This window comes from Stegodyphus dumicola, chromosome 7 (assembly GCF_044657685.1).
Source record: "Stegodyphus dumicola isolate Sdum_Otavi_A_Nest chromosome 7, ASM4465768v1".
NCBI lineage: Eukaryota > Metazoa > Arthropoda > Arachnida > Araneae > Eresidae > Stegodyphus > Stegodyphus dumicola.
The window spans coordinates 128325732-128397820 of NC_140774.1; the positions used below are offsets into that span (position 1 = coordinate 128325732).

The following is a 72089-nucleotide window of genomic DNA, read 5'->3' on the forward strand; positions in this document are numbered from 1 at the left end:
ATAAAAATGTACACCTCAGTCCGTCTAATTGATTCCATTTAATTTTAGAAAATTAAAACTGTAACATGAATATTTCGAATTTGTCATATTTAAGCAGAGGTGAATATGATTTTACTACGTACTAATAAAAAGGACTATCATTTCTCTTCTATTAAATTTTTTTTTTTTTTTTTTTTTTCAGACGGAAAAGCATATTTTCAACAGCATTTTTATACTTGATCCATGTCATCTGAAAATCTTATCCCGAAATCTACCCAAGTGGGATCAAATCCATCATCAGCGCCTCCTCCGTTTTCAGGGCAACCGCCTCCACCGCCACCATCCGGAGCGCCTCGAAATGCTCCCGGCGCTGGAGATACATTAACACGGAAAGATTCTAAAGTGAAAATATCTAAGTCACGTGAGCGTGCTCCTTCCCAGTTTGCGGTACTTGAGGAAAGGAGGGGAAGTTTACCCCTTGCCCACCTGGAGAAAGAAGAAGAAGAGTTCTTCGAGCTTATTGAAAAAGGAGATTATCACGGTGTAGAAAAATTTTTAAAGGTACTTTTCTAATTCCATATTAAACATGTATTTATAAAGTTGGAACTTATTTAAAGAGTCTTTCATTATTCAATCATTCCCAAATCGTTTTGAGAGATTTGTGCACTCAGACGCGGAGAGGCCCTAAGCAATTAAAAGATTTTGCCCCCCCCTCAAAACTTTACAATATAATACCCGCATTTTGCGGATTTCTTATTTCTCAGTCCCTGTTTAACAGCACCAAATCTTCCATGGTAAAAAGAGCAATGAGAATTTTTGGTTGTGCCTCCTTCCCTTTAATTCCAAGGTTATCTTTTTGTGGTGCCCTCTATCCTTGAGGTTTCAAACACGTGCTTATTTTTTAATGATTAATCCAGCTGTCTATGCATTTTGTCCATACAAATACCTAGCCTTTACTATTGTAAAAGTTTGTTGTAGACATATAATTCCAAGTCAAAAAATATTTAAATAAAAAAAATATTAATGTTTTGGCAATTTTAATATTTAAAAATCAATTTTGTAAAAATTACGAAATTTTTCACGGTATTCCAAACTCTATAATTAAAATCTAGTGAAAGTTTACATTAATTTAAAAAATTTAAACACAAAAATCTGACTTTCGTACACAAAAATTGACCGAGCCGTTTTATTTTAAAATTTGGGGTGTTAGCTATCCATCTTTTTCGATTTTCGCTGAGGAACCTGTTTACATGTAAATTAGAATAATATGAGTTTAATCCCACCAGTAGGGTCAATTATTGATGCTCTTTTGTGGTTTACCGTTCTTTAATTAATAATTTTGTTAGATCTGGAAGCCAAAAGTGATTTTCCACACCTAACCTATAAATTTTTAAACGGTAAGCATGCCTTAATAATACTGCATGACATGCAGTTTCATTACTTTAGGATCTAATAAATGTATTGTTTAGTCATACAAAAAAATCTGGAATCATAAAAAAAATGGAAATCCATATGATTTCCTCGTACGGAATATTAAATTATATGCTTTTTTCTTACATTTCATTTAAAATTAATTGAATTAAATCTACTTCGTCGATAGCGCATAAACCACAATAGAAAAATGCACTATATTTGTTTACCATAGCGACACTCTGGCGTTAGGTTCACTTAACAGCGTTAATTCCACTCATTTTATAACTAAGAAGGCACAAAAGTTATATCATCTGAAGAATTATTTAATCGTTGCCACACGTTCTATTCAAATACTACAATAAATATAAAACGATGTATAAAATGAATTAAACAAACAAACAAAAAAAGGAAACAGTTTTTGCAGAGACGATTCACTATTTCTCATTCAATTAATTCAGTTTTCACTTCATGACAAGGCAAAAATACATAAAAAACTCAAAATATCTATATTAATAATTGTAGAATAGACGTAAATCTTAAACATTTATGTCCTGGAATAGATCCCAGGAATGGATTAAGCATGATTTAATTCGTAATAATAAAAGAAGGCGTTATCTTTATTGTTGCGAAGCTTAGTTTTCTAGATTGGCAACAAATCCACTATTCTGTTAAATTTCAAATGTAAACAAATATTATGTAAAAAATAATTAGGCTTAGCCGCACTTAAAAAAACTTTTAAATTGTTGATAATTCTACAAATATTACATGCAGATTTACTAAAGGCATAAAAACCTTAATCGGAAGATAAGAACAACATAAGTCAATCATTTTTAAAGCAAAAAATGCACAACTTACGAACCTGTAAGAATAAAGAAACTACTGAGGTAACTGAGCCGAGTAACAGAGTGGATATACTTATATATATATATATATATATATATATATATATACATATATTTATATACGTTAGGTGCGGCCGATTGCAACCAAAAAATAGGAGGTGCACATCTACATGTTATAGCAGTCCTATATAACAAAATTTCAAATTTCTGAAGCTACTCGTTTTAGAGTTATACGAGATACATACATACATACGTACGTACGTATGCACAGACGCCACGAAAAATTCTTTTTAGAATTCATTTTAAATCAGTTTTAGAATTTTTTTGGAGGGAAAAGCGTCTTTAATTCTGTCCTTACGTATAGATGACACGCAAAAACATCGTTAAATTGCATTTAAGCGGTAAAAATGGATAATTTCTTTTAAATATGATATCCGAAATGTTTCGCGATTACAAGACTTTCTTTTTATTTCGTACAAGGAAGTATAAAAGGTCACTAAAGCAGAAAATCTTCTATTTTTAATTTATGCAAACTATGCCATGAGTTGACTCTGGGTTGGTACTGAAGTCAGAACCCAGCCTCAGTTGTTATCTTTCTTTCCATAGTTTGTCACTGTAAGAGTGGCAACCATCTGATCTTTGTTGTAGTTTGTTGTAGTAGTTCTACGGATTTTGAAAATAAATATGACGCTTTGGAATTTTATATGTAAAGTTATTTTATTTTAAGTTTATTAGGAGAAAGGAGAACGGGTAGTTCTTGCAAATCTCGAACAGTTAGTGTTTTCTACAACACGAACTCTAGAAGATTTTGTGAATAAGATTATCTTTTTGGAAAAATTCGTATTGACCTACAGAGTTGATACAGTTGCATCCAGAGACTAATTTATTATTATTATTAATGCTTTATGTAGTCATTTGTTATTTCAGTCTCCAGTTTTGATTTATTGTTATTGTATTAATTACTGTTTCGTCTTTTGGTAAAAGTTTACAATTGGGTGCCCCTTGTTTATTGGCAATTCTTTTTTTGACGCCAAGATCGGTGCCAGGAAGGCACAATTTCAAGATGGCCGCTACACAAAACCAAAATAAAAAGTCAAAAGAATTGCAGAAGATCTGTGTCCATGTACACATCGATCTGTTTTTACTTAAAAAAAACATCCTAGAATTGCACAAACTAGGCATTGTGCACAGCCTTAAATATGTCCATGTACACATCAATCTATTTTCATTTAAATAAAATCGAGAAGCTAAAATAAAGTTAAAACTATCGTGGTAACCAGAAGTGAGGTTTTACAGGCAAAATTTTTAAAAAATTGTCGCCAATAGAAGGGGCACCCAATTCTACACTAGAGCCCGTCTTTTTATACTTCTATTTTTACATTTTTTCATGCTCCAATATCATGCATCTTTGATGCATGCAGGCCAATGATGTATAATCAAGTGCCTTTGCAATAAAAAATATTTCATATTTAGTTACGTATAAATTTAAGTATTTCCTTCTTTAATTTGTGTGCGTCCCCTGAACGAGATTTGAAGCTTTGAAATTAAGTATTTCGGTGAATTTTTGTCTAACCGAAATCAAACGTTTTGTGTTTTATTTTTACTTTCTTGTACGAAGTAAAGAAAGTATTGTAATCACTAGAACCTTCGGGTATCATATTTCAACGGAAATATCCACTATGACCGTGCCCGAATAATACATTTGGATGAATTTTTTTGGCGTGACGTAATCTGTATGTGCGGACAGAATAAAAGATTCTTTTTCCGAAAACAGATCGTAAAATGTATTTAACAAATTCAAAAGAGAGATTTCGTGACATCTGTACGTACGTATGTATATAAGCCTGTATCTCCCATAACTAAAAAATGATTAGCCAATTTTGAACTTTTGTGTATGGGAGTGCTGTAACATCTAGTTGTGCACCTCCCTCTTTTATTGCAATCGACAGCACCAAAAGTATATATACCTCTTACAAGGCCTTTGTTTTCGCAGTCGTTGCTCGTAGGGTATGTACTACTTTCCAATTACAAATACAGTTGCTAAATTATTCTACGTAATCGAATAAGTGTACAGTATATTTTATACAGGTATATATGTAATTTTAAAATGGCATTTCGCGAAAAATATTTATATGAAACGATTTCAAGTTAAATCAGTTTTATTTTTTATGCCATTTAGTATTCTGTACTTCTTAATATACTGCTTTAAAAATTCGGAATAATGCTATAAAATAGTACACACATATACACATATACAGTGCGTACATACATAAATTTCTGAATCTGGTCCCGATTACAGAGTTTCTAGATTTTTTTAGGGAAAAGAAACCAATGTGTGAGATTCATAGATAGCGGAAGGTTCAAAAAAGCATTATTTCAAAATTTCTAAGCATTCTTCCAAAGTTTTCTTCCAAAACTGCTAAGACAATATTTTATTTTGTAATAAAATATTTTATTTCATATTCTTTTCCCGGTTTGCACCAATTTAAATATAAGAATGTGAATAAAAGTAAAGTGCTAACACACACACAAAAAAAAAAAATCCTTTTCAGGATCATCCAAATCTAAACATAAATTGTATCAACTACAAAGGTGTCAGTGCTCTGCACATTGCTATCAAGAAAGAAAACGAGAGACTGGTCAAACTTTTGTTCAGCCGACACGACCTAGATTTCAGGGATGCTGCCTTGCACGCTGTAGCAACTGGAAACACGGAACTGACAAAAACGATTCTTGATGCCATACAGTAAGTGCCAATGATATGATAAGTTTGTTTTCCCCCTTTTAATTGCAATATCAAGCTTTGTAATGCGCTTTTATAACTTTCTAGCAGATTATGTGTAAAGGCACAATCAAGAAATTATGTTTTAATACATATTTTATGGATTGCCATCTTAAAGGACTAATGGCGTTTGATGGATAAATAATATCTAGGTCAGTTCCAGATATATAATCACTTTTAAAGAGAAACTTTGAAATACTATTTAATTATACTATTTAATTTATACTATTTAATTTCAAAATTTGGCTCAGAAAGTACATGAAATCGAATCTGGAATACACAAAATATGTGTGTCCCAGATATCATTTAAAACTCTATGTCATAAATGGTAAATGACCAATCTTATCATTATTAGTTACCATCAGGTAGTATTTCCAAGAGTCGTTATTTTATGTCGATGTATTTTCTATATTCTAAATAAAAACTGTTAATTGACAGACTTTTCTTTTTCAGATTTTTTTTATTTCAGACCTTCAGCTTATTTAATCTTAAATATTATTCAGCTCATTTATATTCTACCTCTGCATATGCTACTGTAGTCGCCATTTACTCGTAATTGCACCTTGTCATTGCATGACAGAGCTAGCTCTTAAGTTTCTTCTAAACCCTTGTGAAACTACTCATCTCTTGATAGTTCCAGTTATAAATTACGCAATAAATTTCCATTTTTAACAATACTGCAAGATTAAACGTAAAATAATAAAATATCACTACAAGCAACTTCATCTCGTTAAAAAGAAAAATGATAGACTTAAATATTTAAAACTTAATAGAAACTTCCTAGACGCAGAAATTAACTAAGCGTGACAATTCTTGTATTCACCTAGCTGCTAAATAGTATTTATTAATGAATGTTAAGTAGCTGCTTAAATGCAGGAGAACAACTGTACAGTAAAATGCTGTTTAGTCCTGGCTGTTTTGACACCAAGATCTCTAAGCTCTTACCCTTTATGTTGAGGTCTTTACGGAGGGGTGGGGATTTTGTAAAAATAACAAATCAAAGCCTGAAAAAAAAAAAAAAAAAAAAAAAAAAAAAAAAAAACTGCAAAATTATGTAATAAAGAACTATAATTTATTTTAAATCTCAGCTCGTGTTCTATTAACTAAAAAACATAGAAACTGTTAAAGCGTTTTTTAAACTGTTAAAACTTTTTTTTAAATTTATTTTGTATTTTTTATTTAAGTAATCTAAGTACAAACTTCCTTATCTTACTCAAACATTGACCTTTGAATTGCTCGGCTGAATTGACAGCTTATCCCAAATCACTATGTTGACTACCAGTAATAGAAACTAGCTCATATATTAAAGACAATCTTAATTTTTAATCAAGTCAAGTCAAACATTCTCGAGTTATCTTTATTATTAGACCAAAAGGACAATTTTCCAAGGAGGGCTATACATTTCGCTTACTGCTTCACTATAAATGAGGAATAACTTTTTAAATTGTTGGTAAATTTAAAAACGTATTGCACGAAACGTAAAAAAACGCAAGCCACTTTGGGCATAATTCAGATTTTTTTTATTTATTTCTATTTAATTCTTTTCTGGAACGAGCAGATGTAACCGGAAAAACGGCATGAGTAGAAAGACAACTAATCCCCTAATGAATAAAATTAAAACTAGTTCACGGTTTTAGTTTAGGATTTATCCCGGCACCGTCCACAGCGATCGAGATTCTAAATTTTAGATCTGCCTATAAAAAATTTTAAGTGTCTAAATGATGCAATCAGTTTGTTTCTAATTTCCTTATTTGCTGTAAAAATCATACAGACATGAGCCTATTCAAAGAAAACTCTCTAAAATGAGTAGTAAGGAGTTCTATTGGCTTATTAAATAACCATGAAACTGCAAAATTTCTATAAACAAATATTTGAATGCTTCCATCTTCTATTCCATTTTCCTACATAATAATCTTTTCTTTTCTTTTCGCATGTATGTGTTATTTAATAAGCTAATTTTAGAAATAATGTTAAATAAAAATCTCGAGTGCTTCCCAGCAAATTTAAATTTTTGCTGGTACAATAAACTTTATAGATTTTACCGTACATTATGAAACTGCTTCTTTAAACACTGAAGCTTATGATTTACAATAAGAGAAATATATTTTTTAAGTTTTAGTAGCTCATAAAAGCAAAATCTGAAATGACTTAAAGGCAGAAAGGATCATTGACTAATTCGCCTGATAATTTTTTATTTATGATTTCATGCTTTTAAAGTAATTTTATATTTTTAAAACGTTTAATCTAAATAGAAAATATCCACTTCAAAATGTTGTTTTTCAGAAAAACAAAAACAAAAATTTGTTGCCATTGTACTTTTTTTTTCCTGGAAGTTTTACTAATCATAAATACCTTTCATTATGTGCTAAACTATTAAGACATTTGCGACGTGTCACTAGAAGACATATTCCTGACCTAACCACGACACTCACATATATATTTTGCTTAATCACTAGGATTCCAAAATTTGATTCTTAAATGGCGAACCAAATGATATATCCTATAACTCAAAGTGCAATGAAAATAATATGATGCGAAAGTTGCTCCATCCATCTATTGTGAAAAGTATACATTTTTAAGTTAGAAATAGCAACAACTTCTTACAATACAAAGAGGGCACAGTTTTCTTCCTAATGCTAATACTCATACGAAGTCTTCGAATCTTATATAAATAACTTAATTAATTACAATAAATATAAATAAATTAATTAAAATATTAATTAATTAATTAAAATAAATATAAAATAGCATAATAATAATATATGTTTACCGGCACTTACAGTAAAAACAAAATGTTGTACAGCAGATTCATGACGTCTAATCTTGACTAACCTGAAAATTATTTTCTCATGTAGCGCAGTTTATCCTGGAAGCGAATTTTATGGTTACAAAGAAAGTCCCGATTACTCTCCGGATATTACACCGCTAATTTTGGCTGCTCATTGTGGAGACTACCAAATGGTGCGCATGCTGATCGAGAGAGGCCACACTATCGAAAAACCGCACGCCCCAACTTGTAAGAGAAATATAATTCATAAATAATTAAAACTAAATATTATATTCCTAAAATACAACAGGTTAAAAAACGCTTGATGACCTTATTTTTTTTCTTTCTTTAGTTACAATTTTGGTTTTTTTAGACAATATTGTCCCTGATTTCATTCAACGTACTCTCCAACTTTTAGTGTGAAGGCAAAAAATATCCCATTTCAGTGCAAAAATTTTTAAAGCCAGAATATATTTATAGACACTATATGCATTGGATTTAAATCAGAAAAATGTTTCTTTGATTGTCAGGATAAATTTCAAGGTTGTTCTTTAAAAAGTTATATATTTACAAAACCAGAGGCCAAAGACAAAAATTTTATCGAGGCCTCTTCTGTAATTTTTTTCACCATAGCAGATGTCTTAGAATTTAAAATATATACACAATTTTACATACTTAAAAAATAGGTTAAATACTACAGCAGGGTTCAAAGGTCCTCTTGAAAATGGAGGCTTAGCACAAGTGCCCTCTCTTTTCTGGCGGAAATCGAATTTTGATCGTAGATTGAAAATTATTCCATTTAAAGTTTAAAACGCAATGGTGTTTTCTCTTCCTTACAACTTTTTATTTAAGAAAGGGAGATTTCTAGAGTATTTATTAAGTTCTTTTCTGAGCAAAGAAAATAATATTGAAAATCAAATAAATGAGCTTTCTACTCGCAAAGAAGAACATGGATGTCATTTATTTCTTCAGACAGTACAAATCTTTTGTTCGTTACATAATGGACACAATCATTATCAAGACCAAGAGTAGATTTGGCATCGCGATAGTTTTCTGGCCCTGCAGACTTTTCACTATATCAGTTCAGCGCTCATCGTTCCAAGAACTTGATTAAGTATGCTTTTTATAAAGGCGGATTACTTGGACAACGAACTTGGAATGTGGTTGCACCAATGGATTCTGCTTCGATTCACTGACAAACGATGAGCGTGCAAAGTGTGAGGCTATCGCTTTTGTAAAAATGTGACCAATGTTAACTGTGTTTCTGCCCGTCTCAATGTTTACTTGATGATTTATACATTGTCTCTTGTAGCAGATTTTGTTTGAAGTCAATAACAAGACACATTTTCAACATCCAACTCATATTGTTTCTTTTCAATGAGTTGTTTTTCATTTCCAGCTGTTAGACTGTCTGAGGCAGTTAAAGGCTTTTTTTTTTTTTTTCTTTTGTAAAGCATTTGAAAGCTAAACTTTAATGTCAAGAACTAAATAATTTTTAGAATTTATTGCTTTGTTTAATTAGAATACATAAAATAATCATTTAACCACTATATTTATTAACTTAGTAAAATTATCCAAAGAAGACTGGCTTAGATTCGTTTAAAATTTATGCTGTTTTGAAAAAAGAAAAAAAAGAAAAAAAAAAAATGCTAATATCAACATATAATAAAAGAAAGAGTCTGTCTGTGTGGTGTGCGTGCCTGTCTTTCGTTCGTGTTGCGCGTAAGCGAACAGACCCAGGGCTACGAAATTCGGTACATAGATGCATCTAGACAAGAGCCAGTGCACCTCGAAGCGTTTTTTTTAAATTCAAATCAGATTTTTTTTAATTTTATCTTTTTTAATGAAATCGCATCATGTTGAATAGTTTCATTCTTTTAGAAATATGGTTTTGGCAACAGTTTTTCATTCAATGCTTTGTATACGGGACTGCTGACTGTTGAAAATATGAGATAAAATGCTGCTTATCTTCTTTTGATTTTGGGACACGCAACACGCACATCGCAATTTTATTCTGACGCGCATGTGTCTCGCGGGGCACAACAAAAAGAACTTCCTTTCCCCTCTCTTTCTCTCTCTCTCTCTCTTTAGCTAATGGCAAAGAGGTTTGTATATTTTAATTTATGTCATCCAAAAAGCACAATTTTGATTGGTTCTTGTTTTCTGATGATAGTTTCATTCTTTTAGAAATAAGGTTTTGGCAACAGTTTTTCATTCATTGCTTTGGATACTGGACTGCTGACTATTTTCTCTTGAAAATATGAGATTTATTGTAATGTTTTCATATTATGTTTTAATTATATATAATTTTAATTATATAAAAAGTTTTGCATGATTTTTTTAGGAAACAAAGTTCTTAATACTGTCAAATTACATTTGAATTCTTAAGATTTTGCAATGGAAAGTTGGTTAATTTATTTATTAGGATAATTAATATTTGTATAAAGGGTTATTGCTTATTTCCATTGTATTTTTTTTATATGTAGTACATTTGTATTGAAATTTTTGGATTTTTTTTAATAAAGTTGTTCTGCAGAGTAAAATTCTGTGCCGTTTTTAAATTTAATGTTTGATGAAAACATTAACCTCTTTAGGCATTTTTCCGGTGCATTTAAAAGTCAGACGAAGGCTGGCCGCATAGCAGCTAGTGTTTATATAGGCGTATTTTAATCATTAAAATAAAATAAAAGTTCACTGAAAACTATTTTGGTTCACACAAAACTATTTTGGAGCATTTTTATAAGAAACGTTTTAAGTTATGCAGTTTCTTAAAAGTGGTAAATGGCTATCTGAATTATTACCAAATTTTCTGATGCATGCTATGCGATAAACATAGGAAATAACAAAAATAATAAAAAAAGTGGGGGAAAATAAGGCTATTTCACAAATAACTTAAGGCTTTTTTCGAGACTTATGAGGTCATATACGTATAGACAAAGTCTTAGTCACTCTCAATCATTCATTCTTTGTTAATAAACGAGCAGTAACAATTTCTTGCTCTTTCTTATATGATGTTTTTGAAATTTGACGGTGCAATATTGAGTAAAAATTTGCAATAATAATATAACATTCCAATGGCCTTGACGTCTTTTCAGCATTTCCTTAATTATCTTGATAAAAGTAGTATAAAATCTTGGTACATTAGGTTGTCATATCTACTTGTTGAACTTTCACTGTGACAGCTGAAATAAGTGCAGGGGACCAGACAGTAGAAGGGTTAAAAGAACCCTTTATTAAGCTCTTTAATATTCATAATGCGTCGACTTCACGCTAACAAACGACGCCTCGCTCGGGCCCTAACTCAACTAACAAGAACTTAAACATAAAATTCAAAGATATTAACAAACAGTAGTATTTCCTCCAGGGCTCAGATAATCCTGTTGCTTAAATCGAAGTCTAGTGGCAGCAAAGTAATAGCAATTACGCCAATTTAACAAGCAATACATTTACATTGATTGTGCTGGTGAGTAGGGAGGCTACGCACCAGCACAATCAATGTAAGTGATTTCAAAGTTTCTGTCATGTAACACTTTACATATTATCATTTCCATCGAGACTGGTGTATCACATCCATGCGGCCTTAATACGAAACGACTGTTTTAAAATCCTTTCGATTATCACATGGTCTATCATTTTCCACTTTCATGATCTCTAACATCCTGTGATCTAATGCCGGTGGATTTCTGAAATGTGTTAAGTAGATGTTAGATTTCAGATAAAAAATCCGAGAATTATTCAGTCTCTGAATAATTTCTGTATACTGAATGACTTAAGAGAAGACATCATGAATGAAGTACAGAGTATCTCAGATGATATGTCTGCCTCTGGTATCTCCGTCATTAGCCTCATGCATTTTGCCTTTGATAACTCAAGTAGATGCATGGAACTTTCGCAAGACTCTGTTTAATTAAAATTCTAGTATTTTTATTAAGATATGGTTACGTTAATTATAACTGTGATATATGTTCTACCTCTGTTTTCGTTTATCTGAAGCATATGCTATTCTGATTCATTTTACAAAAGTTGCAACGCATTTCTGGCTTTCCAGACTCTAAGTCGCCATCAGTTAGTCAAGTTAAATTATAACCACAGTCTACTTTCGCTCTTAAAATATGCGTAGAGCGGTTTCTATCCCGGGAACAAGTGTGTATATCAAAATACCGACCCAGTTCTCCTGATCGATACCCTTGTAACCACCTTCTCATGCGCAACTAAAACTGCATTTCGAGAGAATTTTTTTTTTTTTTTTTTTTTTTTTTTAGATACTAAAGAGGCCTAAAGAACTGCAGTACATCTATTCTTACAACATACCCCAAACACACTAAAATAAATCATTCCTTTCCTTATTTGATTGCGCAACTCCTTGCATCAAAGAAGGAAAGCTTTCTTTTTTTTTCCCCGAACAATATGCATCAACGTAATACGTACGATTTTCTTTTTTAATTTGTAAAAAGTTCTTATTATTTAATCGTTGCATGAGGTATGGGCAATATTGCGAAAAGCATCCTTATATTTTAGAGTAATATTGTAGTTCTCCTTTTAACTACACATATTGCTAATTCTTTATTATTATAATTTATTTCTATATAACATCAGATAAGTAATGATAATTATATATCTGTATACTGAATGATTAATCAGATGTATTTAAATTGCAGGTTATTGTTTGACATGTAAGCAGCAGATCGTTGAAGCTGGATCCTCTATTTCTAGGATTCGTCTAAATGCCTATAAAGCCGTATGCAATCCTTCTTATATCTGTCAAGTCACTAATGACCCTGTCTATTATGGGTTTGCATTGGATAAAGAATTGAAAGAATGTGCTCTCATGGATAAAGAATTTAGAGTAAGTGTACACGGGTAATGTCTGTTTACAGCTGCTACTTATACTAGATGTAGTATGTGGACATGTTACTTTTTCGAAGTATGAATACGGTTCACAGTTAGTTAGTTGGCTTCCTGTGGAAGAATTACAAGTGCAAAGACACACTTATTTCCTTAGTCCCTATCTTGCTCTTTCCCATTGTCTGCCCTGTAGCGAATGTTTCCTGTACTCACACAGTACTATTATTATGTTAATTTAAGTGATTTGTTGGGCTTACTTGTAGCTTATGAGGCTAAAACTCATCTACGAGCCAGAATACCTTTTCGATTACTAATTATTAATCAACATAATCTGAACTCAACTAATAGTTATGGTAATATATAGAAAGAAAGCACTTTTTAAAGAAAGCACTTTTTTTTAGAAAGCATACTAATCCTAGCCTTAACCCTCTGCACATTACCTGTCTTTAACAAGTTATAGTTTCATTGTACCACGTTTTCATTGGTTGTTTCATTGTTTCGAGCTTCTCACTGTTTTCGTGCTTCTCATTGTTTCACTGTTCATAGTTAATTTCTTCAAAGGGTGAGTTTAAAACTCATTATGTGGATTATGTGTTAGGTAAATAGTAACGATTAATTTGCCAAAAGTACGTTGATCCAACCGAATCAATAATTACTTGTGCCTTAATTTGCTTATGCTCTTGTTTTTCTTCAATAGGCGGTTTTAGGAAGGATAAAAGATAAAGAAGATAATTAAATTTTAAATTAAAACTATTTTAATTACTCACTTAACAAACAAACTACTTTATGCAGCACATTTTCATCAGTTGAATACATTTAAACATTGAAAATCCAGCTGCTATTTTATATTTACCAAAATTACATTAATTCCAAAATATTCCGAATGAAATATACCACTGAAATGTATGTATATTGTTGAACCTTTTATTTAAAAATTGGATCCTTTTTTAGAACTTGAAACTGATAAACAAGTGAAAACGTTTTATAGGTATGTACAAACATAGGTATGTACAAACCAATAATCTTATAGGTTTTAGATACTTTTTACCAGTAGCTAGATATATCAAAGACTTCATTCCTTAAATCTGTTAAGAATTTATTTTTCTCCTGATGTTATGGAGTAAGTGTTGTAAATGTGTCAAATATTAATGAAATTTGAATTGCGGAAGACTTCTTGTAATTGGTTTTCTTTCTCGTAAAATCTCCACTGCATTTGAGAATTAACGTAGCACAAAACTGCTATAAAAATGAATGACGGTAGTTCTGCGTGAAGTTATGCTGATGAAATCGCATAATAAAAGCGGTAGCTCTTTATTTAATTTTATTGGTACAATTAGTATATTCATTCATTTGCTTTGGCGTCTTTCTTATAGGCTGAATATACAGAATTGGGTGAACAAGTTCGAGGTTTTACAGTTAGCTTATTGTCGGAATGTCGCAACACGACTGAAATAGAAATGCTACTGAAGTTACCATGGGGATATACCGGGACACATATGAAAGTAGAATTTCCAAGATTGCAAGTGGCGTTGGATTACAATCAGAAAGAAGTAAGCAGTTATTGCATTATGATACTCTCTTATTTTTCTAATATTTCTTTCGAAAAAGATTTGTTGAAATTAGGAATAAACATATTGCAAATCATTTTAAGTTATATCTTGATTCCAGTACCTTATGCATTAAAGAATAATAAGAATAAGAATTCTTTCTTCTTTTATGGTGTTAAGAATTCTTTAAATTTTACTGCAACTGTGTGTAGAAATAAAGTGTATTTTTCAACAGAAGTATACAATTTCAACTTTAAAATCAGGCAGCATTTCAATATTTTAATTTTACAGAAAGTTCTATGCATTTTAAGGGTATATATATATATATATATATATATATATATATATATATTTTTTTAAAGAAGAAAGACCTATGCTAAATTTCATCGAAATGCATAATACAATTTTGCATTCTATAGAATCAACACCAAAGTAAGACTCATTTTTCTAATATGAAAGCACATATGTCTAATATTAAATAAGGGGAAAACAAAATTAAAACTTTCACATTGCCTGAATTTTCATCAAAACGTTTCTTCGTGCACTTGTGAATTACACATTTCTTATCTAAACTAAATAATTCTTTTAGTACTTATTCGTTTAACTTTTATTAGTTCAGTTCATTTATGACATGAAATAATAGCAAATGTGAATTTTATTTATAATCGAATGAAGGAAATTAAAGGGAATTCTAGCCGTAAAGTTCACTTTAATTTTGACAATTTTGAGAAACTTCAGTTACAGATCGAATTCGGAATTTCTCGATTTTCCGACTGAACTGAATGCTTCTACTGAGTTAAAAGTCCCTTCTTTATGTATTATTCTATGTATTATAATAGAACCCAGATATTCTCTCACTTTTTTGAGTTACAAAAAAGTTGTATATAATGCTATTGGAATTTCATTAATACAGAACGAGCAGTATCAATTATTCCGTTTCCATACCTTCTCACCTTTGTTCAATCGATGTCCTGTAGCTCTCGTGTCGTATCGGGTCTTCATCTTCTCCGTCGCTAAGCTGACTCGCTCTTGTGCAAAACTGTGTTCTTTGAAATCTTGCTTGAAAATCTTAAATGTACTCAGGCGATAAAGCAGTATCCGGAGGGCGGCCAAACAACAGATCACAAGGCAGACGAAAGGTCACGACGGAAAAGCATCTGGGATGGAGAATTGCCAGTGGTCTCGGGAACAGCACTGCGATAGGCGTGAGCACAGAGTTAAGTTTTGGTCGCAGTCCTGTTGGTTTCAGAAAAGGTGAAAGGTTATTAAAGATGGTTCGATTAAACTTACCATATAAAGGTGTCGCTGCGGATATAAAGGCGTCGCTTGGTTTTGTCTATGCCGAATAGTTTACACAGTTCTTTAATTACAGCCGAGATGAAATTTCTTCCTTTATCGGAATGTAATTGTAAATGCACTCCAAACCTGGAAATCCAATGCTGTATCATTACCTCTGCAACCGTGACAGCCTCTTAATCAGAGACAGGATACGCTTCAGGCCATTTAGCAAAGTAATCATTATCAATGACGATGTATGCTCATAGCAGAAATTCCAGGATGTCAAAGGCCGATGCGTTCAAAAGGCGCTCCTGTATTGTTATGTTGCGGCTTCCCTCGGTATGCATTTAAAATAGCCTTAGCGATGCATTTAAAATATGCGCAATAACCCAAGCACCATTATAGTTACAGAGTTAATCTTTGATAAGCCGAAACTAAACAGAGCAGAAGAAAATTCGATTAATCAAAAATTAAACTCATCGAATAAAGTTAGAATTAATTCATATATTTTTCCACCATACGGGTTAAAATTAGAATTGAACATTCGAGCATTCTTATTATAATAAAAGTACAGTGGTCTGTCTTGGTATACGCCATTAATTCGTTCCAGACTTTTGGACACATACGAAACGAATTTTTTCAGTAGGAAATATAAGGAAAATTATTAATCAGGTCTTATAAAAAAATCTATTATTATAAGCAGTATCTTTTTCGCCTCCAAGGTAATTCAAATATTTTTCTTTGTTGCTTGATGCTTCTCTCATTATTAACGAATCTTAAAACTCATTCTTATCATTCTTATTTAATTTCGAAAAACCTTAGTTAAAAAAACACAAAATCGCTTAAAAATTCAGAGCGGGTTGTTCACTAAATAGTAACAGCAGGCATACTGACGCTCATGGGCAGTTGTAGCATTATCTCAAAAGAGGTGAATGAGATCAGTATGTGCAGCCGTGTCTCATCGAATTCAAGTCGTATTGCAAACAACTATCATATATCAAACAAAAATTTTCGCGTACAAATAGGATGTATATACCAAGTTGGACGTATATTAAAAAAGACGTATACCAAAGTACCACTGTAATTATAAAATTTAATTCGCATTATTTCTTCCAACACTGACCAATTTTATTGCAGATTTCAACGAATTAATTTTGTTTCAGTTTGTTGCCCATTCTATGGTGCAGCAAGTGCTGACCACATACTGGCTAGGAGAGTTTCGATCTTGGCCTAGGTTGCATTTCCCCCGCAAAGTGTTGCATGTGGTAGTGAGGATCCTCTTGTTGCCTTTCATATGCTTTTGTCTCATCTTCATTCCTCAGCTAAGACCTGTTAAGAAGCTCAAGGCACCTATTAATCGATATTTACTAAGTTTGGCGTCTTTCTTGATATTTACTATGTCTGTCTTCTTATTAAATCATTTGGATACGGGGAACTTCAAGAGAGGACCTCCACATACAGGTAAGAAGGTTTAACATAGATGTGATAATAATTAACTGAAAGTAATTAGAAAGTTTTAAGCTTGATCAAAATTGTACCTTAAATAAAAGTATTTCTAAGATTATGTGAATAGAAAATTTTTTTAAAAAATCATCAAATAATAAGAAAAAGTGATAATTTAGATTTTTAAATGTCTTGAAAATCTATCCAACAAGAAACTGAAAAACAGAACACGGAAAATGGATAGAGCTACGGTTTTTATAATCATATGGGAAGGAAAACAATTCCAGAATAAAAACGATGTGGCCATTTGCATGCAACTTATATGAGATCACGAGTTAAATCAGTTTTGTTCTGTAACAGGTTTACTCACCCTTTCTACAACATATGCCTTCAATCCTGCTGACATATGATCATACAGATGTCAAATATTGTTTTACAAAATGTGAATTCTTTCTGAATTTAAAATCGTAATTGTCTTCCAAGCTAACTCCCACATATTCAACTAATTCAGTTGTGATAAAGGTACAGGCCAGTATAGTTCACGAACTTAAGTACGGTGCTCAGCATGCGTGGTCTGTAGGAAGGCCTAGATTCCTAAAAATATCTACTTCCTTCTTAACGCTGAAATGGCAATTATCAGGGGCGTAGCTAGAGTTTCCAGCGTCCGGGGACAACTGAAGAATTTGCGCCCCTTTCTGTGTGCAAAGAATGGAAAACATTTCATTAAAAAATTTCGTAGCATCAATTTGGCGCCCCTTGGATGCTGCGCCCGGGGACAGATGTCCCCCCTTGCCCCACCCTAGCTACGCCACTGGCAATTATGCGGACCTAACGATAGTACTGGTGTGCGAAATAACCTTCAAACTGAATAAAAAAATACTAAATTTGACAGTGACTTGTAATTTAAATGTAGGGACTTTGATATAATCTTTCTTTCTTTATATTAATCTTTGATATAATATAGTCCTATATCGCATGATGATAATGGAAGCAAAATCTGACTGTTCTTCGCTGAGCATTTAAATGAGCATCACATCAAATATATTCGAATGCTGTTTGTTGAACATTGCAATAGATGTTTTCCCTGTTTTTCCTTCAAGTGAAGTTATTTACGACATCACAGCAACTGGATGACAGTTACAGAGGTGCTGATAACGGCAGCATTCCTATTGGCACATATGATCTCGAACTTGTTTCCAGAAGAGATTTCCGACCATTCTACTGCTGATTTCAAGAATTATAGCTGTTCTAATTTGTGATTTCATGACCATTTTGTTGGTTAAATGTGTACGCAAATCGCTGCGTTCATCCGTTCACGCTTTTGCTCAGAACTGATTCTTTTGATTATTACTGCATTCTAAATCCAAAGTCAACATTGGAAACCTTCTGTCTCATCCGGTTGGCGATTTGACGGCAAGATATCCGTTTTATGTAAAGGCTAACGGTTCTCAAATAGCGTGTCGTGGAATTGTTTTTTTATTATTTGAGTATGTATGTTTAACTATTCAGGAAAAGAAAAACCTACTGCACGTTTGAAAAAAAAAAAAAAAAAATTCAATGCAAGCTGTCTTGAGATAAGTTGTACTAGAGTATCACCGCCTGCAGTAAGGCTTAGTTTACTTCTTTTACGTGCCAATCAAATAGTCGTCTGGTGCAAATATACAGTTTTCCTTCTGACGATAAATCAAACGATTCTATAGTGAAATCAAAATTTTAGGTGATATCAATACTCCGCAGTCAAAAGTAAAATTTGTATTTCCGTTATGTCATACTTACACGAACTATTATTTTTTGCAATAGAAATTAAATCTAAGTTAAAAAAACACAGTAGTGCATTCTGAACATAAATTTTCTTATTAGTTTTACAAACTCAAGGTCATGTGTAAGTTTAGGCAAAACCTCGAGCAAACCAAGTATAGGCTAGTAGTAAAACAATATTCATAATAATAACCCAAATCACCTTGCACAAAATTATAAATATCTAGTTAAGAACCTATAATGCCTATAACGCGACTTTCTCAACTACCGATATTTAGGTATATGATGTGCACCTCCAAAAGTAAGAATAAATTTCTGTATGATAGCCGCCTGAAAAGAAAAAATATTAAAGAATTAAAATATTGCTAAATAAATGGAATTGCTAATATTTTTTTCATCCTTAAATGGCATATATGACTTAGTGCTCATTTTGTATGTCGTCTCTTGATTCGTAGATTTTTGCATGTTGCTTATTAAATACTCCAAAGTATATCTACTATTCTAACTATTGCCACAGTAAGATTGTGTGCTTATTAAACACTCTAAAGTATGATAAAGTATGATAAAGTATGATATCTACTATTCTAACTATTGCCCCAGTAGACTTTTGAATCGGAAATATATTCATTCTTGGTATGCTTTAGTTTTCAGTTTCGGTTATATACAGGGTGCAGAAGACTAAAGGTCGCGTCTTTAAGTGGTGACTGAAAATGGCAAAAGTAATACAGCATGTGGTTAAATGTGAATGCGGAAAAACGGTAACACGAAAAATGAAAAGTGGTTTTAGTTACTATATAGGTTTTCGCTATGTAATTAATTTGAATTATTAATTCCTATGAAGAGAACAAGGCAAGTTATCGACGTAAATAACAACTGAGACCTAAGATGGCGTAAACAATCTTTTTGTTTAAGCTAAACAAATGCACAACTTGTGATTAAAATTAAAATTTTTGCAACTTGCAAGATATCAGTTAACAGAGAAATGGACTTAAAATTTAAATTTAATAGATGTTGGAAGTTGCAATGCAAACATCCTAATAAGCGTTGTTTCAAACTACTAAATGCTCGATTGACTTCGGCTAGCAAAATGGCTAACACTGGATAAATAATTAGCACAGCTGGGCGACAGAACAAAACCAAAGTGAACGTCGCTGCTAAAAGCTCTTTGTCTAAACTTTCAATAACTCTGTTTTAAACACTCGTATCTCATTTGCTTTCCGTTGACAATTAACGAAGAGAAGTGACAGTACAGTTCCATAGTATAAGAAAATGGGTTAATTAACATAAAAATTAATACCGGATAATTACAAGGAATATTTTTTTTATTTTTACAAGAATTATTCAAATAAATGATCACCAACTGGAAGATACCCAGCATGTCACGTATTTTTACAGCAGCGACACTAATTCTGGGAACAAGGTCTTCAAAAGAATCGGTTTGCATCTTGTAAATGAGATTGGCTGCCATTGTGATGCATGTATTACAGTTGCAGGTCGTCCATTTGAATAATCCTGATGCAATATCAAACTCTGTTTCTTGTAAATAAATATACGAGATTAAATCGACTTCTCGTTTAACAAGTTTTTCGTATTTATTCTGCTATCGTGCTAACATTTCAGATTCTATCAAGTAAAAATTATTTCTTTTACCATGCTCTATCTCCTCTAACGGTTGTGAATATCAGTACTGTTCCATTCTGTATAAGGAAAACTTTACATGAAATAAATTTCGAATTCTAACAAATAGTTGAATATAAATTACAGACTACGATGATATAGCAAAATCAATCAATTTAAGGTGTTATTATCGAAATCGTCAGTACTCTTTTAAATAAAGAATGACGTTAATTATTTTAAATAAAGAATGACGTTTATTAAAGCTTGTGTTTTTGTCAGTTTACATTCGTGAGTTAACTTAAGAGAATTTGCACATTATATCACATTTCTGAAAAGCTAATGCATAGGTTTTAACAAAATTTGGTGTGCATACACATTTATAACAGAAGAAGAAATGTACCATTCCAAAGTCATTGTGTGTACACAGGATTAACAGTAAAGCTCATAGTGCACGAAATTCCAAAATTCATGTTGTGATATCGAACTAAAAATTAGTCTTAATATTAGTCTTTCGTCTAACAGCCCAGATAGGTCAGTGTAAAGGCAGTTCAAAAGCCCCTGTGGCTGTCGATCTTCCTCCTGCAGCAAGGCAATTTTCAACGCCGAGATGGTTCCCGGAGGGGGATGGAGAGACGAAATCGCCCTCCCAAGAGATTGCCAGACATGATCTACAAAATCAGGACATCTGGCTGGTCTATCCATGCAGCGAATATCTTCACTTTCCAGGTAATATTCGACCAGTCGGGCTCTATGTGGACGAGCGTTGTCATCCACTGACAGGAACCCAGGACCATCTTCAACCCTGAAAAGTTGAGCTTAGAGCACTAATATCTTCTCTCTATACGTCATAATAGTCAGGGAACTTTGATAACACATGCAAAGGTATGTGGCCGTCCAACATAATGCCTGCCAAACCATTACACCTCCGCCACCGTAATCATCCTTTTTCCTGATGAGGGAGGAATGGTATATCGTGTTCCAGCCTTTTTCCATATACAGGTACGCTGAGATGACTGAACCTCAACCCACCTGTAAAATGCACGGTGCTCCACTAAAGTCTGGTTCAAGGTATGTTGTCTGCACCGTGTAAACGTGCTCTCCTGCGTGCTGCAGTGAGCGGAATGCAAACAGCTGGTCTTCTGGAATACAGCTCTATCACACGAAGCATTCGGACAATTGTAGACTCTGAAACTCAGTTTTAGTGGCAACATGGAGCTCACGTGAGAGTTGTGAAGCTGTAGTATTCCTGTTTCCCCACGCAGAAAGTGCCAAACAATGATCCTTATTCTTTGTTGTGGATCCTGGCCGACCTTGTCTAATCTTCTTGTTATGTATCCAGTGTCCTGAAACTGTTTCCACAAATTGCAAATGAAGCTGGGCGTTACATTGAGCTCTGTAGCCACCTGCGCTTGTGACTGACCTGCCTTCAAAGCTACTGATAATTCTCCATCTCATTCCATCGTTCATACGTTCGTAGTTACTCGTTTTACCTGATACTTTACAAAATTCACTCAATTCTTGCAAGAAACACGGCGAATGTCATAAAGTAGTACGAGCACACAAATCGCCGAAAACCCTTCGAGCCTTTCACCCCTTTCACAAGGCATAATACGCAAATTCTCTTAATTTTGCCCACAAGTGTATTAGCCAAAATATACTGTGAAAATAGTTTACTAATAGGTGAGCAGTTTAAATTCTGAATAAAGATGTCAGTTCGCATGTCATGGAACGGGCTGATTGGCCGAGATTTGTCGTTGTTTCCCCCACGTGTGATATGAATAAAAATTAGTTTTCCTAAAAAATTCTCTACAAGGGCATTTCACCTCTTAGACGGATAGCTGTAGTGTGTTTTGTCATAATCCAATTAACAGCAAAAGTGAACAAGCATATCTGAACTACAGAATGAACTAAATGCATGAGATATTTATGGTTTCCTTATTTGTTACGTAAATACGGAAACATGAGTTTTAACAAGGAGTTCCAATGTTTGTTAAACAAGAAAGTCTACAAAAGTAGCTCTTCCTTGAGCAAGTGGCACTACTGTGCTTTAACAAAATAGCTCATAATAACTAAGCAGTCTATTCTTTTACCGTCAAAAGAAAACAACTTTATTAAAAAATCAATAAATTATATAGCTGAAAGTTCAGTTTACAATCCACCATTTTTTAAATTTTCTTCCAAAGTTGTTTCCAAATCATAATACTCGTATGATAGATTTTGGTATAATTATACCATCTTTTCAAGAGGAACGCTTATTCGCTCAAAATTTTAAAAACAATTTTTGTTTAAACCGGTAACCGGTATTGTTTACCCGGATTTTTCCTAAAATTAGCTTATTTTTTTACTGTTGCATAAACTTTAAAATTTTAATGTGGAATTATAATCATTATTTATTTTTTAATATGGATCAAATAACTGAATTACTTTAAAATAAAGTTTAATTTTCCTAGAGGAGTGTTCCAAATAATATTAGTTATACACTGGTGTGCAAAAATTAAGGACGAAGTCGAAAAATTAGCATATCAGCTGAACGAAGAGGCAGAGCGGACAGAAAGACCAATCAGGAGATTAAGTAAGGTGATGTACGGTAGCACATGCGCAGATATGCAGATAGACGTAATGGGAGAGTGTCTGAGTAGTATAAAGCACGTTGTCGGTGTAAGATCAGTATTTCTGGCAAAGAGATTGCACGCCGTATAGCAGTTAAAATCACACCGAGTTGCTGCCTCAGCGAGAAACGGCGAATAATCAATCTGTTAGACGACATCTGGATGCTTTTACCTGAGGTCAAATCATTGGGAAGTTGGAGGAAGGCCGCAGTGTGACAAGTGTGGCTGCAGAGTTCGGAATTGCTCACAGCATCGTTTCACGACTTTGGAGACAATTTCAAACTACAGGAACAGGGGGTTTAGTAGTGGTCGTCCACGAGGAACCACACCCACAGATGACCGGTATATTGCCTTACAGGCCAGAAGAAACAGGCGGCAGACAGCGGGAGAAATCGCTAGACACACGACACAGGCGACTGGACGACCGATATCGCGTTTTACCGTGGCCAGAAGACTGCACGGTGGTGGTCTGTTTGCACGACGCCCTGTACGGTGTGTACCTCTAACGCCTGCCCATCGGAGAAGGCGTTCTCTGTGGTGCCGGGAACACCGGAATTGGAGAGACAATGAATGGGGACGAGTACTCTTTATAGATGAGAGCAGATTCAGTCTGAGTAGCGATTCTCATCGCATACTCATCTGGAGAGAGCGGGGAAGCCGCAATCATTCCTCGAACATCATTGAAAGGAACAGGTATGGAGGTGGCGGTGTTCTCGTTTGGGGAGGCATCATGCTTGGTAGTCGTACAGACCTTCACATCTTCGACGCAGGTTCAGTCAACGGGACCCGTTACTGTAACGAGATTCTTCTTTCATATGTGCGTCTTTTTAGAGGCGCTATGGGTCTGCAGTTCCTTTTCATGGACGACAATGCACCATCCCATCGCACAGTAGCTGCCGAACAGCTCTTAGAGAGTGAGGATATTGAACGTATGGATTAACCGGCACGATCTCCGGATCTCAATCCCATCGATCATGTATGGGATTTTCTAGGCAGACGCTTGGCAGCTCGTACCTTACCACCAGTAACGATTCCGGAGCTTCGATTGGCGCTGCAAGACGAATGCGCAGCAATGCCTCAACAATTCATTGACACCGTCATTCTCAGCATGGGCAGACGCTGTGAAACCTGCCTAGCAGTCAGGGGAGGTCATATCCCCTATTAAAGACCGGATGTTTCTTGCTGGACACCCATCACAGGGATGTTTCGGCCTTCAGTCGCATTGCGCTACATGCTACGTTTTCAATAAAGCTTCTTTTTATCCCTCTGATTTCTCTTTTAGTAAGTGTTGCTTACATTACTCATGTCCTTACGTATTGGGGATCTTACGGTATTAAATGTGTTGATTTTGAAAGCTTTTGTACAAAGTTATATTGAAAAAAACCGTCTCGTCCTTAATTTTTGCACACCAATGTATATTGCGAGTACAAGAAATATTATATTTACAATTTGAAAATGCTTGACAATCGCGTTGAATACCAATAATTTAAAGAACAAAGAAACAGGGAAAATAAAAATAACTTAAAATATAGTTTTTATGCTAAACATTGAAACTTTTAATATGATTGCAATCGAATGATGCTAAATATTTTTAACGAACAGCGAAAAAACATTCATCGTATTATAACTGTATTTGATACTCTCTGCTTTGCCTTAGTTTAATTTTCTGAACCTTTTTTCAAAGAAACCCACGAGTATTCAATTTTTATGCGTGAGAAGTCCGAAATGCATTTTAAGTATATTTGAATATGGTTTAAAAATTCAGTTTTAAAACTTTATCCAAAGCTAAAAGTCAAATAGGTCCCAAATATGTCTTACAAAATATTTTATCATAAAACACGTAGATGGTAACAAAAGTTTTCATGCAATAAGGCTTACAGTGAGATGAAAATAGGAACATTTTCAAATCCAAAGTTCAAGCCTAACAAACACAATATCATTTGCATGCTGCCACAAATTACGCAGTGCGTTACAAATTATTCATTTTATATGAAACATTTTCGAAATATGGGTTACCACAAAAAATAATAAATAAAAAAGTAAACTGGAAACCTAAAAGGCAAAACTAAAGATAAAATTAGCTTATATTTATCAATATTAAGGATTCAGAACCCTCTTTTTTCTATTTCTTTTATATAAAATTTAAGTTTAACTGATCTAAAGACAAGTCTGTTATATTTTCTAAACCTAACTCTTTATAAATTTGTAGGTCTTGAAGCTATAATAGTAATTTTTGTTCTTGGTCACATATGGTCTACTTTTCGACAATTCTGGGTAGAAGGAGCGAAAAGATTTTTCAGCGTTCCTTGGCATTGGTAAGAAAACATTTTGATGCACTTTTTCCCTCGTCCTCTTTTCCTGATAACCTTTTATGATCTCAGAAACATAGGTTGCAGATAAAATACTGTAATACCATCCAGCCGTCAATAGGCTAGCACTCTTACACATGACCCTCAATATATCGTTGAAATTTCATTAAAAAACGTTCGCTTCGTTTCAACAAAATGCCAGTCGAACCATTATAGCTCCGTTCTTGAATGTTCTGACGACATCCTAAGGAGAATGCTGCAATGATACTCTTTCAAGCAGAAAACATACAAGTTATTTCTCCTGTAACCAGGTCCACCAGCCGCTAAGGGGTAAAATTGCTGCATAGTGCCAATATAAGCCGGTTTCAAATACCAGCGAACGGAGCAACTGCATGGGAATGTTTGTGTTTTTCCATAAGTATCACTTAAATACAAGCCAGATTCTTTAAAAGTCCTTCACAAAGGCATCCCTTCCCTCTGTATAACGCTCGCGTACTTTGCCGTAATCCAAAATCCAGTTACTTCCAGACCGTGAATCCACTTACCGCTCTGCTGCTTAAGAACCGAATGATAGTTCTCATTCCGAGGCTAAACTATGATTTTTGCTCTTAGCGTGTTTTCTTTCATTCCAATGTGAAGTTGAGGGGCGAGGGCGAAAACGAATGCTTCTAACAAGAGTTAAATTAATCTTCATATATAAACTCGCTGCTATATGTAAGCCAAGAAAAAGATTGCTTTTTTATTTAAATAGCTACTTTTCTGCATTTTCACCTTAAGAAGATGAATAGTAGACAAACGTTAATTCAGTTTTAAAGATGGTAGAGTTACCCGCTCAAAGCATACAGTATTACAAGGTTACTTGGTATTTTCAAAATGCCTATTACTTCTCGTTTACATTTGTAAACGTTGGTTGTTTATGGCACTGTTTCAAGATTAAGCCCACAAGATATTCATATGGATACCACACTGGGATTAAAGCTAAAGATGCATAACCTTCTGCTTGTTTCTCTTAAAGGAAAAACTTGAAAACACTCAAATTATTTTTACAATTGACTAAATCTATGCCAAACACAAGGTTATTGCTTTTCTAATTTTTGTGCTTTACTTTGTATACTTTGTTTCTTTTCTGTTTTGAATTAAGGTCCTCACAACACGTTTTTACTATTTCTACAATGATGTCTGTTTAAGTGCCTGTGTGACAACTTTTTTGACCTTCATAAGTCTTACATAAAACTTCCAAAATACTCTGTTTTCCGTATTTAAGCCTTTTGCATTCATATAAAAAGTTGACTACATTTTGGATAAAACTGGAGAATACGGAAGTGGTATTTTCTTAAAGCCCATAGTAGTTTTTTATGAAAAACCTTATTAAAATTAAATCCAAAATTTTTCAGTTTTAATATTTAAGATTTTTACATCAATGGGAAAATTCTATAGATTTTGGCTAAAACTTCTAAACCAGAAGTAATATTTTACCCGCATATAACTTCTTCAGAGTTTAAATCTTCATATATAATCTTAACCATTTTACTCAACCAGTGCTAATTAATGTATTTTTAGTGAGTATGTTAAAATTTTTCAGTGTTTCCAGTTAAGAAAAGTTTTATTAATTGTAAAATTCGCAGCATTATTTAACTAGTTTTGTATCTATATAACTTTTTTTAAGCGTAGCAATTTAACAGAAAGTGTCCTTTCATTTCTAAAATTAGATGTCAACTTGAAAAGAAGATTTCATTTTTATCTATATGACGGATAAGAATTGCTTCTCATTATTTATTGCAAAATGTTTGGATAATTTTCTCAACCTTTCTTATAACCTTTTGCCCCAGAAATTTACTACACTTTTCTAACTAAAGTATATCCATTATTTCTGCCGATAAAAGAATCAAATTTGATACTTTGTGGTGCCTTTTCCATTTTCTCTGTTAAAATAAAAACTACTCAGTTTGTTCTCAGTAGTACTTCATATCAGGGTAAACAAAGGATTGACTACTTACTCTGAAGCTACTACATAAAAGGTAACAAGTCGCAAACGATTGTGAGACAATATTTATTTTTTTATTTTTTGTAATATTAACTGTGTATTATAATTTTTATTGCAGGTATGACATGATAATGGAATTTCTTTTCGTACTCACATTTATGCTGTGGAGTAAATCATTTTTTGATGCTAAAGCAGATCGAATTAAAAAACAAAAGCCTCTGGAGAGAAAATTTTGGTCAAGCTTGGATTCCACGCTCCTCCACGAAGGATTCTTTGCAATAGCAACTATACTCACCTTCGGCAAACTGGCATACTATTGCTTACAGAGCTCCAGACTAGGCCCATTGCAGGTAAACCTTTGCTCTCAGTTTCTATTTAATCCACAATGTAGTAATCATTTTTCCGGGGAGAATGCATGAACATATTTCTAGAACAGGAAGGAAGTACATAGATTATTGGTATTGGTATGGATATTAATATTGCTTTGACTGGAAGACTTCGAAAGCCCATGCATTTCGAAAGACTACTTAACCATTACATTTTCAATATATCACTGTTAATCCTTTCAGTATACAGGTTATTAAAACTAACCTCTAGCTTCTTATTTAAAAATTCCTATTATCACTATACTAGAGGAGTTAAAAGATCAGTTTCAATCATACTGATCATATGGCATTTCTTTTGAGTTTAAATAGGAGTTAATTGTTATTTTGCATCTTCCTGTTTGCCTCGTTTTTTTTTTTTTTTTTTTTTTTTAGTTACTCACTCAGTCTAGAGATTAAGCTTAATGGGAAAGCGTTACAGTTTAAATATTAAGAGGAAGAACCGTAACCGCGTGACTAGTAGTAGACAGACATTTGGCTGTGTAACAAATAGCTGCCGCACTTCCTTGCATCCAAACAGCCGCTGCTCACTATGATTGTACTGACGGACATTATACCATGTTACTTTAAAACAGACATTTCAAGGCTTTACTGCCTAGTACTTATCTTCTCCACCTCATTTGAGACGGTAGCTCAAGGTAGTCTTTATTCAAAAGCTTTTTCATGAAGCGAAACACGCGAAAAGGAAATAAAATGGGGGACAAAAATTAAGCGATTCGATCTTTTTTCCGCAGCTGCTGTTCCTATGTTTACGAGTCAAATTGGACGGCGGAAAATAACCATGAAGGTCCTACTTTAAAGTAACTGGCTCTAGTTAGTGTCGATAAGTTAGTCTTGATTTAGATTAGGTTGCCCGACGAACGCGTATTGTAGCTTCGAGTGAAATGCTGGTAGTATGTCCGCGGCCCAGACAGTATAGTGGTTAGTGACGCTGAGTGCCGTATCGATGGGCACGCGTTGGAATCGCGGAGAAGGTATGGATGTTTCAAAGCATTCATTATAATTTCATAAGGAAATTAAACAAATAAAATATACCAGCAAAGCAGCAAATGTTATTTAAATATTAAAAAATGTCTAAACCCATTTTGAATTTCATATATAGCCCTTTTTTATCAACAATTGTAAAACGTTTATACGAGTAATTATGCACATCTCCAAAATCAAAGCTCGAAAGACCAATTTAAAGAAACAAGGTGCATAAAAGTTCTAAGCTGAAAGTATATCTAGATGTGCAATAATTTAAGGAAGTTGAATTGAACAAATTTATTAAAAATGAATCTAGTTTGTATAAACAGGACACAAAATATGACACATACTGAGGAAATATGAAATTAAGAATAATGGGGAAATTTTTGTTTATTAAATAAGATGATCTTAGGGTTAAATCACCGGTGCCATTGCCGGAATTTGAATCACAGATCTTCCACTTCCTAGCTGTATGTGCCAACCACTTATACCACGAGAGCAAGTGCAGAAGAATGCGATAATCCTTATATAAGGCAGTTAGTAGTCGTTTTATTGCTAATCTTTTCGTTTTCATCATTATTTTCATGTTAAAACCCTCTGAGCGGCCAGGCTTTCGCTAAGAAATCACAAATTTCCCAAAACTACTAGGAGAACAAATTATTTTTTTGATTTTACTGTAGAAGCTCTCCTGATATTTCATACCTGGATTTGTGTACTTTTGATATATTGCCTTTATTTCTTTGACATATTTTAATATGTACGTATATATACGTTCTTACAGATGACACAAAATATAATCTAGGTCGTATATATACGGTCTTGCCGCTTAGAGGGTTAATATGGTTCATGCTTTAAAAATTCTAAATAAATCTGTATCATCTCCCGAAATAAAATGCTGTGGATAATAATTCATAAAAATTCTTGTGCTGCCACTCTTTAATTCAAGAGGAATATAAAGAACTGTGGCATTCTTCTATGCATGCTGCTGTAGTGTAATCGGTAACACGTCAAACTAACAGTTATAAGATTCATTATACGAATCCCGGCGAGAACACAGTGGATTTTTCACATTTGTTCCTCCGAAAAATCTAATGTCTAGGCCACTTACAATATCTTCTTCCACTGAATCTGTTTCTTCCAGAACTACTCGTCATAATTCGTAAAGGACTGTGGTAAAGAATTGCCATCGAACGGATTTTTCAGCTAAGACACGTCTATTTTTTTATGGAGATTTACGTCTGCAGATCTGGCAGAATAATTCATTCTATGAGGACGAAGGAAACTTTTGGCAAACACAATCCGATATGGATAAGCGTTTTTGTCCGTTGATAGGAACTAAGAACAAACAATTCTGCAGATCTATCTAACAAAAAGAATGTAGAATCTGTTCCTCATAGAGTGTAGCATTTGAATTACCTTTCAAGAGCTTGTGCAAAGAGCTTGCCGCCATTTGAAACTCGAATTATAAATAAACCACACTAATAAACCGCTTCTTTCAGAGGAATCTTGTTCCCTTTAATTTTATCCCGATTTTGCGTTTCTGTTTTTCCCCGTAAACTGACAACAGCTATCACTTTGCATGTGGAATCTTGACACATCAATAAAAAAAAACAGAAGCACGACTATTTTTACTCCTTGGGATGTTGTTTACAAAACGCCAAAAGAGATCAACATTTAGAACTGAAAGAAAGAAAACTCCATGTTTTTCTAGCACAGGTGAGCACCTCCAGTTTCCGATACATGTTTTAGCATGATATGTTTCTAACTAAAAGCTGTGGAAATATTTGAAGATACTTTTACGCTAGGCATCTCATGCCTTCTTATTAATACAGCTGAACAGAAGCTCTTTTTGTCAATGGGATGGCTTTGGTAAGGTCTTCTTGACTCATCAAAAATCTCATTAAAGTGGGACATAATGTTATCTAGCAAACTGAGTCGAAAACACATTTTTTGGCGAGATTATACAGCCGATTTAATTTTCGCACAATCTCGGTTTTCAATCTTGGATATGCAAATTTTTTATCTAAATATTTATAACGAATGATGACATATATCATACGATTATTATAGTATTTTATATTCTGCGTTAATCGAGAAGAAAAGCATACATCTTGGACTTAACAGTCTGAGCATATTTGTGATGTAAAATTGCGAAATATTCTGCCTTAATTTAGATCAGGGTTTCTTAAACTTTTTTGAATCGCTACCCCTTTTTATCACTCAGATTTTTTCGCGACCCCCAGGACCTCACAATATTTACAAAAATTCTGTGGGATCCCCATAAGTATTGCGCAAATCCGACACACGCGTGAGTGCAACCGTCAATTTTTTCACTTGTACTGTAATATACTATAGCAATTTGAGGTCATTAATTTTTAATTTTAGGACATAGAACAATGTGTAAATTTTAAATAAGTAACAGACGAAATGACAGCGTCACGTGCAATGCAAGTAAAATGAACGTTTATATTATAAAAAGAAATACGTCGAAACGTTTTCGTATTTTTCTTTCTCTGTATTGTCTTGCCTTTATCTCTATTTTCAGATACATTGTGCAAAAATATTTGGTATTTGTAAAATTATTATAGTAAGTTAAAGAAATATCAAAACTGCTAAAAGTTTTGGCAAACCCCTTCTGCAGGTCCCGCGACCCCCAAGGGGGTTGGTACCCATAAGTTTAAGAAACCCTGATTTAGATTTTTGAAAGATATTTCAATATATTACTAAATTTAGTGAAAGCAATTCATAATATAAATGAAAAATAAGAAATTTAATAAAACATTCTCTGTTTCAAATTACGTCCTCAAAGGGAGAAAAAAAGAGTCTAGACTTCTGCTACGTTGAATTTATGCAAAAGTCAACCTCAAATTGGCATCGATTGTAATATATGCTGCATGCACTTCGAAAGACGATCTAGCGCGATTTCTGCTTTCAAGGAGTAGATTTATTTTGAAGAAGAGAAATTAATAGAGAACACTCTTCCTTAAAAAAATCAGATTAATTTTAAAAGTGCATACAGCAATTAAAGTTAGTATAGACCTCAAAAGGAACTTTTTTAAGGTAATACTCTGCTCTCCAAAAGTTAAGGAACAGCATTTTTTTTGTGTGTGTCTAATTTGAGAATGAAACACTGTAGAAACAAGAAATTAAGAGGACATATTCCATTAAACAGTTCTTTAATGAATGTGACATAGAATGTTTCTAAAGTTCAACACAAACATGGGTTTTAATAAGGAATGTGTCCACTCCTAGCACCAATACATTGGCGGTAACGACGTTCCATGCTGTCAATTAAGTTGTCGGTCAGTGAAATGGGAAGCAACGACCAGACACTGAGTAATCCTTGTTCAAGCTCATCTAACGATCTTAGATGAGTACTTACAGGAGTACTTAATAGCCTGTCTTCCAAGGTAGTCCCAAAGATGATCTATCGGATTCAGGTCTGGGGATTGAGCTGGCCATTACATCCGCTCCATACCGTGACCCTCAAGATATTTTTCAGCAACCCGAGCTCGATGCGGTGGCCCATTGTTTTCTATCAGAAGAAATCCAGGCCCAATAGCAGCGGCATATGGGCGGAAATATTGATCAAGGACTCACACCAATCAAAGTTCCTCCGTGGAACACATGCAGGTCAGCGTGATCTCCGAGAGAGATCTCAGAGCAAACCATTATTCCACCAACTCCGTAACTGTGTCATTCCACAATTTGGGATTAGTTGCATCTTTGCTTTTTTCCCTTTAGATCAGCTGACAACTTGAATCACTCTCCAATGTGAGGCTGGAATCGTCTGTGAAGAGAACAGACGCCCATTGTTGACTGGTCCAGAAGGTGTGTTTGTTCTCTTGCCCAAAATAAACGGGCACCTCTGTGTCTTCGGGTCAAGGGGACACAAAAAACTGGTCGTTTTGCATACAGACTGTATTGAGCAGGCGTTTTGCACTGTAGGTGTTTTGCACTGTAGTAGAGATTCGTGTACCTGTTGCCATTAAATGATCTGCCATGAGCTGAGGCACAGTAATGTTACTCTTCCTTCGGGCCGAAAGAGCTAAAGAACGGTCTCCCGCAGGCGTTGTATTTCTAGGTCTACCTGGAACATGTCTTCTAGACACAGAATCCTCGGATTCATAGTCGGAAAACCACACTACGAGAGACATTGAGACCACAACACCACGAAGGCATGCTAGGAAGGAGGGAGAAATACCTTACATACTCCCCCTTTTAAAGGGCGACTGGGGATTTTAGGGGGCCCAATCGCCAAATCCTGGGTTGGAGAGTCATCATCCACAACCCTTTTAGTTCGGGCGCCACTGTAGAGACATTAGGTAATTTTTGGAGGCAGAAGAGATGAAAAATTTCCTTCCGGGAATCGAACCACGGACCTCTGAAATACCGGCTCAGTGTGTTGACTACTGTACCACGAAGGCACGCTAGGAAGGCGGGAGAAATACCTTACACCTTTTTTCTCCAGCTCTTATCCCTTTCCCTTTTATAAAATAAAAGTGGTAGCCATTGTTTTTGCACTCCTATCTATATGAGCTGTGAATTTAAATATTACTGGCATTTTTGTAATAGTGAGCCTTCAAAAACATGCTGTTCCTTAACTTTTGGAGGGTTAATTAATATTTAGTGTATATTTTTCTGATATCTATTACTTTAATAATCATTCTTAAATTCTTTATATAGTATATTCTATTTCTTTATCTTCGTTATTTTATTGCATTTAAAACTTTTAAGACATCCTAAATTTAACTATTTTCAGGTATCCCTCGGAAAGATTTTCATGCAAATTGCCTATTTTCTCCTATTCTGCTTCATAATGATTCTGTGTTTCGCTATACCTATGACCAGGTCGTACGCATACTATACCGGAATGACACAAACCACTGCAGAAGGGCAAAGTGTAACCCAACTGTCTTCTTTCAGCACGTAAGGAAGAAATCTCTTTCAGGACATATCATAGTCAATTTTTAACAATGCAACTTGGTATTATAACAGAATGACTATTATCATATGATAGTCCTCAAATGTTATTACAATAACTTAAGTTGGAATGTTATTGATAGTGATATTATAACTTGCCAAGAGACACTGAAGCTATACAGAAAGCCACTACTTAAGTCAGGATTTCAGCTAGACTTACGCAATGTAGTGGTTGAATTGCTAAATTTTTGCAAAGAGATAGATAAGCATAGATAAACCGAGGAGGAAACCGTAGATTCCCCCACCCCCATCAACAAGAGACTTTGTACTCATCTTCACTTTGCTCGATTAAATCTAGCTAAGTTAAATGAAAATTTTTACCTTTTGGGAGACATATAGCACAATTTTAAATTCGACATGCACAGGGATTTTCAACATGGGCAGAAATTCCACAGAAAAGTCAGAACTCTCAGCTTACACACGAATCTGCTTATATTTGAAAATTTACGGTAGATATTTTAAATTTTAATAAGTCTGATATAAGAAAAGGCGAAGAGAAGAAAATGTGTGTAGTGTGGGCGCACTCAGCTGATTAATGTTTATTGACATATTTTACCTGAACCATTGTAACCATTGTGTCACTAGTTGATTTATTTTGTTAACTTTACTACTCGTTATTACGCAAAGTTTCAGTTATGTTGTAAAATGAAACAATGAAATAACGAACTTACTTTCGTTTAATCTCTATTTAATATTATTTTATTTATTATTTAATCTTCGTTTGATCTTATCATCTCAAAATCTTAGCGTCTTTGTTTAATCTTATCTTCGTAAGTCTCAAAATGAATAGGCTACTTTAACGTTGGATTTATTCTCTGCTTTTTAATTCTTCCATTCTCATCCCCATAAAATTCATACCATAGCGAATTTCGGGGTTAGCTTCTTCGATTCACTAGAGAATCGGAAGCCCGATTCATAACTTCTAAAATTATGTATACTTTTTGCCTTTAATCGCGCAGATTTAATATCTACTCTAGAGGTATCGAATATCTTCCTTATCTATACCGAGGTAGAAGCTCTGGCATATAATATGGTTTCGTGATCCCTCCCCATACAGGATATACTTGCTCATACATATAACATAGAACTACCAGACGTAGGAGGAAAGGGCCATTAGTACCTCTGAACTCAACGAAAAAATATTTATCAGAATTGTCACTTTACTGTTACATAGAGATTTACGATGTTACAAACAGTGTTTTCAATACGATGTATGTAATTACATTGAAATGTATGCAATATTTCCTACAGAAGCTGAAGCAAATCGCATAGCAATTTATATTTCTAATATTATATACTAAATTTTCAATATTAATTAGGTTTTTGCCATTCATTCCTCTGATACTTCTTTCCGTATGTTATTCTTGTTGCTTTTTATCTATTAAAATGACAACTAGAAAGTTTTACGTTATACGTAGAAACAATGTACGGTTTCCCTCTGTAATTAGCCTGAGTTCTTCTACCTCACTAAAGTCTGTAACTTTAAAATTAAAATTTCAAGGCCATAGTGATCCACTTCTCATTTACGATCGTAACATGTGTCGTCATCACTGGACAGAGAAAATTAGGAGATATCAGGAAATTAGAGGATTCGAGCATTTTTCCGCGGCTGAAGTTGCCATGGTATGGGGTAAAAAAGTAATCTCGAAGTACCTATTCGGAAATAACATACTTGTAAGGAGAGTTTTCGCTCCGTCTGTGAAATTAAGTACTGAAATGGAAGGTGGTTTTAAACAAACTTTTTTAATTAAAACTTTAAACGGAACAAGTGAACGACTTGCGCTTACAATTTTAATCTTCGCAGCTTAAGAAATATTAGTTAAAAAAGCTGAACTTAAAATTTAAATTGATTAGATGCTGGAGACTATAATGCAAAATAGTTTAACAAGTGTCGGCTCAAATTATTAAGTGTGCTATTGATTTCGGCTGGCAAATTTTCTAAGTAATAATAATTAAGTAGCAGAGCGAGAGAGTCACAATGTAGTCAACGTCGCTGCTAAGTGCTCGCTGTCTAAATTTTCAGTAATTCTGCCTTAAATACTCCAAACTCGTTTACATCCTAGTGAGAGCTAATGAAAAGGAAGAGTAACAGTATAGTTCCAAATCATAAGAAAAGGTTTAATTAACATGAAATATACCTTACAACAATTTAGAAGAAGAAAATCGTTGTAAGAGCTGTTTAATAAGAGTAAAAGGGTTTATACATGCTCATGTAAGAAGGCAAGTGAGCCATCAGGTTAAGAAAAATTGCATAACCCAAAAAGCGACCTCAATCGTAATGAAGTAAAAACCGATAAGTTCCGTTAAACTGCATTAAATTGGCTAAAAATTTAACATTTTTCTTTTCCTTGAAAAAGAATTCGTAATATGAATATATATTTTTATAATTAAATTTCTAACACATGCATGCTTCCATAGGTTTACAAATTCTTTCTCCACTTTCTTCTGGGCTATGTTTTGCATGTCTCCAGTGGAGTCGGCTGATGTCGTAGTCGAAAATTTGTCCTCAGACAAAAAGAATCCTGTCATAAATCATCATGGATTCACTCAGGCTGTGGGAAGGGCGCTCTTCGCCACTTACGAACTCTTGATGGTGATTGCCTTGGTGAACATCCTCATAGCTATCCTATCCAACACATTCCAAAAAGTTGTCGTAAGTGTTGCTTTGGTAACTAATAAACAGCAAGTCGCGTTGAAACTATACTGAAGTTTTATTCCTTTCAAAAATAAACTAATGAAACGTTATTGAAGGCTATTTCAAGATAATTTTACTTAGTACTGCGATTGCAACCATTTGGTTGAAAAGAAACGAGGCTGGTTCTGTATTAATACATTTTTAAATTATTTATTTATGCATTAAACATATACATTTTCTTAATTTTATCTTTTTCGAACTGAATGAAGATGTTGCTTATAAAATTTACTTGATTAATTTAATTTCAAAATTAGGATAAATATAAATCATGTACGAGCCTGCCTTCAAATTCTTATGAAAAAAGGCGAAGCACACTTAATTGTTATATCAAAGCATCATTTCCATGATGTTGTTAATCAAAAACAGTATACATGCTTCGGAAATGGCGACAAATACCACATATATTATGGACATAATTTCATATGGCACAACTTATAAAGAATCGTCGTTTCTCCCCATACGTCTCTAATGGTGTAGGTGATTAATCTGTCTAGCTAGCATTAGAAGTGCCATGATTATAATCACGGCGAGGGAACGGTCGATGTTTCATGTTTCCTGACTTTGAAAAAAATGTAATCGTCTGTAGAACTAATACCTGAAGTGATAAAGCGTAATTTTATTATTCAATTAAAATAAGGGAGATACGCAGGCTAGCATAATGTTTTGTTGATCTTTACACATAATTTAGATTTCCTCCATCGTATGAATAAGCAAGCTGATATTAAAACATACGTTCCATCATGAGGGTGCACCTGCGTAAAAGCCTTGCTTTACAAACATTACTTTGGCACTGTATAAATATTACACAACTACTACATAAACAAACATTTAAAATTTTGATATTTATTTTCAACACAAGTAAATAAAATAGCTTATGTTTATTTATCGTAGAAATCCAGTTAACTGCCCTAGGGAAATTTCGATTTCTTGCATTTATTTTATGTATACGAGGTAGCTATAGATAGATCATTGGATGTTTACACAGGGACGGGATTTTTGACATACTGTCACGTAGATGATGTGATCGTATCGACACAGATGAAAAGAAAAGTGCTCAAGTCAAGACTTTATTATTCGAAATGAATAAGTAGCCACTTATATGCACTTGATGGACGAGCTGCAGTATTCCAGATTTGGAAGGTTCTAGAAAATGGAGATCTTAAATAAATTCTCAAATAAATGGGATATAAAGGAAACTGAAACAAAATCACTTTGTAGGGGACTTGCCTTTGATGGGTTTCGAACTCGGGAACTTCGTTTTCCGAATCCAACATCTCACTCACTCAGGTACGATGTGCTTGAGCGAAAAGAGCAATTTTCGCTACAATATCATTCTAAGAAATTTTCTTTTTATCATTGCAGGCATTACCTTAAAAAAAAGCATTTAATATCTTTCCTCGGTTGTCTCAAGTCTTTTTCCCCCTCTAGGACAATGCCGATGTTGAATTCAAATTTGCTCGAACCAAGCTCTGGACACACTTTTTTGATGAATCAACGAGAGTTCCAAGTCCCTTTAACCTTATTCCAAGTATGAACATGTGTATTTCTTGTCTGAATTACTGCAAGGCCCTTGCGAACAAGACGCCAGGGGCGAAAGCAAAGTTTTCTTTCACGGTATTGGCAGTTTACTGAAACATTTTATCAACTCAGTTGTATTTATTATAGTATTTGAGCCATAGCTTTAATCACTGTTCAATTAACATTGAAGAGCACCAAAATTATTCACATTTAGTTAGCTGATTTTTATAGTTATAATGTATAACTATTAGTTCCGTATTTATAATTATTAGTTCCAGTGACCTCTGAGCTATCAATCTTCTTAAATTACTGTGGTGAAAGCACATCAACTCGGTGAATTTTTTTTTTAAATATATCCTTTCCTATCCCCCATTATTGGGATCCCTTTCAAATGAACACAATCTTAACATGATGCAGGGATATGCAAATGAAAGGGGATGCAAATGAAAATACCACTGTATAATGCAGAACAGGTGTTTAAAATAAAAAATCTCAATGCTTCAAGAAGTCTGAAAATTTGAAGACAATACATGATTTATACGAGTGTAGCGTGCTTTACTAAATAAAATCATTTTTGTAAATTTTGTAAATTGATTTCCAAAACATGATGATCATTACACGACTGTTCCATTCTCAATTAATTTTTGAAGTAAACATTATAGACGATAAAAAAGTAGTTCTTTCTGAAATTGAATTTTCAACTGGAAATACGCAAGCAATATATAAAATTAACAGAAATGTGACAGATTATTATTGAGATATAAACTTACTATTTTTAATAAGCTTTTTTAAGGATAAAAGCTTTGATATTAAACCAGGAACATATTCATAATTCTTTTACCATAACTCTGCACTTTAAGCGCAGCAAAAATAATCAACAAAAATAATCAAGGGCAAAAAATGTAATCAAGAGAAGGGAAAAAATTAAAAATATGAATAAAGCTATGAATAACAACTTTTTTTTTTCTATTAGTATATTAACACTACTTTCTACTGATACTACAAAGTGAAACAATTTCTCCATTTCCTTGAAATTTTAATCCTCTAACGTTCCATTATGTGTTCCCTGTTCTACTTTATACGGACTTTTAAAATTTCTACTTTATACGGATTTTTAAACATAATTAATAAAAAATTTTCATTTAGCCATATATTTTCAAAACATGCATGTTTCGTAGCATATTTTAAGTTTACATACATGTTTAATAAATGGAAAAATTTCGCATCTATTTGGCATGAGTTTCAACTTCAAAGGCTCTTTGTATGTTTAAAGAGAATGGAAGAAGTCTCATTTCGGTCACACATGGATTACAAAAATAATATCGAAAAACGCTGCCTCATTTTTCGTGAATAAAGATTTTAATTCTTAAGAAGTCCATTTTTTCTGTAAGTTCATAAATAATTATAAAAATAATTAAAAAAAATGACTATACTTTGAGTAGCCCATCACTTAACTTACTCTTTCTGTGAGTTGGCCGGTTAATTGACTAACGATATCTTTTTGAAAGAAGCGAAGACTTTGTGAGGAAAACTAATTCGCATCTAATTTAAAACGTTATCACATTTGGTAGCTATCCTTAACTGTGCTTGAATGGAAAAAATTCCGGGAATTTCCGCTTCCAGTATACTTGACTTAATTTACGCGAATATTTAGCGAGACAGAGTTGCAGACGAAATATTTCGTCTTGTAAGACAAAATACTTTCTCGTAAAATATCCCTGATACGTACGCACATCAGATCGTCGAGCGCAACTATTTCGGCTGGAAACCTCCCGTTCATACTAATGCTAGAAAAAATGTGTTTCTCGGAAAAGTTTCTTATAGCGTCGCGAGCCGCTTATGTGATAATACTAATACAAGAATGAAAAACTATACAAACTCCAATTCAGTCAGCCAGTTCGCCTTTGGTAACCCTTTATTTCAATTAAAAATATATTTATTAGTCCAAAAAGGCAGTTTGCCCTGAAGGACTATTAATTTCGTTTTCGCATTTTGCGTTAAAAACTATAAACGGCAAATCACTTTTCAAATTGTCGGCGCCAAATGTTATAACCCTGTATAATGTTTAAAGAAATTAAATAATGAAGAATCTGCACGAATGCATGTATGTTTCTCGCATTGTGATAAAACAACGGTACCTAGAACTATCAAAATTTGAATAACGTAATCTTCCATAGAATATGGGCAGATGGAAGCCTTAATTTGAATTTGAAATTTGTTTTATTATCGATTGCATATTTTGTAACACTTCAACAAATTTTTGATTAAAAAACTAAATTATTTCAAAGCGACCAATGGCAACACTGTACGAAAAAAAAATTTTTTTTCCCTCCAGCGCACGAGACTCTGCATCGTAAATTCTAAAGATATGGTAAGTTTAAAATTATTTTGCGATATTGCTGTTGAACTGAATTTGATGGTTTGAGTACGTAGAACATGATATTTAATAAATAAAGGTAACACACAAAACGTTAAAAAAACGCCTCTTTAGACGTAATTTAAAATCTGAAACCTTTCAGAATTTTTACTTCCTTGTACGAAGTAAAAAGGAAGTATTGTAATCGTGAAAAACTTCAGGTATCATATTTCAAAAAAAAATCATCCATTTTAACCGCTATTCAATGCAATTTAATAATATTTTTGCGTGAAATCCGCAAGTAAGGACAGAATAAAGGACTCTTTTCCCCCCAAAAAAATTATAAAACTGATTTAAAATGAATTTTGAAGCGAATTTTTCGGGGCGTCTGTGTGTACGTACGTATCTCGCATAACTCAAAAACGAGTAGCCTCAGAACGTTGAAATTTTGTATGTAGGACTGCTATAACATGTAGATGTGAACCTCTTATTTTGGTTGCAATCGGCCGCACCAAAAGTTTGTAAATATGTGTATATATTTATATGTTACTCGGCTCAGTGAGCTCAGTTTCTTTATTCTTGTATGTTTGTAAATTGTGCATTTTTTCCTTTAAAAATGATTGAATTATGTTGTTCTTATCTTCCGGTTAAGGTTTTTATGCCTTTTGTAAATTTGGGTGCAATATTTGTGGAGTTATCAACAATTAAAAAGTTGTTTAAGTGCAGCTAAGAATTTTGCGATGGCGGACATGTTTGTTTACATTTTAAACTGGCAAAATAGCGGATTTGTTGCCAATCTAGAGAAACTAAACTTCGCAACAACAAAGATAACGCTTTCTTTTATTATTGAGAATTAAATCATGCTTAATCCATTCTGGAATTTATTAGAGGAAATAAGTGTTTAAGATTTACTTCGTAATTTTTAATATAGATATTTTAAGTTTTTATGTATTTTTGCCTTGTCGGGAAGTGAAAACTGAATAAATTGAATGACAAATACTGAATCGTCTGTGAAAAACTGTTTCTTTTTCGTTTTATTTGCTTAATTTCTTTTATACATCGTTTTAGATTTATTATAGTATTTGAATAGAACATGTGGCAACTATTAGATAATTCTTCAAATGATATAAATTTATATGCATTATGAATTATAATATGGACGAAATGTAACGCTGTTAAGTAAATCTAGCGTCAGAGTGTAGCCTATGGTAAACAAATAGAGTGAATTTTAAAAGAGTGCATTTGTTCTATTGTGGTTTATACGCTGTCGACGAAGTAGATTTAATTCAATCCAATAAGTTTAAATGAAATGTAAGAAAAAATGCGTATAATTTAATATACCGTGCAAGGAAGTCATGTGGTGTACACATCAGATTTTTTAATATTTTTATTCCTTTTTAAAATTATTGTCTATAATTTATTTATATCCCAGACAGTACGATTCTAAAAATTTATGTATATTTTTCGGGTATGTAAATATGTTAAGTGTTTTATCCTAAAGCATATAAGTATATTTTTGTAGCCTTGCGGCCAGAATATGTTTGGAAATACACAAGTTTTCAAAAATAAAGGAAAAATCACAAAAATAGCGATAATTCGTTCAAAATAAGCTAACCCACTTGAAATTTGAATTAATTGTCAAATAGTAATTGCTTAGTAAAACTGCAGTGTGCAAACTGGGGAGTTGTAATCGAAATGCGTCATCTGCGAAAAGCAAATTTCGTTATGATACTGTGATCTGCGATCGCCAATTTGTAACAATTACTTCCAGGCATCATTTGCCCGAAGAACTGCGATGGAGAGCTTTGGGGAGATTAGAGGTAGGACAAAGTCATACAGAAGTGGCCAGATGGCTAAATGTGAGTCTTTCTGTGGTCTGCAGACTTCAACAACAATTTCTAACCTTAGATTCGGCATCCAGGATGTTCAGCCAAGAACTGCCAACTGCTATGACGAGTGCTGATGACCTTGTTGTTATGCGCACGAAGGAATAGCATTTTAACTTCGACCCTCCCTTACTGCAGCCACTGGAAAATTAGTGTCAACATTAACCATGCGTAGAAGGCTTCACGAAGGAGGTCTGTACCCGAGGCGACCAGGCATTTGCGTGCCGCTAACGTGACATCATAGAAGGGAACGTTTGAATTGGGCACGTCAACATGTCCACTGGACAGCCGATCAATGGAGGGGTAGTTTTTTACCGATTAGTCCAGGTTTAGCCTCCAAAGTGATAATAGGGGTTATTTGATTTGGAAAGAACCTGGAACCCTTAGTCAAACATCCGTGAAAGAGATGCATATGGAGGAGGCAGTGTCTGTGTTTTCGGTGGTATCTCTGTAGGTGGGTGCGCAGACCTTTATTTCTTTCCACGTGGAACCATGAATGCTCAGGTCTATAGAAATGACATCCTTGATGCTTATGTGTGCCCTTATGAAAGGGCAATAGGTGGCAATTTCCTGCTACAGGACAACAACGCTAGACCGCACACGGCTTGCATCGTAGGTGATTATCTACAGCAGCAAACAATTCAGCGTATGGAGTGGCCAGCTCAATCCCTGGACCTGAATCCTATCGAGAATGTTTGGGATGCTTTAGGAAGATGTATAACTGCTCTCAGTCTTCCTTTTCAGAACCTTGCAACTGCTTTGTAAGAGCAACTCCTCTCACTTACTCCTTCTAGACTGCATAATTGACAGCATCGCACATAGCTGTACCTGTTGTACTAATTCTAGGGGAGATCATACTCCATATTGAACGTAATTTTCCTATACCAAGCTGACACATCCGATTTGTTTATTTTATATATCTGCTAATTTCTGTAACACCGTAATTGTCTGGTAATTTCTCTTGGTGTTATTTTATACCATACTATGTGTTATATATTGTGGTTCAGTTTCATTAAATTCTACATGTAACTTTTCGAGTAATCGTCACTTTTGTGATTTTCCCTTAATCGATGATAACCAGTGTATATAAAAAGCGTAGCTGCAAATAGTTGTTTCAGTTCAAAATAAAGCATATGAAATACCTAAAATAGGACTATATACTTATTTTTGAAGCAATCTGGGTGCATTTATGTGTACACAGAGTAAACAGGCGCCAAGAATGACCTTAAAAATTGGATAATGGCATTCTATTAATGATATCTTAAACGCAGCTTACTCTTTTCTCACGTATTAGCTATCGCCTCATTTCCATTCGACTTATTCTCTTTAACATTTTCAGAGATGCTGCTACATAGAATATGAGAAAGAAGGAGAAGTGGATACTCATGCATATGAGGTAAATGTTTTTTTCATATAAGATAGGGAGGGTGATATTATTGCATGCAGGCTGTAGAATTACTATTTTACTGATTTAACAGATTTAACTTTTGGTGAGCAAAAACATAGAGATGGCATTTCAAGGTATTAAAGCAAAATTCTAATTTTATTCTAGCTTGCATTAAATTTTGCTTTGGAAGTAAAAAGTTAGTTTCGAAATAACGTTTCCAAATAAAGCTGGATTTCAATTTTTATTTGAAGGAAATAAAAGATTGCTTCACAATTCTGTGTAATTGAACTAGTATGCTTCTTCTAAAAAAAAATTAAAAACAGATAAACAGAATTATAAAACATACGTAATTACTTCTTTTCCAAGAACTGTTTTTAAGAAAGGTATTGTAATTCATAACAGAGGATAATTTAAACATCTTCTCATATTTTTAATATGCTATTTTAATATGGATTTTAAATCCAGCATATTAAAAATATGAGAAAATATCCTCTTCGGGCACTCTTTTGACGCTAGAAATAGCTTGAGCCAATTAATGTTCCATCATATCAGTGCTGTCTTGCACAGCCTTTAAATTCTCATTCTTTCAGCCTATAAGTCTCGTAGTATACATGACAACCGCCTGTCCTCATTTTACGGATTTGTTGCTCTCAGTTGTTCATCTTACTCGGCGTATCATGTTAAGTACATTACTGAATTGATGGATACTTAGAAACTTTTTCCGCGAGTATTAAAACCAGAAAAAATCAGAAAGTACATGTATAAAAATTTAACGCACTATTGAATTGAAAGTTCAAAATTATTTGGCATATCATCGGATAGGGTTCAACGTTGGACTGAATTCAAACGAAGAAATTTACTCATAATTTTCTTCTTTTGAGCTTTGCGTCGTTATGAAGCATGTACTTAATTTATGAGGTATTTCTCCCGCCTTCTTGGCATGCCTTTGTGGTGTAGTGGTCCGCACGCTCAAAGCGTATTCGAGAGGTCCGTGATTCGAGTCCCGGCGAGGACATTGCTCATTTTTCAGCTTTTCTCCTTCAAAAAATACTAATTTCTGTACAGTGGCGCCCGAACTAAAAGGTGGTGAATGATGATTCTTCACAACCAGGATTTGGCGATTGGGTCCCCTAAAACCTCAGTCGCCCTTTAAAGGTTGGAGTATATAAGGTATTTCTCCCGCCTTCTTAGCGTGCCTTCGTGGTGTAGTGGTCTGCATGCTAGGTGTATATTCCAGAGGTCCGTGATTCGATTCCTGGCGAAGGCGTTGCTCATTTTTCACGTCTCCTGCTTCCAAAAAATCCTAACGTCTCTACAGTGGCGTCCGAACTAAAAGGGTGGTGGATGATGATTCTCCACACCCAGGATTTGGCGATTGGGTCCCCTAAAAACCCCAGTCGTCCTTTAAAAGGGGGGGGGAGTATATAAGGTATTTCTCCCGTCTTCGTGGTTTAGTTGTCTGCACGCTGGGCGCGTATTCCACAGGTCCGTGGTTCGATTCCCGGGGAAGGTGTTGCTCATTTTTTCATCACTCCTGCTTTCAAAAATTCTTAATGTCTCTAGAAATTAAAATTCCATTTCTAATCAATCTATTTTTGATTACGTTCGGCAGTGAGGTTAATTGATACAATTTCAAAGAACTATACTTATACGTTAAACGTTTATGAAGAAAGAGCAATTAGTGATATAGCAAACTAAATGGAAAAGTTTTCTATTTCGCCTTGTGATGTGTGATTTTTCAAGAAAAGACTTGAAATCACCCATATTCACCATATACTTTACTCTGGCAGTCTCGGTTCTAGGGCACAAAATACACGACCTCAGTTTGTAATATCGGAAAGGGAGCTTTTGCTGTCTCGGAGGTTAATGGCATATGCCATTCGAGTAGATAGCGCTATGGGCAATATAACGGTTTCAATGTGCACCCACGCCCTTCGTATTCTCCGTACTTTCAAGAATGGTGACCCTCGAAAGCCGGTTTAACGAAATGGTGTTTTATAGAGAATTCAATTTTAAAAAGTCCATTGCCCGTGGAATGGGAATCTAGTGGTGTTGATGCAAGTGAATATGTCCTAACACTCCTCTCTAGGGAGTTTTTGACATGGTACCAGCCTTCAACTAATACGGAGATAAACGGGGTCAATTCATATAGTGCTTTTAATTATGACGCGATTTGCTATTCACCCTAGGTGCCCTTTACCATATATACATCACAGTATTATTTACGACTTTCGAGCTTTTCGAAATAGCATCAAGCTGTGTGAATGCTAGAATTTTTCACAACTGTATACGCACATTCATCTCTTGAAATACCAAATACAAGTGTGAATCAAAATATAGCATTAACATGGCAATAAATATAACAGTCGCATCAAAGATGAATGTAAGAACGTATCCTAAGTTCAAAAAGTTTGTGGAAATTTAAGAAACCATTATCTAGTTCCCTTTCGAAATAACATCCATCAGAACACACATTTGCCCGGCATTTCTAACATTCCTGGATGTTTTGTTCCTGAATGCCTTCTTTTGTATCTATCAGCATGACTTTCACATAATTTTCGATAACTTAAATTGTTTGAAAATGTTAATGTCGTAGAACCAGATTGTTAGGAGAGTACAGAGAAACATGGGACGATTTCTCTAATAAAAGAATAATTACTGCGAATTTTTATGACTGATACAGAGAAATACCGTTCGAAAACAGCAGTTCTAAAATCAGAAACTTATGTGAAACGTGAAGAATTGACTAAATGTCTTAGTGTTTTGTTTCATCATGACAATGCTCGGCTTCATTTTCAGTGAATGTTTGACAGAAACATACAGTCAAACATTCACCATAAAACAGTTAAATCCCATTATAAGATCGTCCGGATATAGAATTACCCTTTATATAGTGTTGCATTTTTTTAATCATGAGTCGAATGCATGCAATTTCAGCGCTTAAGTATTCTGCACATAATATCAGATTTAAATATCAGTTATGGGTTATAGAGTCATTTCAGTTTACAAATCCTAAGTACACCTAAGATGTCTTCATTCATTTCACTCGACTTCACTTCCAAATTCTCTAAATGAACTGGAGATCATATATTTGGAGGCTGTCATGTAACATCTTGATAGCTTTTTCACAAATAAATTCAACAGCTTTTTGAGAATGGAATTTTCCATCTGCCAGAAATAGCAAAAAATCTTCGAATAAAATGCTGTTTATAGTATTAGCTAATTTCTTTATTGTTTCAATATTGCTTGATGAACGTTTACCGTCAACAAATTGTAGAACTCTCCTAACAGCCCAATAATTCGCACGGCCATTAAAATAAAATAAGCAAACCGTTGTGGCTAAGCTGTCAATCAGTTAAGACTTCTTGAAGAATCTAAAAGTTACTAATACGCTGGCACAACTACATTAAGCATAGTGCAAATTTTTTTAAAAAAAGCTTTCACATCTGTTTGTGTATATTACATTAGCAAAATAAACTGAAAATATTAAGATTACTTTCTGACACTTTCATATAAAATATGTTTATGTTAAAAGTGGTTTAGAATGCTGCTAAATAGATTATGACACAATATTTTTAAATGTTGTATTCATAACTGTGTTAATAAAATTTTCTCTTTAACAGACTCTTATGACAAATCTCGTTCAGCGTTATTTCAGAGCACAAGAACAAGATTAATGCTATTGAAATAGAGAATGTAGAAGCTTACCTCAGGAATATTAATTATTTCTTTCTTACATTTCGAATTATCGCTCTTTGTAAAAAGTTAATTATTTTTAAATAAATTATCCTGTCAAATTAATCTCCTGTTTATATTCTTAGAGCTAAGGACTACATTTTGAAAATAGAATAATCATTGCTAAAAACAGTTTATTGATTTTAGTATTACACAAAATAATATATATATACCTTAAAAACAGTCATTGAAGTTTCAAATCAATGTTTTAACCTGTATCGGTTATTATTACGTTTTTAAAGGTTTTTTTTTAGATTGATTATGAAATTTTTTAAATTATTTTCAAGCAACAAGAGTTTTTATAGATTCTCAACATTCATTCATGTTTTTTACATGGCGTGGAATCGTCTGCATCACGCCAAAACTACGAAATGGGACTTTTTTTGCGGGGGGAGGTGTTCTATTACATTTACTTTCCATGTTAATTTTTTATGTTTCCCATTATAGGGTAAAAAGAAGGAATAAACATTCTGTCAGAAAAATATACGTGAATAATTGCGTAGAGATCATACATAAGCGTGTAAAATAAATATATGAGAATAAGAGTGTAGAGAATTCATTTTTCTCAAAATCAAGCGGATGCAAAACCTTTAAAAACGTTTTCCTAAAAATAACGGGTTTGCGCATTTGTGATTTTGGTTTGATGTTGATGATATCGCAAGCAGATATTTTGTGTTGAAACATGCAATACATGGACTTGCGTATCTTATATTTCTTTAATAAATAATATTCAATTTCAGACTAATATGTTTCACTCATATTTTCCAATAAAGAAAGTTTGAAAATTTTTATTTTTTGAAACAATACGCAATACAATACCATTTTCATATAAGCGAAAATTACATAAAACGATATAATATTCTGGAACAAAAATTTCAATAATTTGGTAGTCTTCCCTAACAAATTTCTAAGCTTATGTTAGTAATATACTCAGTTTTAAAAGCATGAAAACAGTTAAGATCGTCCGCATATAGAGTTACTCTTTACATACTATTGCATTTTTTTTAAATCACCAGCTGAATGCATACTATTTCAGTGATTAAGTATTTTGCATATAACATCAGATTTAAATATCAATTACCGGTTATAGTCAGCAATGACATAGTTAGAAGGAGATAAAAACCTTACCTACGGCTGTTTAGAATTTAATTTTCAAAAAATTTTCTTGTATCAGTATTTTAATAAATTTTGCTCTTTGCTGAGCTTATGTTCCTTTTGTTTGTACTACCCACACAACACCTTCCCTCCTAGATCAAGGATGACAGGGGAAAATGTTAGAATGTGACAAAGCATAGTTTTAAAAGCTGCAATAAAATATATTGCGTTCTATGGGTTCGTGGATTTGGAGTGATTAACGACAACACTTGATGAAGAATAAAAACAATTTATTAGCCAGTGTTACTCAGGAGAGCTCCAAAAGCGCGTTTACAGCCATCGAAAAACTACAACAAGAACGCTGAAACAATCAGCATCCGAGCCTTCAGGCTATCGGACTATAACGGTGAAGACGGCTTCACGACAAAGCACCAGAGTACAGTTCCCCAACGACTTCATATAACAGGCCATTTTCTGGCAATCCTACACCTGCCTTGCAGGGAAGCTATCTTACCGCAGCCGGACATTTTGTAATATATCTACGTAACTGGCTGAAGCGAATTATGTGATAGGCCCTGAATGAGTGAAGATTTTATCTTTAAAATTTCCAGTTATTAACTCTTCAAAAAAGCAGGCTGATGACATGTCTTTTTTAAATCAGGTCAATATCTTCATATGCGAGGCTGAGTAAATTTACATAAGATGAGATGTTTATCTAATAGACGAGAATAATTCAATGATAAGGGATTGAGCTTAAAGTTCGTAGACTGCGCAAAAATAAATAAATAAATAAAATTAACTACAAGCCCCCTCCCCAAAATGAAAGGTTTCAGATTTTAAATTACGTCCAAAGGAGCGTTTTTTTAACGTTTTGTGTGTTACCTTTATTTATTAAATATCATGTTCTTTGCATTCAAACCATAAAATTAAGCTCAGTAGCAATGTCGCAAAATAATTTTAAAATGAGCATATCCTTAGGATTTCCACCGCGCCCGCTGGAAATAAAAAAGGTTTTTTTTCCCCCGCCTGGAGTGTTGCCATTGCTCGCTTTTAAATCATTGAGTTTGTTACTCGAAAATTCATTAAAGCTTTACAAAATATGAAATCGATAATAAAACAAATTCCAAAATTCAAATTTGGTCTTCCACATGCCCAAATTCGCAGTAGGATTGCGTCATTTAAAATTGGATAGCTCTAGGTACCGTTGTTTATCACAATGCGAGAAACATACATGCATTTATGCAGATTCTTCATTATTTAATTTCTTCAAATATAATGCAGGACTCTAACATTTGGAGGCAACAATTTGAAAAGTGATACGCCGTTTATACTGATACGACGCAAAATCGCAAAACGAAAACAGTAGTCCCTCAGCGACAAATCCTTTTGCACTAAAAGAGTGACAGTTCTATATCTCCCTTTATACTGGGCCGATTGATAAAATCCAAATTGCGTTTTTCATGTCTCGAAAGCGCAACTTAGGATATATATTAGATTTATATATAGCACTGTCCTAATACAGGTATTTTGACACAAAATCGGTCTTTTTCTGAAATGACATGCCAATTTTTTTCCATATTTCAATTCTACGACTCAAATTACTCCAAACTGACAACTTTTGTAAAAACCGCACGAGTAGTTTTTAAAAAATGAGATCTCAAAATTTTGGCAAAGTTAATTGAGTTTGGCAGATATTTATTAATATCTCTTTTTTTAATTAAACTTATCTAATTCTTCCTTTCACATTTCGAAATTTAAGTTCATTCCAAATAAAATTCTCCCGTTTTTATGATTTATTTTTAAAACCTGTATTTTTAAATAATTTTTATAAATTTTTCGAAAAAAATTTTGAATTATAATCTATAAAATTGTTATCATCATCTTAAAGTAGACGTATTTCTAAGCACACCTGCAGCAAATTACAGTTTTTCATTCAAAATTTCCGAAGATATACGTGAATTTATATTATTGGGGGGTCTTGAAATTTGGCATATTTGTTGAAAGCGATTATAACATCAAATGTGGCTTAGGCACTTTGTTAAAATTATTAGAAAGTACGAACGATGCAACTTTTTTTTCCCGTTCATGCATAATGTAAAAAGCTAGGAACGCTGTGACTTTTTTTCCGTTCCTTCACAATGGAAGGGAAAGGAAAATAGGTTGCTATATATAAGTTCGCCAAGTGCGCAAACTGAAAAAATTGCGCCAAGCTAAATTTTTGAATTTCTCCGTAAATTTCGCACCAAGTTTTACAAAATTTAATAATTAGGCATAATTTGAGTCGTAAAATCGAAATATGGAAAAAAATCGGTATGTTATTTCAGAAAAAGTCCCATTTTGTGTCAAAATAGCCATGTTAGAATAATGCTATATATAAATCTAATATATATCCTAAGTCGCACTTTCGAGACATGAAAAACGCAATTTGAATTTCGTCAATCGGCCCAGTAGAAAAGGAGATAGTTGAGAGAGAGTGTATGAAATCGGGAAAAAAAAAAAAAAAAAAAAAAGGTACTATACGGTTTCGAGGGCCGTAAAAAATTGCCAAACTATTGTTGATGCCAATGCTGCCAAAAATAATCGCAGCAACCCTAATAATTCCGGCAAAGAAAGGAAGTATAATAGTAAATAACTATCTAAGATTGATGTTTTAATTTAGATGAAAGGTTAATTTCTTATAATACTTTTTTATTATTATAATTTATATGAAAAAGGCTAAACATGACTGAATGAAAGCATAAGAGTAAATAACTATTTCAAATCATTATTATAATTTATATAAAAATTGCTAAACATAACTGAATGGATGCTTGCATCGCTATTTCGCTACCGACTTATCGCTAAAGCATAATTTCATCTCGTTGGTTGTTCAAACGTAATTTTCTATAATAAATTATGCCTTTTCTTTGAAAATATTCTCGGCAAAGTGCAGAATCGCTAACTTATCTGTTCGCCGCTTTTTACAAGGGTAAAAACAATTGCAGTTTTGTCAATTTTCTTTTACTTTTTAAGTGAAAATAGGTCGATGTGTACATAGAGAATATCAAGGGTGTGCGCAATGCCATTTTTTTGCAATTCTGGGATTTTTTTTTAAAGTGAAAATAGGTCGATGTGCACATGGATACCGAGTATGTGCAGTTCTTAAAAACGCGTCAAGCAGTGGATGATTCTGCACTTTACCCAAAATTCTATTGCCGCCTTTTCATCATGGGCAATTGTTAAATCCATAAGATATCAAAAAAGGATTTAAAATCAAAAAAGTATTTAAAAATTAAACTAGTATTTCAATGGCGTCTTAAGAAATATATAACTATATAAACTTACGCAATCTGAAATCAGCGCGTACGCTAGATTTGGCGCGCTGTTAAATGGGCGCGTTTGCTAGATTTGGTGCTTTTGCGCATACATTTTTGCTGCAATTTTTCACGGCCCTCAAAACAGAATAGTACCCAAAATAGTTGCGTGTTACTGACTTTTGCTGCCTTAAATGAAAGAAAAAAATTACGTTCAGTATATTCGCTGAATACACTTGTATAAGAAAAGCCACTTTTTTTCTTTGATAAGTATTATTTTTATACAAAGGTGCAAAAGATTTTAAGCATTAAAAAACGGGTAAAGTATATATTCATGGGAAATATTCAATTTATACATATGTACCTCTATTTCTCTGTTCCAAATCTATAGTATTCTAACTTCAAAAATAAATTTTACTTTTTCAGACTGACTACAAATATCGTGAATTTAGCTCACAACATTTTTGCTGTTTGCGAAAACCGACTTGTCTCATGCTTTCGGAGACTGCATCTACAAAGAATCTGTATTTAATGAACATGAAACAATGAATTAAAAAATAATATAAATAAATAAATAAAAAGAAAAGAAAATCTGAAAGGTTTCAGATTTTAAATTACGTCCAAAGGGGCGTTTTTTTAACATTTCGTCTGTTACCTTTATTTATTAAATATCACGCTCTTCGTACATAAACCATAAAATTCAGTTCAAGAGCAATATCGCAAAATAGTTTTAAATTGAGCATATCCTTTAAAAATTCCGATACAGAGTTTCGCGCGCTTGATATAAAAATGTTTTTTTTCTGTACAACGTTGCCATTGCTCGCTTTTAAATCGTTGAGTTTGTTACTCAATTCGTTAAAGTTTTACAAAATATAAAATCGATAATAAAACAAATTTCAAATTTCGTCTTCCACATGCCCATATTCGTAGGAGGATTACCTCACTCAAAATTCGATGGCTCTGTGCACCGTTGTTTTATCACAGTGCGAGAAATATACATACATTTATGCAGATTTTTTCAATATTTAATTTCTTCAAATATCATACAGGACTCTAACATTTGGTGGCAACAGTTTGAAAAGTGAAACAGACATTTATAGTGAACCGAAGCAAAATCGTAAAACGAAAACAATAGTCCTTCAGGGACAAAAACTTTTAATATGAAGGCTTTTGAATTAACAATACATCTATTAAAAACCTCTGCATTTAATATTAATACACATTTGCGGAGTTAGCGCATTAGAAGAAATACTAATTTTCCTCTATAATAAAAATAAAAAAGCACTCTATTTTTTATATTAACTTCACCATACTACAGTGCTCGTAATAAGTGTAATTGGCAACAAAAATGCAACGCACGTCTTTAACGGTAATAATCTTTTCGGAACTGGTATCAAAATGTAAAAAACTGTACGGAAGTGTACTTTCCAGGCCAAGAAGAGTCAAGGCGTTCCTAAGCGTAGAGGAAATAATGTCATCGGAAGTCGTATATAATCACGAGGATAGATTTTTCTCTATGCGCGTGACGCGCTACAGAATGCTTATATGCGAGCCAGACTGACCCCTGATTTCCGTATTAGGCGGGAGGTGGATTGCTGCCATCCTCCCAAAGAGAGGGAAATATATACACATTCATTTGCAGCAACTTTCATGGCAACCCACTCCATGGACACGGACTTTTATATCTGAACTCTCTACCGGCTTCCCAGGGTCACCATTCCCGTGAGCACAGACACCACGAACAGTGAGGCGACTAGATGATGAATCGTCGTCTGGGCTATTGCACTGCGCATTCGGATGGCTTACGGGAGTATCCTCCAGGAAAAAAAAAAAAAAAAAAAAAATGTCCCTTTGGGCAGTAAGAATTGAGTGCATGTATTTCATGCCGTCAGAGCTGCGATAGTCAGAATACAATACTATGACAGTATTTGCAACCCGGGGGGGGGGGAATTAATTAGAGGAGGTGAATGTGCTGCTGACTCGACGAAATTGTAAACTGAATGTCAGTTCGTATTTGCTTCGCTGTGATAGGTCAGTTCTCGTATTAGGCTGGCATAAAGTTCAACAGTTAGAAGGAAAAGGTTCGACGCAACATTCACAGGTAGTTTGCGAGGGTTTGTCTTTGTTAGTACGACGAAAACTATCACTACGTAGACGAACCCTTTTTTTTTTTTTTTTTTTAAATTTAGGAAAGCTGGTTGTCTGGACGCTGTAATATCTTGTTATTTAATAAATAACTATATTTATTGTTGAAGTGACAACGCCATATTTGTATTATGTAACCGTTGCTCAGCAACGTAAGAAATTGTTTTAAAATTAGAATTCTGAAGTTTTTCCAGCTAGTAGTTGTATAAAATTTTTGCCACAAAATAATTTTCTTCAAACTACAATGGATGGACAAAAATATGGAAACACCTTGTGAAATGCATGTTTGAAAAGAAAGATTGATTTTAATGAAATATGTAGGTTGCGCTGGCGTTTTTGACTACTGACGCCACCTATACAACTTCGTAAATGTGCTAAACAGTTCAGTTGTTGTCGGAGTACTGTTATGTGAGGTTGTCATTGCATTATGTCAGAGTTAACAGACTTCGAACGTGGGCAAATTGTTGGAGCACGTATGGTAGGTGCTTCCGTAAGCAAGGTTGCCGAGGTGTTTAGTGTTTCAAGAGGTACTGTATCGAAGATTTATTCCGCATATTTGAAAAGCGGAAAAACATCATCTGCTAAATCACAGCGCGGACGAAAGTGTGTCCTGAGTGATCGTGACAGACGATCATTAAGGGCAATTGTGACGAAAAATAAGAAGACCACAGCTGCAAAAGTTACTGCTGAAATGAATGTTGTGTTACCGAACCCTGTGAGTACCAAAACAATTAGAAGGGAGCTTCAGAAACAGGGAATTGCTGGCCGTGCTGCAATTGAGAAGCCACTCATCAGTGATGCTAATGCCCGTAACAGGAAAAGGTGGTGTTTAAGTCATAAAGCCTGGACTATAGAGCAGTGGAAGCGAGTAATATGGGTCTGACGAGTCTTCTTTCACGTTGTTTCCCACTTCTGGCCGAGTTTACGTCTGGAGAACGCCATGTCAAGCCTATAATACAGACTGCTTGTTGCCAAGAGTGAAACATGGCGGGGGTTCTGTTATGGTTTGGGCAGCCATATCGTGGTTCGAACATTTTGCCGATCAAGTTCATCCCATGGTACAAACTTTGTTCCCCGATGGTGATGGTGTCTTCCAAGACGACAAAGCCCCTGTTTACACAGCTCACATTGTCCAGGACTGGTTTTCTGAGCACGAGGATGAGTTGTCCCATCTCCCCTGGCCACCACAGTCACCAGATCTGAATATTATCGAACCTTTGTGGTCTACATTGGAACGGAAAGTGCGTTCTCGTTATCCACCGCCAACATCGTTATCTGAACTTGCCACCGTTTTGCAGGAAGAATGGTATAATATTCCCTTGGCAAACATACAGGAACTGTATTTATCCATTCCGAGAAGACTGCAAGCTGTTTTGGATGCCAATGGGTTTCCTACACCATATTAAGCAAAGAAACATGTTTTTTTAAAGGTGTTTCCATATTTTTGTCCAACCCCTGTATCTCCGTAAAATAAAAATAAAATTTATGTTCTACTAAGAAGACTATCTGTTTTGTCAATTACTGCAAAATACATTACAACGCATCAAGGAAGAAGAAAATTGAGTGAATATTTTTAAAATTTTCAGAAACTGACGCTAAAAAGGTTAGGCGAGGAAATATGTTATTTAAAATTATACATTAAATGCCAATATTTATTTTTAAATACCTCTATTCCTTCTTTCTACTACTGCATTAATAAAATTTCTTTCCCGGGTATTTGTTAAATTTTTTCCAGTCTCTAGATGCATATTTTATTTTAAAAAAGTGTGCCAGTTAATAATCCACTTTTAGTTTTCTTTCACTAAAAACAACTGCCCTTCGAATGGATTAACCTCCCAAAATGAAATTACATGCTCATAATCACTTTCCAAAAAAAAAAAAAAAAAAAAAAAAAAAAAAAAAGGAAGGGATTTTAATTTCCCAAAATAGCGATTTCTGGATGAGCAAAAATTTAATTTTAAGGTACAAGGATCCGTCAAATGATAAGTTTGAGTGAACAGATGACAAGTTTGGATAAAGTTTAAGGAACTACAGATAAGTTCTGGCTTCGGAGTGGGCGATGTGCTGTCATGGAGTAAAAGAAATAAAAGCTAAAAAATGGTCAGCTATTGCATGAACAAAACCTGTAACGGAATAATATCAGGAAAATTTCCTCATGAGCTGAAAAACCTGGATAAGAATAATTCCACTGCCTTAAAAAACTTCGAACAATACGACAAACTCGCTATCAAAATAAAAGTAACAAAGACCAACCGTGAGAAGATAAAAAATTAGACCATAAACCATCAAAATTCTTGAAAATTTAAATCTAGAAGACCGGAAAAAAATGTTTTTTCGAAACATTTAAAAGCAAAGATCCGAAACCATTATCAACTCATATCAAAGATTTATATGCTTTAGTGTGGTGTTTAAGCAGTTCACGAAACGCCACATCCTTGACTGAGCAAGTAAAATCTGATAAGGTCAATGAGATAGGACCTTCGAGTAAGGGCTACAGTTTTATCCTTTTACACAGTTATTCAGTCTAGAATAAAGCAGCTGAGGTTACGCTAAATTAATCCCAGAAGCTCTCGTGGCAAAGCATATGAGGCAAAGCATATGTGGGTATCTATCTACCCAGAGAGGGATGTCTTCATGGAGGACTTCTCAAAAGAAACTGGCGCTTGTATTCACGTTCCACGTGGGAAACTCCATCGGAAACTATGACGCAGCGAGCCGTTCGCCTGGGTTCGGACCCAAAACCAACTACTAGCATTCAGCGGTTTTAACCACTCGGTCACTGATGGGTATCAAGCACCTGAAAGTTGGGGAAGAAGAAAGAGTCCTTGAAGCTAGAGAAATCACAAAAGAGGAAATAAGAACCATAATAATTTTTTGTGAACTGCAAATGAATAACTGATGAGAATATAACGGAGGAAATACTGTTATTTAGAGGAAAACCGATGACAAGTACAAGATATATATATTTCTGTGATACAAAGATTTCTTGAATGATACCGATACACATCTTGAGCAGAACTTCGAGAAAATAACTAAAAACTGGACGACGACGTTTTGTTTAGGGAATAGTACACCTTTAAAATTTTCAAAAATTCGATTTTTCACCTTTGCAATATTTTTGTTATTCAATCATTTCTGAGTAATTTGGTGCCATTCTTTTTACTACGTTCATTAGTTTGTGAGATACTGAAAACAATGTAAAGATCGAAGTACTGTTTTTCTTACACCTCCAACGATGCAGACTGCGGCGTTTGTTTATTTAAATGTCCTTAGTTTGGATTTCGTGCGTTGAAAGCCAGCCATTGCTATTTTTAAATAAAAATATGCCAGTGGAAGAACACGAGATGAAAAGCGATTTAAATTTTGTTTGGTATGTCGTCGTTATCCCTTGTTTTATTGCAGTAAAAGGTGCGAAAGCATAGACAAAAACTGGAATTTTGTTTGGCGTTTGCTGCTTTGATTCATAGTATTTGCGCTTGGATTATTGTGTGTATTTTCTAAGTGTATTCCCAGTGATTCTTGTATCTCTTTTGTGGGGAAATTGTGCCGAACTAGGGGGGTCGAGTGAACTTACTGCACAGACTGATGTGTATAAAGCCATTAATTATATCATTCAATGATGGAAGAATCGATCAACTTGAATGTATGAAGAGAATGTTTTTTACGTAGGACAAGAAGCAACTGAATAAGAAAAAAAAGTAGACAAAAGTTGAATCTGAGATCCTGAAATGAGTACTTCAGCAATGAGTTTAGAAACTCGTAGAGCAAAATGCATTGCAAACGCTGTAAAAAATTGAAGAACAGAAGAAATATAGGGTATTTGAATCTTTAAAATTTTAAAGCGGTTTTATATTTTTGTCCTAATAAATTTAAACATTCCATAATAACTGTATTATATATACAGTCGAATCCGGTTAATTGGACCACCGGATAATCGGACCAGCCGCTTTGTCGGACCAAATCCTAAAGAACCGAAACAAATCTTATGTACATAAACCTAATATTATTCGCTTATTTGAACCAAAATTCCGTTTAATCGGACCAAAAAACACGAGAGCGAATAAGAAACAGAAGACACAAGTCGGCCGCGTACAGCGGATGTATAGGTGATCTACAACATATGGGAGGATCTGTAGTTGCGGCTCCCTAGAAAAATTCTTTATCAAAGGTCAGGAAAGTGCATGACAAAAGCAAAACCGGTGGGAGGTGAAAATGTGCACCATTTTCTTTGACCTGCGTCTCCGAGTTTCGAATAAATGAACAATACAGTGTCCGGCTCCCCCTGAAAGGAATTCCCGCCTTTCAATCATGTTTAAAGTTTACACGAGAAAGCTATCATTTCAGCACCTTTTTGGAATGATTTTAGTGCCAAAACTTTGAATGGCGAGCACTTTATCTCCCTCTTGACCTCAACATCTTGAATCCGAAACACGGTTTCTTCAGACCACTTTAGTCAGTAAACTGTGCGCATGTCTTGTCTCCCCTGCCAAAATGCCACGACAGGACTTGACGTTAGCTGAAAAAATTGGTTTCGTGGATAAGATCAAGCAACAACCACGAAACACTAGTCAGCGTCGGTTGGTGGAAATAACCGGATTGGCAAGACTACAATTTCGCGCTTGATAAAATAAGAGAATGAGCTGCGAGAGGGCACAATGTGAAGGACGAGAAAGAACTTCCAAAAAATGGACGCGTGGAGACAAGGACCCAGATGTCGATGAGGCCCTTAATGAATGGTTTGCCATTGTTACTGGACGATCTGTGCGAGTAAGCGGCCCAATGTTAAAATGGAAAGCAGAACTCGCTAAAAAACTGGGCCACGATGACTTTTAAAGCTACGGACGGTTGGTTGTCTCGATGGAAATCTAGATATGACATAAACTTCAAGAACGCACATGGCGAGAAAGAACTGATAGTGCAAATGCTGAAGAATGGAAATCAACAAAACTGACCAAGCTTCTTGAAAATGTTTCAACAGATGACATCTGCAGTGCTGATGAGACTGGGCTGTATTATCGTGCTACACCGGACGACTTGTTAAGTTACAAACATGTTGCACTCTCTGGCTCCAAAAAAGCGATGGATCGCGTAACTATTTTGTGCTGCTGAAACATGTCAGGAACGGACAAGAGGAAGCTGTTGGTTATTGGAAAAAGCACTAAGCCTCGCTGCTTTAAAGGACTTAGGATGGAGAGTTTACCAGTTGTTTATCGTGCGAACAGAAATGCGTGGATGACCTCTGAACTTTTTAAAGAATAGCTGAAGGATTGGGACAGACAGCTACAACGCCAGTCGAGAAAAGTGCTGCTTCTTCTTGACAATTGTGTAGGACATCCTCATTTAAATTGTTTGATGAATTTCCAACTGGAATTTCTACCTCCCAAGACCATAGCTTTGGTCCAGCCAATGGACATGGGCATCATACAAAATTTGAAGATCCTTTATCGTGCAAAGTTGGTTAATTACATCCTTGAAGCAATGGAAGAAAGTTTGCTGACCTCATCGTCAAAAGCCAGCGAAGTCAGTGCAAAGGTCAACATCTTACAAGCAGTTACATTTGTGGCCGAGACCTGGTGAAAAGTGAGCAGTGAGACAATTCGGAACTTGGTTTTGGAGATGGATGTGGGTATGCTCATTAAAAGTGAAAATGAGGATTTACATGTGGAACTTCGACAGGTACAAAATTGCTAAGAATTTTTATCTATTAACAACAAGCTTCAATGCTACGATGAAAATGAAGATTACGACGCTGCTATCGTTGCCCGAGTTGCAGCAAAACACACGACAGCATCGGAAGACCAAGAAAGTGATAATAATGATGCCTCTAATAAGTTGGTGCAAATGACAACACAGGATGCGAGGAAATGCAATGAAACTTTGCGTCGGTATTTCATGCAGGAGGGAAATGAAGGCAGTCCCATTGCTGCGTTACATGCTTGTGGCGATTTCGTTCACATGCAATCCGTCAAGAGAACGCGTCAGATTATATTGGATAAGTTCTTCACTGGAACTTGGTAAGAAATTGTTTTTATTGTGCTTCGCATGTTGAGTATAGTGGAGAATTTGTTTCTAAATTAATTTTCCCAATGAAAAATTCGACTGTATTTCTTGTTTGTACATGTATGCTCGCCATACGTGTGTACCGCAGAATAAAATTCATAATTTCAGTTTAGTACATGATTTACATGTACATTTACTATTTGCTACTTAAAGCAAGTCCCAATTTACAACATAGGACATGTTCGTGTAATCGGACAAGCCGGTTAATAGGACCAAAACGATCGCTTCCCGATATGGTCCGATTAACCGGAATCGACTGTATCTATATTATCTAATCTGATATATGTCTGCAATTATCTCCTAGATTTCCTTCTTTTATTTGGATTTGCAAAATTTTGTATTTTTAAAAATAATTTAGCTTTTTTCGAAAATATTTGTGCCGTAACAAGTCATATTTTTGTTAATTCTTTAATGTTTCATTACAATGTTATGTTTATTACAATTTTACATTAATGTTTCACTACAAAATTCATTAATGTATTGGTGAACAGTCATAGTTACATGGATGAAATATATTTTTCAAGAAAGTTCAGATTACAGTACTTATCTCATAAATTTATACTTTAATTGCATTTATCTCAAAATGTTATTTTTTTAACTTGCGCGCAGGATATTTCCACAACTATTTAAGTAAATCTCTTGTAAATTTGTATACACTTAACAATAGTTATGGCTGTCTTTGCGTTCTACGGATATTGTTTATATAGTAAATTAAAAATTTTATGACCTTATTAAAAGCAAAAACTATGTAAAATCAATTTTTATTTGTATATTATATGAAAATGAAAATTTTAAAATATATAATATATAATAGAACAAAATTAGAAATTAAATCTTTTCTTTAATTTAGCATTAACTTTCTTAATATATAAGCAATATAAAAGCAAATATCTTGCGCGCAGTAAAAAGGGGAATTTTCAAAAATTAAAATATTTTATTTCATTTAAATTTTCTTTATTATATTATCAATAATAAATCTCCATAATCAGAATTTTTTTTGCATATAAGTGAAAAAAGTATGTTTTTCAAAAAATGAGAAACATTGGTCAAATTTTGAAAATTTTAAGCTTATTTAAAGTAAACCGTCGTCTTAACTTATTCGAAACAACCAGCAAGTAACAATTTTATTAAAGAAACAGCCCTTTCAATAAGATAAAATAAAACGAACATGGCTGCTTTGAAACATTTACTTTTGAATGAAAGAACACATTTTGAGTTGGATGGTCATATCATGAAAGGTTCTGAACTAGTTTTCTACGCAATAGAACTTAAAGAAGAATTGCAAAGATTGATTAGAATATCATGACGCCAGGATGTCGGAAAAAAAGTATATTTAGTTTCTTTACACTAATGTTCCTTTATCACAAAGTGATATCCTTCATAAGGTTTCGATAAAGCTTACCTTAGCTTAGCTCCATATGTGAGCATTGCCTCCTATCCACGAGGCCTGCGTGATATTACAAGGCTCCGGCGCAAATCGGGGTTTGGGAAGTCACGTGCGGAAGAAAGGCTGACAACGGAGAGACACCTTCGACTTTGCAAACCGTCAATATTCGATCGTTTCTATACAACAGTAATTCGAGATTTTTTTTTTTTGAGCTTTTTTTAACGCTTCTACACATGAGAAAGTTTCAGGGATTTTATATTTCTATTTAGTGTCAGCAAAATTCGGAACAAACGGAAAAGAAAACAGCGAGACACCGGCCATGTGTATCTTACACGCACCATTTCGACTCTCCCCCATTACTCAAAACCAGTAAGACCTACAAACTTACAATTTTGTATGTCTAATAAATAGAGATCCCTTGAACAACTAGAATCCAAAATTTTATAAATCTAAATGTTATAGTTATGGAACTATTTACGTCTGAAAAGTGCCACTTTTATCATTTATTGACTGATTCACTCATAAAAAAACCTAGACCACTTCTAAATGACTTAGATACTTGAAATTTAGCATCAAGGTAGATTAGATCATTAGGCATATAAAAGGGAAAAATCTAGAACTTCAAAAACTACTTTATTATCGAGGTTAAATTAAATAATACTCATAAGGAGCATTTGACGTCACCAATAGATGCCATTCCACCGATCACGTATTTCACGATTGGCCGTAATTTATTGACAATTAAAACTTGCCACGTTAGAAATCAGATATCAAAGAAAGTAATAAACTTTTTTAAATAAACTGAAAGACGCTGTACATTCCTACAGCTAATAATTAAAGGAACTGCTATGGAATTTGCCACCCGTTAGATCTCAACTCTTTTGTAGGTGACACCGGCTACGGTTATATCGAACGTCGTTTCTCCCGAACTTGGCTAATTTTTCACATTTATATTTTTGTTGTGATAATTTTTACAGAATTATTCTCTGGATTTACATAGTGTATTTCTGCTATCACTGCATCTGATGAAAACAAGCTTAATAAATTTTTAAAGCTATTTTCTTATACACATATTTAAGTGTGTGTGTTTGTTTATATTCGGCATCAAAGTTCAGGCATGTTTCTTGCAGAGTGGTAAGGCTAATCCAAATGAAGAAGCACGTTGATTTAGTTTTTAAAGGTACATCTTTATTCCATAGCTTTTATTCAATTATCACTGTAGATCATTTATTCGTTACTATATAAGAGTACAGAGGCTGTTCGCACATTTTTTAGACGATTTTGATAAGCGGTAATAAAAAATCATTTGCTGCAAAAGAAGTAATTGCAATTGTACCATGTTTTTAAAAGTCAAAATTATCGTCTGTGACTTGAAAGTTTTGTTTTTATGCAAAATGGAGAATTTAACAAAGCAGTGGTTCGAAGGCTACATTTACGCTCTTTCCGAAGAGAAATATGCATACTCCGTTATCCAAAAACGATGTGAGAGTCATGGTTTTGTGATATCTAAAGCGTCGATAGGTAATATCATCAACAAGAAAGGGAAAAAAAACGTCAAATTGGAGCCTCAAGTGAGACAAAAATTCCAAACAAGTAAACAACGAAAAAACGGACATCTTTCAACTATTGCAAAGGTACGTTGTTTAATGTTAAAAGAAAATCACCCTAGTCAAAGAACAGTTGCAAAATCATTAAAATGCTCGGTGTCCACTGTAAACAAAATGATAAACATTGATTTAAATCTTAAGAAAGCGAAAAAAATGCAATGTGCATCGTCTTCTTCCAAAGCATATCGCTCAACGCAAGACACGCTGCAGAATTCTATATGAGAAACACTTATCCAAAGAAAAATGGAAAACAATTGTCACAATAGATGAAGCATGGGTGTATTTAAATGATTGTAACAAAAAAAAAAAAAAAAAAAAAAAAAAGACATTTATTATCATAAAAGGGGAGAAAAAAATTTAAGTACATGGTTCAAAGAATCGAAAGAAAGTTTTTCTAAGGGATTCATAATTGTTGCTGGTTTTTCTTATAATGGCAAGTTAAAAATAAGGATAGTGGAAAAAAAAAAAAAAAAAAAAAAGTCAAGATTAACTCCAAATACTATCAGGAATATATTTTATCGCCAATTTTTCTGAATGAAATACCGTCGCTTTACCCACAGTGCCATCCATCTGTGAGACTCCATCAGGACAAAGCTAGCAGTCACACATCAAAATCTACTGTAAATTTCCTAAAAGAAATGGAACAAAAAACGGGTATCAAGGCCATACCCTTCACTGATATCCCTACTAAATCTCCCGATGTGTCACCTATGGATTTTTGTGCTTTCGGACTTTTAAAAACTGCATTATCCAAACGTTGTCCCAAAACCCTAACAGGACTCTGGAAAGCTGTTCGGGAGGAATGGGATAGAATACCTCTTCTGCCATTTCAAAAGGCATTATTATCCTGGAAATTGCTGTGTCGAAAGATAATTCAGAATAAGGGATGTCAAATAGAACATTTAAAACACAAGAATTTTATGTAATTTAGTTTTGTGAATACAATATACATCGTCTAAAAAATGTGGGAACAGCCTCTGTATTTAAACTTTAATGCGTCATAACTTATTCTAACAAAGAGAACAAGCGCAGTAGCGTAGATCCTAAAGGCACACAGAGAGAGGAAAGCTTCTAAATAAATAACTGTGATATGTATATGTAAATATGCCGAATATTTGTTGAATCGAGTTTCTTTTCTGGAACACAGTATTGGTATTATTTCTAATATTTATTTTGTTGTATCTGAAATTACAGATAAATGTTTTTTCAGATACAATAATATTTAACTACTTAACAATAATTAAACATTTTTTTCATATGAAATATTTAGTACATTGGCTTCTTGATTTTATTTTCGGTTACCTGTGAAATTGAAAATTCTGTATGTAAATATTTAAGTGCACCTGATGCAAAGTTATATAATAAATTTCAATTTGAAACACATTAAAAACACACTGATATACGCTATGTCTACTTTTATTCCACAATAACATTTCATACATTACAAGACATAAAACATTATACTTCTAAAATAGAGAGGAAATAGAATTTTCCAACTTTTAAGACCAGCAATAAAATATAAATCAACAAAATACGACTGAAAGAAATTTTAAAATTAAATGAAGCAGCTGAAATAAAACAAATTTGCATAGAAAAATACAAATATTTTACTAACATTACATTCATTTATGTTTAATCTCTGACTAAAGATAAAAATATACTTACGGGTGACCCTTGGCGGTACATGGACATCGAGTTTGTGCAATTCTTTGACTTTTGTTATTTTGGCTTTGCGTAGCGGCGATTTTTGCGCCAAAAATCGAAATAACAAGTCCAAGAATTACACAAACTCAGAATCCATGTACACATCGACCTATTTTCACTAAAAAAAGGTCAGAGGCAATCCCTTTGTCCATGTACTCATCGATCTATTTTCACTTAAAAAGTCAAAGGAACACTCAGAGCCAAACAAAAAATACAGTACAAAGTTCGTAATCCGGATCTCAAAGCCACAAATTTTTTTGTATGCTTTACGCATGCGCGCTTCCAATACGCATGCGCGCATGCGTCGCTTCCGATAGTGCAGAAAGTGACAGAGAGGTTATTGAAAATGAAATAATTTCGATTAAGCTAGTCGGTATTCTCGACACAGCAATTACAGGACTTGAACTTTGTAACTGAACAAGAAATTATATCTGTTTATAGAATTAAAGAGAAAGTAACAGTACAAAAAACAAAGCAACTTAAACAACTTACATTGAAAGAAATGTTTAATAAAGTAAACAAATAATTATTAAGCTTTTTTTTTTGTAAATTTTTATACCTTTTAGATCATTGCTCTTTATTTCATAAGTTACGGTTTCATATTTTTAATTGTATAATTTGTGCATGCCATCTTACTAGCTTTACATTGATGATCTATAATCCGGAATCGCCGAACTCCCGACGAGTCCGGATTACGGACTTTGTACTGTATATAATCTCAATAAACTACATTTTAAATCGAGCAATGAAATAACATAAAAAAAGAAATATCATCTTATAGCATATCTAAGCACTACACAAAGGAAATATCCACTTACTTTATTTAGTAATTTCCGTGTCTTCAGTCTGTGGCACACAAAATTCCTTAACAGCATACAAAAACTTTCCTCAAACCATGTTCCCTTTTTAATGGGACGCTTTATATGGTGAGCATTTGAACCTTTCTTGCAAGAAACCCATTCAAAGCCATCTGAACGATCTTTACGTTCGACTATACGCATTTCCTTCATACAAACAGGGCACTTATAATTCCATTGAATTATATTCAACAAAGTTTCCTTCTTCTGTCCTCAACCACTTAAAAAAAAAAAAAAAAAAAAAAAAAACTTCTGCTCTCTTGTTTTATACCACCAAACATCCACTTTACCAACGGCAGCCATTTTACATGATTTTACTGGCAGTCACAATATCCGACAAATATTTTACCAGTCGAATTCACCGCAATCACGCACCCAATCACGTCATGATAGGGTTTCCATAATGTTCAGCCCACCAGCGGCCGAGAGGTAAAGTCGCTGAACACTGGTAGTTCGGTCCGAGGTTCGAATCCCGCGAACGGGCTGGCTGCATGGGTGTTTTCGTGGTTTTCCCCATGTGTAACGTGTATACGAGCCAGTTTCCCTTAGAAAGTCCTCCACGAAGGCATCTTTCCTCTTAGGCAGATAGCCCTCGAGGCTTTGCCATAATACACACACACACACACCATAATGTTCAACTACTCAGGTTACCATAAATGAAACAAAAACTTGGCAATAATCCAAGGGGCACCCTTAAATGTATATTTACCCTACTAAATTGTAATAATGTAGTCCAGAAGATTAAACATCCATGAAGGTAATATTCTGTTCATGATACCTGTATTTGAAAATTCATTTCACATGTCAAATTTGTTAATTTTTTAAAAAATTTTGGAGAGTAATACTGAAATAATTATTGATAAAAACTAATCAAATCTCATTGATGTTTACCTTTCAAAATGCCTCAGAACTGCATATGTAAAGCAAACACTAAATGAAGCTAAATATTGATAGATTCCATTACGATCGAAGAAGTTTTGAAATTTTTTTATCTGCTGTATAAGTATCAAGATCAGGATGATTCTAATCCTCAAATCCTGCTGTTGAACTTTGTGCATAATTCCTAAATTAAGGTCCTAGGAACTCCATGATGCTTTAATAAATTTACTTGCTTTAAATTATTTTGCCTTTATTTGTATGTTAAACTTTCCCACAAAATATTAATTATACAACCTTCATTTTGGAAATGATTAATTGCAGTTAAAGAATATTATTAAAATTACTTTAATAAATAGAAACCAAACTTACCTTTTATTCTGATTACATATATATATATAATACCAGGTTGACATTGCATTATAGTTTCACGTGAAACTACAATACCCAAAATTTCACTGAAAATTAAGTGAACATTTTCTGTATATCATGTAGGCCTTGCTTTTTCACCAATGATGAATCATTTTAGAGGTGCTATTCTCCGTTTCATAGATTCTCTCTCCTCTATACACACAATTGTGACGACAGTTTTAAAAAGCATTCTTTTGGCTTCTTACATCATTTTATGCATTTCATGATCATGCAAAGCTGCCTGTAAATTCCCCCCCCCCAAAAAAAGTTACTTTAAATAATACAGTTTGATAGTTTTTAATGCAATAATTCTTTCCTTTTACCTACCACCATTCTCGTTTAATTTTTCGCACTATGCATTACTCATTTTTTCAGACAACATACACAGAATAGCCGAAACGAAAAAAAATTATTTACTTCACATAGCAAGAAGCCAAGTAATCCAATAAATTTCCTTCGAAATGCATGAAACTTGTTTATGAAGGTATTACAAATTTGTACCAAAATTTTGTCTTTTAAATTTCAAACTGACATGCTTATTTTCAAACATTAGTAGCAGACTTATTACTTCTTTTTTAATAACTTACTGATAGCTCTAACTACACTCTACATGCATTCAAACTATGAAGTGCATTATAGAAACTATTTACTGTCCTTAAACTCAGTTAGGAAATACACACATTCTTTATCAAAACAGTGAATATTTAAATTATGCAGGGCCTTAAAAATGGTCGAGTGGTTAAGATTACTGAATACTAGTTCATGGATAGTTCAATCCGGGTTTGAATACAGGTGAAAGGGTTGGCTGCATGGGTGTTTTCGCAGATTTCCTGATGTGTAAGGTCTCAATAACATTACACTTTGGCTCTGCTGGACTTGACGTTGAAAGGGACAGTTCTCAGAATCCGCAGAATTCCAGGAAACAGGTAGCTAGGTTACCATTCTCACTTACTACAAAGACTTGAACGCCAAACAGTAATCGATTTTCGCTCAAATCAGGATCACGTGATCTTTCAGAAGCAGAACTTTCGTCTGATTGTTTGTCTCTACACAGGACCCAAGACATTTTTGGTGAGGTTTGAAAAAATCCCGCATACACGCAACATGCTTCCGTAGCTAGGCGGAGATATTTTTTTTTCTAGGAATCCTCCCGTTTGAACCAATGCTACCAGAATCTCGTTTCTCAGAAAAGTCCCATCTAGCAGGGACTGTAGCCATGTGTGATAACCTCTTAACAAACCAGTTTCCCTTAGAATGCTCTCCCAGAAGGCATTTAAGTATATACCCCTTGTGTGCTTTCCTTATTCAAATAACTTAACCTAAGTTGCAAAGAATAGTATGGGTCCCACTTTTATATGAAGGTCCAAGTAATTATACTTTCAAGGACATCCATTACTCAACAAATTTAGATATTTTCCACATTACTATCTATTTCATGGCCAAATTCACTTCTATTTTCAGCCTGAATGGCTGTATTTGTTACAATGCATAAGCATGTGAAGTGATTAGAAGAAATTATATAATTTATTATTGGTTTAGTCTGTAATTTATATTCAAACTAAATTTTACAGAAAGCACTCGATAGAATAACATGAAGATTTTAAAACATTCTGTTTAACATACCTGTAATGCACTTTCTGACTTTTTCTAGAACCTTTCACAGACACACACAAAAAAAAGCTGGTCATTGAGGACCTACTATATACCCCATAGTGAAACAACTTAGATTAGTCAAAGTTTGATAAGTCAAAACTTTCTAAAAGTTTAATTGAACTGTAAAATTGAAATTGAATGTAGTATTAGCAAGTCAAATTTTCTCTTTGTTCCCTTTCATTTTGGATTATCAAAGTTCGACATAATTGATATTACAAAGTTTTTTTTTTTTTTTTTATTTAATCTAGAACAATTACCATCAACATCATCATAAGTGGCCAGATAGCCCATTCTAAGCCAATGCCTTCCTTTGAAGATTTCTCCTCGATGATTCTTTAATTATCTTTAATCACTAGTTTCCTCTTATTAATTGTTAGGAAATCTGACTCAATTGAATCAGCAGATCTCAGCCGCAGTCTTCCCTGCTTTCGGGTTCCAGTAAGGAATCATTCTTGCACTTACATTTGCGAGTTATGGGAAAGGCTGCTGATCTAAGCTAATTTGGTAGAGGCCAAATTGTTATGGATCTCAATGAGGCAAATTTCTAATTACTAAATCATTCATTATACTTTAATTAATTAAATAAAAATGTCCATACCTTTATGTGCATAATTTGCAGAGATTTAGTAGCTAACGAATACTTTTTAGAATCTGAGTGACCTGGTATTTAGAACTCCTTTGATTATAATATCCCTTAGCTTCTTTAATCTAAAGATTGTAAAGTTTAGAAAGATTTCACTTAAAAAGATAGGAAATAGGAATGCTTTTCCTCTCCCTTTGATCTGGAATTGCAAATGAAACTACCAAACACTTTTCAAACCTCTCTTTAAGGTGTTCTCTTTGTTAATCTTCAGATAAGAAACTGGGGAACACAAATGAACATTTTCTAACTTCTGCTGACTTTTATCCCTAAACTAGTGAAATGCATAAAGTTGTAACTTCATCGTCAAATGATAGAACATTAACTTTTACAAATACTGTCTTATATTGAAATACTATCTTATATGCCTTGGTAGTAAATCTTTCCTAGGTACTTTAATGAAATATTGATTAATAAACTCAAAGATTTGAAAGTGAGCAGTGGCGACACTGATCAAAATAAAACATTTTTTTATTTCCAGTGTGTGGGATTGTTGACATTCTAAAAAATAGTAAACATTTATCTTCAATTTTAATTATAAAATCAACTGTATGAAAGTGATCTGTTGCCTCTACCATAAGTAAAATTCTTTTATCCACCATGCACCAGCATGTTGCTGTTCAATAAAACCTAACATACTTTCAAGTTTAATCCGGAATGTTACTGAATAATAAACTAAGCGATTTAAAAGCAATAAGTGCAACAGATTGGTGATGGTTATCAGCATCATAACTTGATGAGGCTTAACTGTGTAGTTAGAAAGATGACACTGGAAGACACACGTAGTTGTAAATTCCACACATAATTTTATTCCTTGATAATTAATTCCTCGAACACATATTCTTGTACATATCATCACTGTGGGTGCACTACACAGTCCACAATTTTATAGTGCTTACATCTCTTAAACAATGGACGAAAACGGAAAAATAAACTCTGTGTGGCTAGCAGCAAGGTGATGAAATGCTGAAGCAGAAGAGAGAAGGGAATTGTGCAGCAATTACCTTTTACACCAGATTACATTTCAGATCACATGACAATGTTCAGATGTTGGGTTAAGATTTCATTAATAAATGCCCAACAGAGATTAGACATATTTCATTAAGCTGAGGTGAGTTTGAAACCCATCTATGTAAATACACTTGTGTGTGTAATGTGTAAATGTGACTTTTTTCTGTGTTATGCATTAATATCTGTGTTATGCAAGAAGTTCAAATATATTTGTGTTAGTATTTTATGAATCATATTGAATGAAATTTCTTTATCAGTTTAAAAAATGAATTAAGCAAAGAGACTTGGATATTTTTTCGTAAAGTTATATATACAAAAACTAATACTGATATTAATTTGCGTCAGAAGAGTTATAAACTATACAAGTCAGTGAGCTGAAGCAAAAATGTGAAAAACTGTGAAAGTAGGACTAGAAAGAAAGGAAGAAGACAGATTTTAATCCTTAAAATTTTGTTTCAGACTGAACCATTATCATGAGACATGTGTAAATAGGGGATACTCAGATAACTAGCACTTGACGAGGTTCCGGAAATCACATTCGCCAACTTGAGCAATAGGCGCCAAACAGTTAGAAGAGTGTTTAGGTTGCTAGCCCAGATGTTAAGCAAGATAGGGAAAAGGAAAAAGATACTTTCTTTCTATATTGTTGATACTTTGCGTTGGGTGTCATAACTTTGCAGATAAATCTTTGTGCCAATGATCACGACTTTGTCAGCAGACATTTTGTATTCGCTGTTTAATTATTTTCTAAAATTAATTACACTTGTAATTAGAATAAGATAATTTATTTTAAGAAAATTAAAAAATATACTTCTTTTCCATACTTATGGCTCACAATATCCCATATGTATTTACATATAATTAATTTCTAAATAAATTAATTTAAAATTTTTAATTATATACTTAAATAAATAAATTACACTTCTAATCATAATAAAATGATTTTAATTTTATAGACTAAAATATGCTCTTTCTCTAACTTATTGCTCATATTTCCAGATAATTTCTAATTAGAATGAAAAATTTTAAATTATCTACTTAATATTTAAATAGATGGGAGTCTGGCCATAACAAGCAGGAATTAATTTCTAAATAAATTAATTGTACTTCTAATATGCATATATATAGTTTTTTTAATTTAAGTCATTTGTTTAATCTAGCCAAATGCCTCTTTTCTAATTATGTCCAAGTATAAATACGATTAGGATTATTTAGAATATCAAAAGCACTCTCGGGCTGTTTGCTTAAGGAGAAAGAAATCTGGTAGCCATGGCTTGACTCCGAGACGAACTACCAGTGTGCAACAATTTTACCCTTCAGCTGGTGAAAGACATCCTATATCATAAAAGCAGTTTTTAACCCCTCATAATCAAATTTATATTCAAATATAATTATTAAAAATGCAATACTGATAATCAGATTTTGAAAGGCTAATAAATTAGTATAAAATATTAAACATTATTCTGCTGTTTTTCTAAATCAAGCATATTTCACTGATTTCTTTATATAGAGGATTTTGTGAATTAAAAGTCGGGTATATCAATAAAAAATCGGTTGATCTTTGAATTATGGTAACTTGGCGATTTTTTGGCGACCAACTCTGCTACAGCAACCCTCTATTTTTTTTTTTTCCGCCGCCATTTTGTCTTCACGAAGTAAAGACATGTTTCTTTTCTTTTTATTTACTGAATATTTTTTCCAACAATCTACTAGCCAAATTATACTTATACTAGAAATTTTATTTAACAAAACTGCTTAATCATGACAAATATTCACTGCAAAATTGGGAAAAAGTGCACAATCGGAAACTCCTTGCGCGTTTTTCACAATAACACATACACATAAACCATGTACACGTTGACTTATTTTTACTTAAAAAAACATCCCAGAATTGCATAAAAATGGAATTCTGCACACTCTTCACTATATCCATGTACACTGCTTTTTTCTCATAAATTAGAAAAATTTCACGAAAATGCATAACAATTTTCTGAATCTTTAAAGCCGGTAAAAAGAACATATATGAAATTACCTTATCGCGAAAAAGTATACACCCTTTCCAAATATGAACATTTCCATGTATAAAATAAATAAAATATCTAAAAACTTTTACCTCTAAATTATCTATTATATTATAAACGTCACCAACGAATTCATACCGCAAACATTACAGATACTTAGTGTCAAATATTTAAATTATTTCCATGCATGTTTACTTCAACTAAAACGTATACCAAATTCCTACAGACATAAAATTCACAAAATAAC

The 72089-nt window shown here is 33.8% G+C and overlaps 1 protein-coding gene across 1 annotated transcript; it reads left to right on the forward strand.

Annotated features, from left to right (window-relative positions):
• The first annotated feature begins 222 nt into the window (after positions 1-222).
• LOC118206073 (short transient receptor potential channel 4-like) lies at positions 223-47119 on the forward strand. Its single transcript, XM_085821429.1, has 13 exons — positions 223-540; positions 4787-4980; positions 7872-8032; positions 12442-12629; positions 14002-14178; positions 16617-16914; positions 25090-25195; positions 27292-27523; positions 33285-33451; positions 35924-36158; positions 37629-37814; positions 43300-43356; positions 46971-47119. The coding sequence occupies exons 1-13, from the start codon at positions 223-225 to the stop codon at positions 47022-47024; spliced, it is 2373 nt and encodes a 790-aa protein (XP_085677555.1). The 3' UTR covers positions 47025-47119.
• Positions 47120-72089: the final 24970 nt, after the last annotated feature.

Bases quoted from the DNA above. Each gene is read 5' to 3' on its own strand.
- LOC118206073 (XM_085821429.1), top strand. From the start codon at position 223: ATGTCATCTGAAAATCTTATCCCGAAATCTACCCAAGTGGGATCAAAT. The intron at 16,915-25,089 runs GTAAGAAGGTTT...ATAAATTTGTAG, and splicing joins GAGAGGACCTCCACATACAG to GTCTTGAAGCTATAATAGTA. The intron at 36,159-37,628 runs GTAAGTGTTGCT...TTCCCCCTCTAG, and splicing joins ACACATTCCAAAAAGTTGTC to GACAATGCCGATGTTGAATT.